Source organism: Coffea eugenioides, chromosome 4, assembly GCF_003713205.1.
Source record: "Coffea eugenioides isolate CCC68of chromosome 4, Ceug_1.0, whole genome shotgun sequence".
Taxonomy (NCBI): domain Eukaryota; kingdom Viridiplantae; phylum Streptophyta; class Magnoliopsida; order Gentianales; family Rubiaceae; genus Coffea; species Coffea eugenioides.
This window is the reverse complement of record NC_040038.1, coordinates 4,106,027-4,167,932: the sequence shown is the minus strand read 5'-3', so window position 1 is coordinate 4,167,932 and position 61,906 is coordinate 4,106,027. Positions and strand designations below refer to the sequence as shown.

The window sequence follows — 61,906 nt, the reverse complement described above, 5'->3', positions numbered from 1 at the left end:
GACGGAAGGAGTATCACCTTTCATCGTTCCGGAAACTAATGACTATTATCGTTGGATTAGCCGCCCTTGTCAAAAGTAGCCTGTAGGCTCTGTACTCGAACATTTGCTGTCCAGCATTCAAATTATCAAGGTACAATAAATTAAACTTCGAAGTGAGCTAAAGAATTGGACATCCACCTACCTTTGATTTTTTCGACCTCAATTCTCTAACGTAGAAGAGTCTATAATCAGCTACCACGTTATTAAGCCTGCAGCTACCTTGATAGTTCTCCCTTCTTAGATGCATTGTGCTTGTATCTTCTTACAAAGCTATAAAAGACCTTTTTTGTTTAAATTTTTTGTATACGTAAGTACCTCCATTGTATTTGTTGCTGGTCCCAAATGCAAAGGTTGAACAAGAAGTGTGGAAAGAGCCCAAGAATTTGGCAATGAGTGACTATTTAGCCTGAATCGAACATGGTTCGTTGTGTTTAAAACAAGTTACTAACTTTATTTTTTTTAAAAAAATTATCCTTAAAAAAAAAAAGATTACCATTAGCTAAAATTTGGGATGTTAAGCCAACCCTAGTTAAGGATATCACTAGCTGCTCTCTCTTGGCTGACAATGCATGAAAGAAAAGATAAATTTGAACAAAATGACGGATTAGGCTCTCTCTTTAATATCAATGGCGGCGGATTAGGCAGCCTAAATTTGGTACAAAAGAGTATGGATTAAGGTGCAAATGAGCATCAAGATTACCATTAGAAGCCTATTCGATCAAAATTTGAGTTTGAGTTTGAAACTTAAATATCTTATAACTCAGGTAGAATGCAACTTGTTTCGATAATCGAATATCATAATTTGATACGTACGTCGCTACCAATATGTAGATGAAGATTTAAAATCAGATTATATAGTAGTACCGACAGTTAGGTGATAGTCCACTTCATGTTACAAGCCCGTTCATGTTGCCATTGAATCTTATCCATTACAGATTTCTTATTGTTGCCAAGCATTCCACACAAGACAAATCCGGGCATTGTGCTTGACGTCCTTCTCTTCTATCACTATCCCGTTCCCCACTTTGTTTAAGCATGAAAAGCTACGTAATTATGGCTTCCGCCCTCAATCCCCAAAAAAGAAAAAACGGAGGTGTTTATCACGAAATTAAACACAGGCCGAGGCCCCGTCCTAGCCTGTTAGTTTAGTTTTGATCATTACAAGCACCCAAATTAATAAATATAGATCTTATATACATTGACAGTGAATGCGCTGTCTCACTGTTGGATCCATAACAAGTGTAAAAGTCGAATTTTAAATTCATTTGTGAATACGTGGACGATTCCGGCAACACGTCAAAAGTTCTTAATCTTCCGGTGATAGCGTATTTTCTGGAGTCTACTTACTCGATCCAGTGTACAGGTACATATACAGACAAAAGGTTGAAAAAGCACCCAAAACTCGTAAAAGTGATTTAACATTTGATGAAATAGACAGGTTCCTACAGATTTAGCTGTCTAGGTCCCTAATCCAAGGTTTAACAACCCTTTGATTTATTATTTAATGCCAGTGATGTAGCTGGCTGAACTGTTTTTATACGTGATCTGTCAACAATGCAATTGTGATTACGAGTTCATAACCATGTCACTCTTATTTTTGATGGAAGAAAAATGTACCCGCCTGCATTTTTCTGAGTGAATTCCAATTTGCATAGAGCAAAGGCCTTGCGTGCTCAGATGAATGACACCTTGTATCAATTTGTAATTAATTAGCATACTCATGATCTCATGGGTGATTGATGATGCATCGGACACACCAAGGCTTTTAGAAAGGCAAGTTGACAATCTGATTTTTTTTTCATTTTTCTTGAAATGGACAGCTTAAACTTTGATCAGCGAGGAAAGATTAGTTGCCAAATCTCTTTGCTCCGCTACTCTCGGTACGGGTTCTATACATAATCAATCATCAGGTATCAACTGAGGCCAAAATCTAATTTCTAACTTAGCAACATAAATAAAGAAACCAAACAGGTAATAAAGTATAAGGAGGACCAGCCTAAGTCCATCATCAATCAACCAATGGTGGGAATTTAGGATTGGAGTGTGTGCTTCAAGACATATAGGCAGCTGCAGTAGCAGGCTTGCGACGGTGGGAACACAGGATTGAAATTTGTTCTGATTGGCTTCTTTACCAGGAAAGTTCCCGTGTTGGCTAATTTTAAGGAGAAAAGAAATTAGCAAGAGTCTACTCCATACGATCGTGACTAGATATCACAAAGTTTAATGAAAAGCTCATTATGCACAAAGCCGATTTCAGGCTCAGAATTGGCACGAATTGGTAATCTATAGTAATATGTTAACCTACTTAAGAGACCAACTGTACAAACACCAACCTAATTTTGACTACTCTTTCGAACATAAACCTCATTGTATTGCTCTTCAAGCATATCAAAATTCAGCCTGTGCATTTTCTGTTTTGCATTTTTGAAGCTCTTCTTGGGCAGATATGAGCCTACATAAAGGAAATGAAGTGCAAAGCAATTAGAATTTGGTTTTAACACAAGTTAGCATGATGCCTTGTATGCATGTCATCACAAGTACCTCCACTGCAGATCAGTTACTTCACGTAGTAATTCCTTCTCCCGATCATGAGCTGCCTCCATCTAGTCCAAAGGGGAAAAAATGGTTAGCTTAAACTTTGAAAAATCAACCTCAAAAGACTAGTTTAAACAACACAATTCACGAAGGCAAGCTCCTTGGTACTTGACTAGTCAAAACTATCAAGTCTAATATCCTCAAAACTCATCTCTATACGCAAGAACTTGGGTTTGAAATTAAGATTTCATGACTTGAAAAAGTGATAAAATAAAGTTTTCATGCAACTACTACAACACTTAAGTGCCACATGAAGAGGAAAATCACACAAAACAAGCCAAATTCTTATATCACACAACTTCCAAGAAGTGTAAATAGTTACGTACCAAAGATTTCTCTGTCATAGCTGCATTTGCCGATGCACATGCTCCATCCACTGCATAATAGTGAATTATGTAAGAAAGTCAAAATGAGCAAAACAATTCAATTTAATCGACATCACCTACCTGTACTATCCCCAGTAGAGAGTAGCTTCATCAGACTCAGTATACTCTCCTGTTGAGATCAATATAAATGTCACAAGCTATAAGCAAAATGATACCGCTAAAAGGTGATATGTAAACTCAATCCATACCCTTTGGACAATATTTGTTTGCAAAACTGATTGCAGCATTGAATGAAAGGATTGGTTAGGAAGATTAGGAGGTATAGCAACCGCAGCCTCACTTAGAGTAACTGGTATAGATGTACCAGGCTGTGGTGAAATGACCTGCATTATCCGTAATGCTATTTAAAAAAACTTTATAATGACAATTGACAAAGTAGCAATCATGCAATTGCTGTACTTAGGGATGCAATTGCACAAGACATCTAATGAACAGAATATTGTTTTTTTTATGCATCACCTAAAAAAGCTCACCTGCATGCTCTGACTTTTCTGAAGAATTGGAGAAGGGGAAACCTGAAAAAAGAAAAAAGAAAATTTCTAAAGTACGTTCAGACATTATTGCGGGATGTTAAACGTTAAGACAATGGAAATCACCTTTTCAAAGTCGACGTTCTCGGAAGTAACCTTAAAACGGCCTTTTTGCTGAACAACAGGGCATTTTGCTTTTTCATCTAGTTCGTCACTATTTACTGCTCAAAAAGTGTGTTTTATGTAAAAGATTATTATCTTTTGACAGCTATAGAAATCAAGAAACAAGATCGCAATGCATTTAAACAAAAAAGATGTAAAACTAGCAAAATCTTGCCTGATGTTTTGGAAGCCTTAGAACTTGTCTCAGAAGGCACATCATTTACTGCTTGATGAGGAAGATCAACATTGTAATTTGATGTGCTTTGTGGCTGACTTTGAAAACTATCACTGCATATTTTTAAAATAAATAAATAAAAACATGTTCTAAAAGGAGAAATTAATAAACTTAAAAAAAAAATCACCAAACATGCATGTACACATCAAGATGCTATCAATGTAGCAAGGAAAGTTCCTAGAAAAATGATTATGGATGAAGAAATGGTCATTAAAGCACAAAAATCTTCAAATTTTGTAAGAGGATTTTCTTGGGAATGCTTAACTATCATGAATCATAAAAATTGGATAAGTTTAGAAAAATTCTTATCCCTTATTCATTAAAACCATAATTTAGCAAATGGTCCAATCCACTGTACAAAAGTGAATTTACCTCTGATGAGAATATGGCATGAAATTCTCTGCTAATTTTCCATTGGTCTCTGGATGTGGTCTTATGGAAGAATTAGTTTCTGCATGATACTCAATCTGGGGGATAGAGTTCTGGTGCTCATGGACTGAATTGAAACAGCTTGCATCATCATCAGATTTCTCGCTTTTAGCTCTGCAAATTATATTGAATTAGCGAACCCCTAAAAGACTAAAATGTATGAGATCCAAGTTCTTTAGTAACGCGCCCAATATGCATTAAAACCAAATATGAGCTCATAAATTATGATTGAGTAAAATGCATGCACCAATGTGATTAAAACAATGAATCAAACTTTGATGTAGGATCACATACATATTATAGACCACGGTAGAATCAGCTGACGAAGGATGAGTAATCAGATTATTGTCATCCTGAGAAGCGACAAGACATTAGGTCATCAAGAAGAGCAGCTCTCATAGTGTTACATACTAGTAGAACACATTGTAAAAACCAAAATGACCTACAGGATCTGAATATTGACTTGCAAATGACGATTGACGCTGTAGTGCAAATTGACTGGCTGAAGACAATTGACGTTGAAATTGTTTTCCATGTATATCAAGACTTGAGAGTGAATTCGTACTCCCTTTCTGGTCTTTCTCAACAATAATGTCCTCATCTTGGATCTGAGATAAAGAATAAATTAGATAAAAAGAATAGCATCAAATCCTAAAACCAAGAATACAATATTTCTAAAAATATATATATACTAGACAAAGTTATTTATTATACCAGGGAAGCCTGAGCCTTCATGTCTTCAAGATCAAAATTCCAACCACTGATGCCACGTTTATACTCATTCTGCAGACATTTGAAAACAAATTAAGTAGTGCAAGAACCAAATAAATTGAGACAATTGACAATGTAATAATTCTAGTACAGGTTTTAGCAATATCCTAAGAGATCACAACCATCATGGGAGTACCAAACATCAACTCTTAAGCAGCTTCACTTCCTAGGTAAATTAGATAATAAAACAATTGCTAAACAATTGGGCATATTACCAAAATCCTAAATTTCCTTCAAAAGAGTAAAACTTGACACTCCAAACATACTCTTGCAAGGGATATACATCGGATCAATAACTAGACACGTAAATTGTCAAAAAGGATTATAAAACCTCAATATCAACTGTCATAGGAACAATCCATGCAACTAGATCATTTGAAAAATGACTCGAGTACAATTGTCTACGTTCTTGGAAGAAAAGAAGTTTGGAGCATGACGCACATTTTGATTCACGTTAATCAATTGCTCATATTAGTTCACATGTTAATACACTAATAGCCACAAAGGATGATTGTCATGACCATAGATACAGTCACTATCAATTGGGTACCCAAAATTTACATGTAAGTGCCTATCCTACATAGGCATGTTTAACCAATATCAATATTTATTGTTCACCATAATTCTCAATAATCTTGCAGAGGATGCAACCAAAAAAAAAAAGTAAAAATTATTAGTTCCCTCGAAACAGTGCCTATTGAAGAATCAAACCTGTGACATTTCTTCTTTTTGCCCATCTGGTATTTTCTTTTGTGCTAGCATATCTTCCTCCTTTCTCTGTGGTTGACATAAAATACTGTCAACAAAAATAACCATGAAAATGAAAACTAGTGCTTGTATCAAAAGCCATACTTCACTAACCTTAAGTGCTTGAAGTCGGTCACCCAGAGCAGGAAGACCATCCAAGAGCGTTCTTGATATATAATCATTTGACCTTCCTTGCTTGAAAAAGGGATGTTTTAATAATTTCTTTGCCGAAGGCCGTTTGGAAGGGTCTTTTACCAGGCAACTAGCAATCATTTGCTTAAAGGACTATAATAGGAAAAAGGCCCAACAACATCTCAGAATACAATCATAATGGAAAAAAAAACATCATATTTGTCAATAGCATACCTTTGAGAACTTTTTGTCTCTCTCATAGTCAAGACCAGGAGGTGCATTTTGCAAGGTCATAAGCAAAACCTATAAGATGAGATCCTGCTCAAACTAACAATTTTTTGATTGTGTCAAACATAAAAAGCATGTCACTTGAAGATGCACACCTTCATTGGGGGATATTTTGAAAAAGGAGCATGGCCATGGGCAAGCTCCAAAGCAGTTATACCAAATGACCAAATATCAGCTCTTCAAGATAAACAAACCCAAATTAAATACATAGAATTTATATCTTAAATCCAAATTTACAAAGTGAGACAAGATTTAGACATACTTGAAGTCATAACCATGCAATTGCATAACCTCAGGCGCCATCCTGTAAGAAAATGGACACACGACAGAAAGAAAAGTGATAAGAAAATGAACATAAGCTTGAATCATAAAAAACTGGTTAAGATGATATAGTAGACTAACTTAATGTACTTATGCATGGGTATGAATCAGCTTTTGAATTATAAAGGTATTAACAAGAAATCCTCCAACGTAGTCATTCAAACAAACAAAATAACATTGAGAAAGTGCTAAAATGTGAAAAAGTAGTCTCTTGCTATGGAACATACCAACAAGGAGTTCCAACAAATGTATTCCTCGTGCGCTGCCTATCACCTGAATCAAACAAGCAAGCAGAAACACCAAAATCTCCCAATTTGATTCCACCACGAGAGTCGATGAGAATATTTCCAGCCTAAGAGTGCAAAAAAAAAGGGTAATGAAAATGATGATGGATCTAAATTGAGTACTTTCAAAAAAGCTGTCGCATTAACAACAAGATACAGTTTAAGTGTCTTAAATATTGCCATCAATGAATTTCCAAAGCCATGCTCTACCATCTCATCGATTAGGATTAGCACTCCTCTTTTAATGCATAAAGCTGTCGCATTAACAACAAGATACAGTTTAAGTGTCTTAAATATTGCCATCAACGAATTTCCAAAGCCATGCTCTACCATCTCATCAATTAGGATTAGCTCCTCTCTTTTAATGCATATGCCTATTTGATCTTAAAAGTTATCAAAAGCATGAAACTCAACATGCTTCCAATTGGACAAAATTATTCATCCTGCTTGTATCGAAGCTTTCTTTCAGTTTTTATTAAACAAGAGATGCCTTAGCTAGGCATTTTCTACCGGGAATGGTAACATGCAGCTTTATGTTTTCTTCACTTAATCTGTAGTATAAGCATTATACATAGCTAAGAAACATTAAGGCCTCCCAAAAGTCTTTTCTACCTCACATGCAGGTTCATCTATTAAACATTACTACCTAGTGGAAAAGCTCAAGTTTATTCTTAGAATATTTTACATACTTACACTGTAATACTTTTTCATATTCATGGTTGATTTTTTGGACAAGTCTACTATATGCGCATATACCAAGTGGTAATGAAGATTGAACTAAAATTTCGTGCCTGTGTTGTTAAACTATGAAGTAACAAGAAGTTGCCCACAACTTGTAACTAGGTACACTTGTGTATTTAAACACACAATTGCCATATTGCACAACACATGCTGTTGCATGTCATTATAAATATGATAAGCTGTTGATTGAAAGCAAAAATAATATGTAATGAAGATTGAAATCAAGACTATTTTGCATACAATTTGCTCAAAAAGTTCAACGGCAACTTACTTTAACATCTCGATGAATGTGGCCATGACTGTGAAGATACTCTAATCCCTTTAGTACATCACGTAATATGGTTGCAATAACTGTCTCCTCAAAGCCATCTGGATGTACAGCCTTGAGTATGTGAAGACAAGAACCCCCAGCCATATAAGGCATGACCACCCATAGGGTATGATCACTCACAAACGAACAATGCGATTTTAGAACATTTGGATGATCAACCAGGACCATTGTTTGGGCTTCTCGAGAAATGTTATTCTACGTAGAGTCAAATTATGTAAGTTTGTCAAATTATCCAATATACAACCATGGTTATAATGAAATAACATAACATAGTTTTCCAAACAACAATTTTCAATTGCCAAACAAACAAAAAGCTATATATTGATGAATATGTTGGTAGTCTATATGTCTATAATTCATTTGATATCAATCATAAAATCTGTTCCATCACTTATATAATACCAACATTTGATAAAACTAACAAGTTTATTTCAAAATTGCAACTTAAAAGTTGGAAAAAAAAACACATATCCAGTGAAACTCCTCTGTTATTCATATAAAACTAATTTAACAACAACCATGAAAACAAGGGAAAAGAGCACAAACAGAGCTCCAAATAATCAAAGCTTCAAGGACTCCAGCATTTGTGCAAACAGTAGACAGTAATGACGATAACTGGTCAATATTCAGTAACTTTTCCACGTTGCATTCAAACAATCCAACGTCTAATGAATTAAAATATACTTACCTTCTGTGTATCATACTAAGTAATAGGCTAGACGACATAAAAATGCGCTTCTTCAGATTTATTTGTTTTGTCCCTCACATCTTTGCCGGCGATCTCTTTTAAAAACGTTATCAATTTAAACACTCTTAAGATCTGATTTCGCACTCGTTTCGACATAAGAGGCGATCACTAGACCCAATAATATAAAAACCCACAGAATTAAAAAAAAACTCCAATTTACTTTCTGTTTCCGTTAAAACGATAATAATAATAAAAAAAAAAAGTACGCACGCCAGCATAATGACAGTTGACGATGAATCAAGCCCACATGCAACAACAACAGAGTCACCATATTAACACGAAGCAAAAATGACTCGAAAATACGCAAACACACACACACATATATATATACATATAAAAAGATTAATCGTATATATACTGTCAGTATATATACACTATCATCATACGATGCATGTGCAAAATTTGCTCATATGTCACACTAACAATATATATATAATTTACTCATAAAAGAAGGCCATGAAATTATTTAAGCAAAAAGTAAAAAACGCAGAGGCAAGAAGGGAGAGTTACCAGATCAACGTTATCGCGTTCGAAATCGAGAATTTTGATGGCGACAATCTCATTGTACGGAATACAAAGCGCCCGATGAACAGAAGCGCTTACGCCTGTCCCGACCTCCTCGTACAGGGTATAATGCTCCGCACCGATTGGATACTTCTTCTTCTCCATTGTTTCCTCCTGTTTTTTCCTCCTCTATTAGCAACTGTATTTGTAGAATCAACGTTTTATAAAATTAAAAAAAAAAAAAAAAAAACTTAGATTACTCTGGTACCAAAAAAATTTGCAGCTAGCTAGACGGTGATCTGCAGATCCGAGTCCTAAACAAAATTGTCCAAGCCAAGCCAGCAGCAGCCCGATTCCAATTCTGTCTCCAACTAATTGAATGAATTTCACTTTCACGCCCAAAGTCAAAGTCAAAAACGAAAAAATACAATTAAAATAAACCTTTTATACTTGCAAGCAACTTAGAAGTCAGGTTATTTGTATCTAGAGAAGATATCGGAGAAGGGCCAAAAAAAAAAAGCAAAAGCAAAAGGTGAGAGTAGCAGTAGGGCAGGACGGGGACATTGAATGATGATGACAAACCAGATTGTTCTCTCTTTCTCGTGAGCAGAGAGAAAAGGAAAGAAAAAAAGCAGTACGTAGAGAGAGGAAACGAGAAAACGCGGTTAAATCGGGACGCCGCTCAAACTGAAAGTAAAGTACTCCAAAGAAAAGAGGAGTTTGCATGCAGAAATCCCGCCACCTGTTCTGTCACAATTAGCAGTTGTACATTTGGTTAAGAGTTCTAGATTTGGTTTGATGGTTGATATATCACCAAACTCTAACTCTAGCAGTGTGATAAAAGTATGATAAGTACGAGGAGTGCAAGTGCATCTGAGATTCGGTTAATGACGCGAGAGAGTTGGACAAGAAATTTGGATATTCCGCCCCACCGGATTGAATCTTACCTCAAAAAAATCTTAACGGGCTACTGACCAGGTTCTGTTGCACGGCCGAGCAACACGTATGGTTTAATTCCCAGCACTAAAAATAGAGTAAGACGGAGTCACCGAACTGGGTTGACTTGCTTCACCGCAGGTCCAATGTTTCAGTTAAAGTTGCGAAATCCTTATCAAAATTTTGCCCAAGCTTAAATAAGCCCTAGATAGGCCTCGGCCAATCAAATCACATAAAAGTTACGAAGTAATTGTGCTGGTATTGATTCTAAAAAAGTACTTGTGTGGATCATTCCACCTGTGGATTTTGAGATTATCCAGTAATTAGTCAGTATTGCCACATAATTTATATTAATTATATGATACAGTACGATGTTATAATGATGATGACTAAGAAAATTGTTTATCGGGCAAATATGATAATCTATTGCTAAAAAATCTCCTACTTTTTATGCGGTTTCCATGCTACTGTAAATACATAACCCAAACTAAAAAAAAAAAAGGAACGTTTTTTATGTTGGGCTGGCCTGCATTCAACCAAAGTGCCCTTTGTTCATATGTTGTGGGCTCGAACTTATTGAAGCCCGATTAACGAGCCCAATCAACAATCTTACTCTCCGAACGCTAGGGAGTCATGAAAGGATGTTTGCTATGACTGTCATCGTTTTTCATGCAAGTTTCAACAAAAAAAAACCACATAAAACAAGAATGGCGATAAAGCACCACAAATATTGAGCCTTTTCAAAGTTGAAAGTACGCGGCTCGGTGTAATAAATCACAGCACAAGCCACTGAGACCCTATGAAGGGCTAGATTTATGGTGTTATATGATTGGAACTGAGGCACCACGGGATTAATGTTCTTGATGCAGTCCTCTATAGGTCTTGTGGACTGTTCTTCATCAAACAACGTGGTCCTGATATCATTCTTGCTGATGGCAAGCGAAGCTTCCTCGTATTCATTTAATACTACGTCATAACCCTCTTCGCAGATTGTAAGAAGGTCTGCTACCTCTTTAGTTGCCCTGGCTTTCGCCCGCTTCACAGCAACTAGTGTGTTGGTGACATTTACTATCACCAGCCTGATCGATATTTCGACCAAAGTGCGAGCATCTGTTGATGGGCTATGCAGATTTTGTTGTAACACGTCCTTGCAGAATTGTGTGTCTGGTGTTCGGTTACAGATTTTGACGATCAATTGAAAAGTAGGACCATCGGGTGTGACACTCAAGGATGGTTGAATGGGAAGGGTTAGGAGGAGCAGGATTTTGGGTAAGCAATATTGAACGTGAGATGGAAAAGAAGACATTTTTTTTTATTGGCCTCAGGTTTTGATTATGAAAGAGATTTTGAGAGAAGATGCAATCTTGATATTTGTAGTTTTAGTTTGGACATTGGACATAATGGTTAATTCGATGATATTATGAATTCTTTTACCTTCAAAATGGAAACTGGGCAGGTTTATATGGTACTAACTTTGGTTCGTAAATTCGTGAATGCACGAAGCCAGATTTAGTCTCTTGTATCCATGAATGTATACTTGGAAGGATCAAATGCAATGAAACTTTACAAACAGTAGTCAAAGGTTCAGATTAATTCCAGAACCTAGAAGAGTGTTTGCATAACAAATTAAGTATGAAACACATATACTAATTAACGAAATACAAAAAAAAATTGCTTTTTACCCGAATCAGTATTAAAGTTTAGATTAAAGAAGTATCAAGACTTCTTTTGAACACTTCTGTATCCTATTCCAGTGTCCGCTATATAGGAGTATCGAACGATTCGCAATGGTGAAAGTCCAAGCCTTTTTTTTAAAAAAAAAAAAAATTTCCAAGCTCGATGGATAATTGCTGTGAGAATAGGAAACTTTCCTAAAGAATTTACTGCCTTGTATCTCCACGAATGAAGCTTGTATCAGATGAAACATCACCGCTACTATGCCTTTGTATATTTGGCCAGCTTGTTAATGCTGTTGAAACAATCTCCAGAGGCTGTCGAATTCTCCTCGGTGCCCGCGTTTGCTGGATGCAGCTCTTGACTACTTTCATTCCCCTCCTCAATATGACCACCGTTCATCGTGGTTATCCGGGATTCCTCCTCCTCCTCCTCCTCCTGGTTGACGCTTGCCATCAGATGTCCGCTTTCATTATCCTCTATGCAACCAATCCGCGACTGGACATCCTCCTCCTCGTCATTGCGGCTATTTCCTTCAAGACCATTCTCCTCTTTGCAGCGCATCCGGGATTCATCCTGCTCTACCATAACAAGTCTGGATCGTTTTGGCGGACTAGAAGGCAGTCCCTCTTGATCAAATAGTGCAACAGATTTATGGTGGTTGCAGCTTGATGTGCCTTTTTCTGGGGTGGACGTTGGACGTTGCTTCCTTTTGGTGCAAGTTTCTCTTCTCTCAATTCCAGCAGAACTGTCACCTGCGTCTCTGATTCGTAAACTTGTGCTATCCTGATCAGTTCGGCTCTTCTCTTGTTCTGCTTCAGCCTTGTTTCTTTCATAAATTCTACACAACACAACTTGCTTGAGCTACACCACAAAATAAATTAAGTAAATATATAAATATGGAAAATATGAATTCAAAGGACTCGTCCACCTTATTTATCTAGTTTAGTTTAAACAGAAACAGTGGTTCTCTGCTTATTTCCAAAGGACCCGTCTACCTATATGACTACATGTTTTATAAGTAAAGAACTCACATGAGAATTGTCTCTATATTTAAACATCTAATGGAATCAATTTTCACGTTTTGTATTTAACTAGAACAGCTCTTAATCATCATAGCAGAAACCAACTACGATAGTTTGTGATGCAGGTTAATTAGGAAGAACAAGTCATGTATACCTTGTTGGTTGATGCTGATGGAATCTGACAGCAATCATATAGACTTCTGTCGAGAACGAATTCATGCATTATCCAGTTAGTCTTGAGATCCTTATTTGAGGGAACACCTGGTCCTGGGGGCTTAGTGAGGTGGTAAACTAGGGTATTCTTTCGACCCAAGTTTGAGCGATCAGCTTCAAACAATGGAGTACGCTTGCTAGTCATCCTCCAATGGCCCCTTCCATCCTTTGTGGTCCGGGCAGTCCTCTCACTGTTCTCATACCTCAGATCTCTTGTGGTGAAAAAATAACACGACGCCTCTCCTTTGTCCAAGCCTGATCATTTTTTCCAGGTTGAGAACACGAAAAAAACAACACATCATAAGAACGAGAGAAAGCACATCTTGCAGATTACAGCACTTACAGAACACATCTTACAGATTACAGATTACAGCAGCACAAAAAACACATCTTATAGAACACAGCATTCCAATTTGAAAAAAAAAAAAAAACCCCTTTAAAGTGGGAGAAGTAATTACCAGGAAGATTAGCAGGATGAGATTGGTAGACATCAGCTTCTCGAATAATACCCAAACCGGCGGCCGGCAAGGTGAATCCACCACGAACCTTTGGGAGCAGGTAATACTTGAGAAGCTCATAATCACTTGGGACGAACTTATAACCAATTGGGACAAATTTATTCCATTCCAACTGTTGAATTCAAAGCCAAGCCTCAATTATTGACTTTGAAATAGCCAAAATTGTTCAATTATTTGGCACAATTACAATCCCACATCGGTAGGTTTATAAATTGGAGAAGGTTTTGAGAGCTATAAATAAGCTCTCTACCTTCTCAATTAAGATACACCAAGCAAGAGCATCATAACTTGCTTCCTTCTCTCTCTTTGTAATATTTCTTCTAGTGAAATATTAAATTGTCGGTAGTGTCCAAAAACGTAGATAAATTAGCTGAATCTCGTTAAATTCTAGTATTCTATTTTATTGTCTATTTAGTAGCTATATTTGTAGGTATATTTGTAGTGAGTTATTGTGCAATTAATTGCATATATAGGTGATTCTGTCTAGAAAATTGATACTTAAACAGGCCAGTGTGCCTCACCAAATATTTCTTGGGAATTATCATTTTGTAATTTTAGGTACAATAATTTACTCGTTATACCTTAATTTAGTAGAGTTTCCGCAACAATTGGTATCAGAGCTCAAGGTTTCTTAGTATGCTCTGTGGTTGCAACATAGGGCCTGTTTGGAACCTGAGTTTTTTGGGAGTTTGTCTAAAACTTTACTGTAGTGCACTGTAGAAATTTTTAAAAAAATTTTGTAGAAATTTTTGTAAGGTGAAAAATTTTGTAGAAGTTTTTGTAAGGTGAAAAACTTTTTTTTTTCTTTTTTTTCTCTTTCCCTTTCTTTTTCTTTTTCTTTTTCTTTTTTTCCTTTTTTCTTTTCTTTCCTCTCTTTTTTTTCTTCTTCTTCTTCCCCGTTACCTCCGCTACCCCCAGCTGCAACTCCACCTCCCGCCGCCCCCCTTTGCCCCACCTTCCCCCTCTCTCCCGCCGCCGCCCTCTGCGCCACCCCCTCCCTGCCCCTTCCCCCTCCCCCCGCCGCCTCTCTCTCCCCCGCCTTCCCCCACCTCTCTCCCCCCCCGCCTTCCCCCTCTTCCCGCCGTCCCCCTCTGCGCCCACCGCGCCAAAGAGAAAAAAAAAGACAATGGAGGATGATGGCAGGGGAGGAAGAAGAAGAAAAGGGGAAGGGAATTTTTTTTTTTGTGTTTTGGATATTTTAAGTGTGTAGGTTAAAAATTTTAATAAGTTTTTTGGGGTTCCTGTAGCAAAAGTTGTTAAAAAACTAGTTTTATACAAACTTGGTAAAAAACCAAGCTTCCAAACAGGGCCATAGTCTGATCTTCCACATCAGAAAAGATTTCTTGGGCTATTGTTATTCTATATTTAGGAGCTACTAAATATAATTTAAAGAGATGGTCGAAAGTAGATCTTCATCTACAATGCAAGCATCGATAAGCTCGTCATCGTCTATTATGGCAAGAAATGCTATGATGAATGCAAAATTAAATGTGGAGACATTTGATGGTACCGGTCATTTCGGTATGTGGCAAAGTGAGATTTTAGACGCGCTCTTTAATCAAGGTCTAGACATTGCTATCGAAAAAGAGAAACCAGAAGAGATTGAAGAGAAGGAATGGAGGACACTAAATCATTTAGCGTGTGGTACAATTCGATCGTGTCTTTCAAGGGAACAGAAATATGTATTCTCAAAAGAAACTTCTGCAAATAAATTGTGGACTGGATTGAAGGAGAAGTTCTTGAAGAAAAATTGTCAGAACATGCTCAATATGAAGAAGCGTTTATTTCGCTTCACTTATGTTCCCGGCACAACTCTAAGTGATCACATCACTAATTTCAATCAGTTAATCACTGATCTGATGAATTTAGATGTGACATTTGAAAATGAAGATTTGGCTCTCATGTTGTTGGGATCTCTTCCTGAGGAGTTTGACCATCTCGAAACAACTCTACTCCATGGGAAAGCTGAGGTGTCCCTCAGTGAAGTTAGCTTTGCCCTGTACAGCTACGAGCTCAGCAGAAAAGACAAGCAAAGTAGTAGAGATGGAGTAGCAAAAGCTCTGGTAACTAGAAGACGCTCACAAAATCAGAGAAAGGGGACGAGAGGTAGATCCAAGTCGAGAGCTAAACTAAGCAAAGATGAGTGTGTTTTTTGCAGAGAGAAAGGACATTGGAAGAAGGACTGCTCAAAATTGAATAGTAGACCTGACAAGGAAAAAGCTGTTACGGATTCAAATGTAGCTGAGTGCATTGATCAAGATTCAGACTTTTCATTAGCTGTCATGCCTACTGGTTATTCTAGTACATGGCTATTAGACTCAGGTTGTAGTCATCATATGACGTCCTACAACCTGAGTCCAATAGAGAATGGTTCTTTGATTTCAAAAAATAAGAAGGTGGAGTCGTCTACACGGCAGATGAGACCACATTAGCAACAAACGGGGTTGGTTCAATTCAGCTGAGAAATCAGGATAGATCAATTAGGATTCTAGCTGATGTCCGATATGTGCCAGAATTGAAAAAGAACCTCATTTCTGTGGGAGTACTAGAATCAATGGGTTACAAGGTGTCGGCATATAATGGAATGATGAAAATCATTTCAGGTGCATTGGTGTTGGTGAAAACAATTTGAAAAAATAATAACTGTATTACTATCAAGGTAATGCAGTTATTGGATTAGCGGCAGTGGCTTTCAGTGATGATCGAGAATTGAAAGTAACCAAATTATGGCATATGTGCTTATGGCATGTCGGAGAAAAATTCTTGAATTTTCTGATAAATCAAGGACTGTTGAAAGGAGCCAGTGTTTGCAAGTTAGATTTTTGCGAGCATTGTGTCAAAGGGAGATAGATAAGGGTAAAATTTGGCACTGTAATTCACGATACCAAAGGTATTTTGGATTATGTGCACTCTGATTGTGGGGACCTTCCAAAACAATTTCTTCGAGAGGCAAAAATTATTTTGTTACCTTTGTCGATGATTTCTCTCGAAGAGTATGGGTGTATACTATGAAGGCGAAAAGTGAAGTATTAGAAATTTTCATCAAGTAGAAAAGATGGTGGAAACTTAAACAAAAAGAAAGATTAAACATTTTCGAACAGACAACGGAGGTGAATACACTAGTGATCCGTTTATGGAGATCTGTGAAAATGAAGACATTGTTCGGCACTTCACAGTCAGAGATACACCACAACAGAATGGGGTGACAGAGCGTATGAACCGGATATTGGTGGAAAAAGTTCGGTATATGTTGTTCAATGCTGGGTTGGACAGACAATTTTGGGCTGAGGTTTTAACATATGCAAATCATCTCGTTAATCGCTTACCATCAACTGCTATTGGCGGCAAAACGCCATTAAAAAAATGGTCGGAAAAACCTGTTACAGATTATGATTCCTTACATGCGTTTGGTTCTACTGCATATTATCATATTAAAGAATCAAAGTTGGATCCAAGGGCAAAGAAGGCACTCTTTGTGGGGACCACGACAGGCATTAAAGATTATCGCCTTTGGTGTCCTGAGACAAAGAAGATAGTTTTCAGCAGGGATGTCACTTTTGATGAATCTACCATTTTAACAAAGGTAAATGTACAGCAGAATGATGGTACTCCCCAACAAGTGGAGAGCACTCCTAAGCATGTGAAATTTGAAAGAAGCATTATCAGACCAACAGTGGATATAGGAGCAGATGAAAGGACTCCTATGGTAGAAGAATAATTAACTGAAAAAGGCGTTCCACTTGGAGAGTTTTCACAGCAACTTGAATCAATTGCATTGAGTAAGCCAAAAAAGAATATCAAAATACTTGTTCGGTATGTTAATATGGTAGCTAATGCATCTGCAATTGTAATATATGAAGTTCCTACAACTTATCTTGAAGCTGTCCAAAGTTCAGAGAAAGGAAAATGGAGGACAACCATGGAAAAAGAAATGCAGTCCCTTTATAAGAATCAGACTTGATAACTCGTCAATCTGTCAAAGGGAAAGAAGGCAATTGGGTGCAAGTGAATATATGCAAAGAAGAAAGGATTTCCTGACAAATCTGGTGTTTGCTACAAAGCAATATTGGTTGCTAAAGGCTACACTCAGAAGGAGGGAATTGATTACAATGAAGTGTTTTCTCCAGTCGTGAAACATTCCTCCATCAGAATTTTATTGGTTTTGATAGCACAATTGGATCTGGAACTTGTCCAATTAGATGTAAAAATTGCGTTTTTACATGGTGACTTGGAAGAGGAAATCTACGTGATTCAGCCAGAAGAATTCAAAGTTGCTGGTAAAGAAAAGATGGTGTGTAAGCTTGACAAATCGTTGTATGGATTGAAACAATCTCCAAGGCAGTGGTACAAGCGATTTGACAAGTTTATGATGGGGCAGAGGTACACAAGAAACAAATATGATGACTGTGTATATTTGCGCAAGTTACGAGATGGATCCTACATATATCTTCTTCTTTATATTGATGATATGTTGATAGCTTCCAAGGATCAAGGTGAGATTGAAAAATTAAAATCTCATTTGAGTCGAGAGTTTGAAATGAAGGATTTCGGTGAAGTCAAGAAAATTCTCGGCATGGAAATAAGCAGAGATAGAAGATTGGGAAGGCTTTATTTGACTCAGAAAGAGTATCTTAATAAAGTATTAAAGAGGTTTGGCATGAATGAAAAGACCAAACCTGTTAGTATTCCACTTGCTCCTCATTTCAAGTTCAGTGTATCGTTATCTCCAAAGAATGATGCAGAACGAGAATATATGGCAAAGGTACCATATGCAAATGCGGTGGGTAACTTGATATATGCTATGGTGTGTACAAGACCCGACATTTCACAAGCAGTTGAAATTCTGAGCAGGTACATGCATGATCCTGGCAATGAGTATTAGCAGGTTGTGAAATGGATTTTATGGTACATTTTGAATACCATAGATGTTGGATTAGTATTTAAGCGGGATGAGAAGATTGGTTAAGGCGCAGTTGGATATTGTGATTCCGACTATGCAGGTGATCAAGATACACATCGATCAACGATTGGGTATGTGTTTACACTTACTAAGACACCAGTCAGTTGGAGGTCTACCTTACAGTCAAGCTTTGTCTACTATAGAGACGGAATATATGGCAGTTACGGAGACTGTTAAGGAAGTAATTTGGGTTTATGGGTTGCTTGATGAATTGGGAATCGGACAGAAGCCTTTCAAAGTTCATTGTGATAGTCAGAGTGCTATTCATTTAGCAAAGAATCAGGTTTATCATGCAAGGACGAAACATATCGACGTACGATATCATTTTGTGTGGAAGATTTTGGAAGATAGTACGATACTACTTCAAAAGATTCAGACCAAGGAGAATCCTGCCGATATGCTTACAAAGGTTGTGACAACTATCAAATTTCAACATTGTTTGAATTTGATAAATGTTGTGCACAACTTGAAGATTGGTGCTTGACAACGCATTTGAAGACTCCACCGAATTTTGAGGGAAAAGATTTGTATTTTTGGTGGGATTAGAAATTATGCCAAGGTTGAGATTTGTTGAATTCAAAACCAAGCCTCGATTATTGAATTTGAAATAGCCAAAATTGTTGAATTATTTGACACAATTACAATCCCACATCGGTGGATTTATGAATTGGAGAAGGTTTTGAAAGCTATAAATAAGCTCTCTACATTCTCAATTAAGATATACCAAACAAGAGCATCATAACTTGTCGATAGTGTCCGAGGACGTAGGCAAATTAGTCGAATCTCGTTAAATTCTGGTGTTCTATTTTATTGTCTATTTAGTAGCTATATTTGTAGGTATATTTGTATTGAGTTATTGTGCAATTAATTGCATATATAGGTGATTCTATCTAGGAAATTGGTACTTAAACAGACCAATGTGCCTCACCAAATATTTCCTGAGAATTACTATTTTACAATTTTAGATACAATAATTTACTCGTTATACCTTAATTTGGTAGAGCTTCCGCAACACCAACAATTGTTTTAAGGTCAATAATGAACTTGGATTCTTCCATTCTAATTCTGCTTCACTCATTGACATATGCTGCTTCCATCCCAGTAACTCTGTTGCACTCATTGACATATAATCCTTCCATGCATAAGCCAACTCCTGGGATTCGTTTTGATCATCATGATTATTCGTACTACTTTCCTCCATAAGTTTTCGAACCAGATGTAACGAGCAAATAATGTACTATGTTTTGAGGGATACGTTATGTACTTTATATATGCATTCGAGTATGGAAATTGACTTGCTAGTTTTTTCCGAGGTTTAGTTAGGTTATGTCTCCTTGTTATGGTACAACTTGGGTTAGCGATGATTAGTCAGAAACTAGTTAAGATTTGCAAGTCCCTAACCTGGATCGTCCTGAACCTTGTTGGGTTATGTTTCCCAATTCCAAACCTATCCGAATAAGGGCGTGTTTGGATTGCAAGATTTTCAAAAAAAAAAAAATTAAATTTTGTTTTGCTTACATCATACACACAATTTCCAACCACATTTTTATCATATCACAATTAGTGCTACAATAATTATTTCATATCACAACCTCCTATCCAAACAAATTTTGATTTTGATTTTTATCTTTTTTACGCATGAGCAACTATTGTTGGATTTTATAATAACTTCCCAAAAGGGGCTATTAGACATTTCAAGTAATAAAATCTTTTCTTAATTAATTGGTCAATTACAGTGAATACAAATGTTGGAGAACTGATTTGAATAATGAAGGCCAAAGGTGCCAAGTTCACCACCTTCTTTGAAGAGAAATCTAGGTAGGATTATAGTACAATAATTCACATTATTAAGTGGGAGAACTCATCCACTTATATTTACCTTGAAGTATTACTTGTAATTTTATCCAAAAAAAAGTATTACTTGTAATCTTTTAATACTTATAAGTCCCTTTTTTTTTCCTTTTAATAGGTTCAAAAAAAAAAGAAACGAATTTATTATTAACAGCACTAAGTAGCTGAATACACTTTTTGTGATGTGATATGAATAATTATCACGCTTTTGTGATATGAATGTATGCGAGATAAAAAAGTTATTGATATTATAAAAAAATGATTAAAAAATGTGTTTAGTAAACAAAGATTGTGTTTCGATAGATAAATATTTTCAAATAATATTTCGCACACATTATAAACATATTTTTCAACTTATCTTTTTATATTTCTAACTAAATTTTTATCTTATATACATCACATTATAAAAAGTACTACAATAATTATTTCAAATAATATTTCAAATAATACTCTATCCAAACACACATGTATTATTTCGGAAAACTTGGCCGTCCAAAATCTCTTTTGAGATGGCAAAGGGGTAAAAAAATGGAGTTGCGCATTTGCAACTTTCATTAATTAAAACCAAAAAAGAAAGAAAGAAAGAAAAAGGTTTACAAATTTGCAAGTCACGTCCTCCGTTCTTGCGCAGTCGCACAAAAAACACATTTATTTTGATTCCCTCTGGCGCTTCCTTTTCTGGAGCATTTCTTAATCAGCATTGCCTGGTTCTAGGGTTTCCTTTTTCCTCCAACTCTTTAATCCAAAGCCTCGAACTTCACCTACATATTTTTCCGTTCTGATTCGACCGAAATCGAAAAGCCTAGGACAAAATTTGTGCAAAAAAGCAAAAGAAGTCTCATCAAATTTCGAGTTCGCCGATATGAAGCTCACTGTGAAAACTCTCAAGGGCAGCCACTTTGAAATTAGGGTTCAGCCCAGCGACACTGTAAAATCCCTTTTCTTTTTTCATAACATATTATTGAAAATTATGTGATTTTGATATTACATTTGCATTTGTTTTCTGGTTTTTTATTTTTCAGTGTTGCTTCTTCTTTTTTTTTCAGTTTTGTTCGTTTCGCAGGCTCTTGTTTTATTTGATAAATTTGGAGATATCGTTCGCTTTTTCATGGTGCAAATAGGAAATATAGGGGTTTTTCAATTAAAGTTTTATCCTTTTTTTGTAAGATTTTTTGTTCTGGCATTTGCATTTAAGCTATGGTTTTAGCACTAATGATTGGTTTTTTTTTTTTGCCCCCTGTTTTTTGGTTCAAGCCCTGTTATAGATGATTTGGGGAACTTCATGTTTGTTGAGTGTACAAAAGGAAGCGAAGAAATGTTGAGAGCTTATATGGTTTAGGTAAACAATTGTTTGGTGGGCAGTGGGTTGTACTTGTTTTAGTTAGAGTAGTAGTGCTGGACTTTGAGCAATTTGAGAAATGGGTTATAGCTTGACAGGCGGTAGGTCTTATTTTGTGGCTAAAAATAGATAAATACGGAGGGGTTTCAAGTGGAGTGGTCTCTGACTTGTTGGTGGGATACAGTTCTGTGTTCCTCAATGGTTTTTTGGACAGGTATATACGACATCCTTATTTGTATAATTCTCATCAAATTTGTGCAGCTGTTGTGGAACTTTGCCAGATTTGGTGTTGGTTTTTGATTGCAGTGCTACTTCCATATCAGATCCTATGACAACAGTAGGCAATGGGTAACTTAATGAAGTAGAGAGAGAGAGAGAGAGAGTGAATGACGTGCTGGTTATGAGATTGATTTAGGGATCAGAGGTCTTCAAAAGAAGGGGAAAAGATAAAATATTGTTATCCAGTACCAAAGGCCCTTCAACCACCCCCCCCCCCTGGGGCCCAAAAAAAATAAAAAGGCTATTAATGTAGGCTGAGATTTTTTGGTTCTGACGATAGGAAACATGTGCAATAAGTATGGTGACTAATTGTGAATTGGAGAAGCCTGAGATTTATTTGATGGCGATGGAATTCAAATTGTGGCGCACTTATTAGTGGTATCAACATACAGCTTGGTTTGACAACAAAAACAATACAAAAGACAGATTTTTTTTTCTTTTTTTTTGTTCAGCTTAATTGTTTATATTTTGTGGTTTTAGCATATGTTGATTGTTTTCACTCTATTTATACCCTTCTCCAGTCAATGGTTCCCTTTGAGTATGTTGAATTGTTGGGTGCTTCAGAATTCTACCAGAAATGTTAAAACAAATATAAAATGGTCTTTTTGGTCAAACAATTTGTTTCTGAATGATTCAGATGCTACTTTTCTGGTTTCAGATTATGGCAGTTAAAAAGAACATTGAAGATATGAAAGGAAAAGATAGTTATCCATGTGGTCAGCAGTTATTGATTCATAATGGAAAGGTATTGAAAGATGAAAGTACCTTGGCAGAAAACAAAGTGTCTGAAGACGGGTTTCTCGTGGTCATGCTCAGTAAGGTATTGTCTTGTGCACCTCGTGTATTCCTTGTGTAATACCTTCTAGGTGGCACTTCTAGTGCTCAATGCTTCATGGCGTTGATGGTTATTCTTGTTATCTCTTAGCAACTCCTATAGAATCAGTATGACTTCTGAATATATAATTGGATGGTTACTTATCAATCTTTTTGGGTTATTTTCATGTCTGCAGAGCAAAGCTTCGGGCTCTGGTGGGACATCTTCTACCCTGGTATTTCTTAACGGATGGATATGTTATTTCTCTAGCAAGGGGTTATCTGTAATAATGAACTTGTTTTGTGTATTTTTCCCCTGTACAGCCTACAGCTACTGCTGCAGCAATTTCTAATCCTACACCACCTGAAGCTCCTCCTCCAGTCCTGTAAGTTGATGAAGGATGGTAAAAATCACCACTTTTATGTTAGGTTGTTGGTTAACAATGTAATGTTGCTTTATAGGGCCTCAAAGACCAATGCATCTGCTTCTAATCACGAGCCTCTGCCAGCTGGGTATGGATCTCAGTCATTGTAGAAGTTTTAGTGACTACAACTCTTATGAGAGAGTTAACATACATTGTTTTTGCCTTACAACAGTGCACCTTCCAATGCTTATGGAGAAGCTGCTTCTAATTTAGTTGCTGGCACTAATCTCGAGCAAACAATTCAACAAATAATGGATATGGGTGGTGGCACTTGGGACAAGGAAACAGTTACTCGAGCTCTTCGAGCTGCTTATAACAATCCAGAAAGAGCTGTGGACTATTTATACTCTGTAGGTTCTGTTACTTTTTCCTCCACCTTTAGCTTTGTCGTCCTCAATTGTTGACCTTGTCTTCCATATCAGGGAATTCCAGAAATGGCAGAAGTTGCTGTTCCAGTGGCTCCAACTGGGACTAATTCAGCGACGCAAACTGGTTTGGACTCTGATGTTGCTGTTTCTGGGGCACCCAACTCTTCTCCACTAAATTTGTTTCCTCAGGTCTCTCCTCAATTTTGCTGGTGTTTGCTATGTTTAATCATTTATACTGTATCTTACAAAGTCCAAGATGTATTCTTTCCAGGAGAATCTTTCTGGTGATGCTGGTGCAGGTCTTGGTTCTCTTGATTTTCTTAGGAACAACCAACAGGTGGTGGTTCATTGTTGCATAATTTGTACTTCAAGTAATCATATTTACACAACTCCAGAAAATGTTTGATGACAAAATTGATTACTTTGTTGATTTTCTCAAGGAGCAACATAATTTGTGGTTTTCTTGTTAATTTGGATTATGTTTTCTATGAAGTTAGAATAGCCAACTTTTGAATCTACCATTGGGCTTTTGCATTAGATCATCTCATACAGCAACTTTCTTTGTAACAATTGTTCTTTCATTTGCATTTCAGTTCCAAGCTTTGCGGTCAATGGTTCAAGCTAATCCGCAAATTTTACAGGTGTAGATTTGTATATGCTCTTTGCTATCATATGTGTTGATTTTTTTCTGTTTGGAAAGTCTAATGTTGTTTTATTTCTTACAGCCAATGCTTCAGGAGCTCGGAAAGCAAAATCCTCAACTACTGAGATTAATAGAGGAGCACCATCAAGAGTTTCTTCAATTAATCAGCGAACCAATGGATGGTTCTGAGGGGTGAGTGGCTACTCACTGTCTGGAAAATTCAAGGAACTGGAAAACAATTCCAGTCTCTCATATATTGAGTTATTACCAAAAACACATGATCGTTTTTCATTTTTAATTTGTATCAGTCATTTTTTGGGTCTTTTTTCTTTGAGAAGAGAGAAAGGGGGGGGGGGGGGTTCTGACCACTGAAACACCAGCCCAATGGGAAAAAAAGAACATATAATAAAACTGTTTCATTGTCCATTAGTTCATATTGGCAACAATTTTTTTTTTTGAAAGTCATAAGTTGCTGCTGTATTCAAGATTGTGCGTAGAAGGTTAGTTGGGCTATGTTTATTTTTTCTTTTACATATAATACTTGTTTGTTTCTGACAGGTGTTTGCCTGGTACTCTTTATCTCAATTCTAGAAAATGTTGGATATTTATAGATTTTCTGCTGGTGGTGGTGTATAGCTCTTTGACATTTGATCTTTTAATCTAGCTTCAACAAGCAGTTGACTTTGTTTGTCTAATGCAGTAATGATGAGCATGCCCGTACGTTTTGAATTTGATTTAGCTCCTTTTTCTAGGGATTTATTTGATCAGGCTGAGCAGGATATGCCCCATGCAGTTAGTGTCACACCAGCAGAGCAGGAGATCATTGAGCGAGTATGTGAATGCCTTCCCCTTTCTTATGGTTTCGTTTGTTACTTTGTATTTTTGACATTTTGAAAAGCTTTATTTGTACCATCTATTAACTATGCTAATAGCTGCTGGTTTTTTTTCAATTTAGCTTGAGGCAATGGGCTTTGATAGAGCCCTTGTTATCGAGGCCTTCCTAGCATGTGACCGCAACGAGGAACTGGCAATCAATTATCTACTTGAGAATGCTGGAGATTATGAAGATTGAACGCGGAAACATTCTATTTGAAGATTCTTTATTACGTATAGTTATAGTCCGGAACTTTTGAAGATCGTGTTTCCTGGAGTTTGTCAAACTTCTGTGTTTTACATTTTGATGGCTCCTAATTATAGAGACATTGTTAAGGCGGTTGTATGGTTCTGTATCATTTTCCCTTAAATCCCCCCCCCCCCCCCCCCCCCCCCTCTTCCTTTTCTCTAGTCCCATCCCTCGACTACTGCAATTAACCTCGCTCGTGGTTTTCCTGGAAACTGGTATAGAACGTTAGATTGGAGTTCAGAAAGCTCAACACTAAGCAAGGTTTCCATTTCTTTGATAATTATCGCAATCGCCTGCAATCATTTCCTGGCTGAATATTGGTTACGAGGCATGCAAATCAATAATGACTTTTAAGATTTTAATTCAGATTAAAGGGTCTCATTTCCCACGCCCGTACGGGACAGCAATCTTAGAGCATGAAACTAGCTGAACAAGATGTTCTGCAGTCTCTCCTCTACTTTGTATGCTTGTAATTGACCGGGCAGGTCGTAATTAAGGAGGTCATTCCCCTTTTCCGAGCCACTCTCATCCGCTATAAATGCTCATTTTGCATTCTAAAAAAGAGTGGATATCTAGTACCTAATTCCTAGTGTCTAGCGATTTCACAACTTCAAATATGGTTGATCTAATATTCCAACTTGCCCCTTCATATCTTGTCATGTTTGCCTGGATTTGTGAGTTCATTTTTTTCTTTGCAAACAAGGGTTGTGGACTGTTATCTGTATCGTTTGCTTGGCAGTTGGCTGTGGGTATCCACGAAAAGGTTGTGCATGTCCATTTTGCATTTGTCGTCGCAGCAATTCCTCTGTTTTGGTAAGGTGGTACAATAATTATTATTATCAGGCAAAGATAGATCCATGGTAGAACATGACTTGTTTGTAAAAGGTGGAATTCTAGGTCCATCCATCCACATATAGTCAGTGCCTTTCATTTGATTATTGGAAGAGAAAGCAACGTTAGACCTCAAGAAATCATCGGTGGGACATTTATGGGCTACACAACTGAAGTTGTGGGTTGAGCACATGGATATTCAATTGATGTTTGTACGAAAAAGGATTTCTTGTGCTCGAGTTTCCAGTTTCTTTGCAATAATAGCTCAATAATATTGCAAACCAAGGATAAAGGTTCATCATACATACCAAATACATATATATATATATATAAATATATGTATGTATATACACAAATGAATAGCTTGAGATTTTTATAGTCTTAGGAGATTTCGATTTTTGCTATCTCATTTCCCCTCCATTTCTTGCTTCTTCCCTCCCACCCTCTCCTCGTGAAAATAAGAAATTTGCTAACGAATTGCGCCACAGAAGTTTGAAATTTTTGCTTAAGCATCACTAATTCCACAAGCACAAGCACAAGACATTATGTTTAATTAAAATGTTTTTGTGGTAATTAAGGATTTATCATCTTAAGGTGTGCCTTTGTGAGTGTTAATGCAAGACTTCAGTTTAACACTTGAATACAATTTTTACTTGCATAGTTAAAGAGTACAATATGAAATTGTTCTCATAAACTTTCGCGGCTTCCTATTTGTAGCTAGGAACTTCAAAGAGAAAAATGTAAAGTTAATATTACATGTAAATTTCAAGACTTTCAAGCTCGCCTATGAATTGAGAAATTATACGATTAAAAAGAAGAGTAAATCTTATATACACTCGCAGTGTAACGCTATCATCGTTGGATCCATGATTTATGTGCAAAAATTGAATTTTAAATTTAAATTTTGTATAGTTGTCATTTATTTAACGTTGATACTGCATACATATTGTCAGTGTAGGAAAGATTAATCTTTAAAAAAAATATATATAGAGAGAGTATAAGACATGAAGAATACATTCCATAACAATAATATAGTTAATACAAACTAGAACGAAAACATCACAGGAATTAAAGATTCATGAATAATCTTTAAAGATTCTTTATTGAGTTCACTAAAATCTATAGTCGATTCTTATTCAAACCCCTATTCAAATTCTCGACGAACAAGAGGTATTAAGAAGAGCAAGACGGTATAAAATTCTATAAAATTTGAATCCAAAAGAACTTCTATAAAATTTAGAAAATGAGAAGAGCTTGGTTTAACTTCGTTATTATAATCTTTCCCCTCTTGTCATCGAAAGATACAAACCAAAATATAGGTCAAACATCGCACATTTAGTTAAGATCAGATATAGATCAATAACCAATTAGTTGAAGCTAACTGCATATTTGGGCTGCTTGTTTGGAGTGAAAAGGCCAAAATGTTTCTCAGTCTCATGTCCTGTTTTCTCATTTTCATCAAACATGGCAAACAAATAGGTCTCTATGGCCTTTCCAGGCCTCTTCGGAGTCCCTGATCCTGCCTTCACGTGATTAATCAAATTTTTGTAGTAAGTTCCAGCATTTTCCACTGAAGAAGCAGAACTTCCCTCAGATGGCCAGCCAGTCTCTGACACAACAATCTCGACAGTATTTCCACCTTCTTTCTCCAGAGCCCAGTAAAAAGCATCCAACATTGCATCATAAAGGTTTTCATACCCCAATGAACCGTCTTGAACAACAACTCCAGGTGACCTGAATAATGCATAATCAAGCTCTCCGTTGCCTTGATTACCAAGATAGGTAAAGTAAGGGTATATATTGACAAGCAATGGTGCATTGTGTCCGACTAGGAGATCAATAATAGGTTTGATGAATGGTTTGGCAACATCGCTGAATGAACCTTGTGATGGAGGGTTGGATGCACCTAAAAGAGGAGGATATGTTGAAGTTGAGACCTTGATTTGTTCCTGTAGACCTGCTGCTACAATTGCATTGTGCAAGTTTTCGATGGCAGGACCGATGAATGGAGCATATTCAGATTCAGGGGTCACTTCATTACCTACAGCTATGTATCTGAACTTGACATCAGGCCAATAGGTTTGTACATTGTTGTGAATCCAGATAGGAGCTACTGAAGCATCTGTTGCAAGTGGTTTAACATCTTCGAATGATACATCGACGAGGAGTTCTATGTTGCTCCCTCTTAGAGCATTGAGAACTTCTGGTACTGGGGAATAAATTCTCATTTTTGTGATGCCTTTTTCCTTGTATAGATTTATAGCATCCTGTTTTGAAGGTAAATTGTTACCATTCAGCCCATAGCAGACACCTATTGGCAGTGCTCCTGCATAAGAAAGATCATGTATAGACGTATGTTGGTGTCAAATGCAGTTGCTATCATTAATTTGAGCATCACTAGCCATATAAATGTGAACTCATTCATCATATCACCAAATGAATAATTTCATGTACAAAGTTTTGAATATTTCTATCATTTTCTACCAGAAAACAAGAAACCAAAAAATGATAACTAGTAGGCTTTCTCGCAGACATAAATTCATGCAATCATGCTCGGACCAAATACATATACATAGCTATATATATATTGAAAGAGATGGATATTGACCTGCTGATATAGTGAAAGGAAGCAGGATCAGTCCAAGAAGTGAAAGCGTAGATGGCTTTAGAGCTTTGGCGATCATTATTGAGTAGAGTCTAATGATCTGAAGTTTGGGGAAAAAAAAAAGGAAAATTAAAGACAAACTCAAAAGTCGAAGGATTTATAATCCTAATTTGTGTGGGCACACCGTAGCAGCCCTTTTTATAGGGAGGGAAAAGAAGAAGAAATGGTATTGGCTCTGAAAGAATTAAAGAAAAGGAAGAGAAGGCTGAAGAAATAAAGCCAAACAACAAATTAACAGACCACATGAGTAGCAAGACTTCTGAGGAGCTGTTACGAGATGTTATTGACATTGCTAGTTATATTGTACTCTGATTAATTGAAATTAATTGAATACTTGGGCTGTTGGTTAGGACTGAAGAGGCCAAAATGCCTTTCCGTCTGAGCTCCTGGCTTCTCATTTTCATCAAACATGGCAAACAAATACGTTTCTATAACCCTTCCAGGCCTCTTTGGAGTCCCCACTCCTCCCTTCACATGATTGACTACATTGTTGTAGTAAATTCCAGCATTTTTTAATGAAGCAGCAGGAGGATTTCCGCTAGATGGCCAGCCAGTCTCCGATACAACGATCTCAACGTTACTACCACTTTCTCTCTCCAGAGCAGAGTAATGAGCATCCAACATAGCATCAAAAAGGTTCTGATATCCCAACAAACCATCTTGAACAACAATTCCAGGCGAGGTGAATAGTGCATATTCAAGCCCAACATTGGCTTGATCACCAATGTAGCCGAAGTACGGATATATATTGACTAGTAATGGCGCATTATTTTGTACCAGGAAATTAATTATAGGTTTCATAAATAGCTTCGAATCATTCCCGAAGGAACCTTGTGAAGGAGGAGAGGAAACAGCTAAGAGAGCTGTGTATGTTGCCGTTGAGACCTTGATCTGGTCCTGAAGACCCGCTGCTATGATTGCGTTTTGCAAGTTTTCCATGGCAGGAAAAATGTACTTAGCATTGTCAAAATTAGGCAACACTTCATTTCCGACAGCTATGTATTTGAATTGAACATCTAGTACGTAGCGCAAGACATTGTCTTGAACCCAGCGAGCGGCTGCTGAAGCATCTGATGCAAGGGGCTCAATGTCTTCGTTGGCTACATCGACAATAAGTTCTATGTTGTTTCCTCTTAGAGCGTTGAGGACTTGTGGAAATGGGGCGTATATTCTCATTTTTGCAATGCCCTTTTCATTGTAAAGATTTATAACATCCTGCGTAGAAGGTAGATCGTTGCCATTTAATCCATAGCAGACGCCTATTGACTGTGCCCCTGCACGTGATATTCTGAGAGTAAGCAGAAACAGCCCAATAAGAGCCAGCATAGATGCCATGAGAGGCTTCTTGATTACAGGGGGAGAAGATAGCAATGCAAAAAAATGGAAGAAAAAGAAGTTTTTCTAATCTCAAAAGGTTCGCACTGCATATACATATGTTAACAATGCCGAATAGCAGTGCCTCTTATAGGAGAATACGCTATGACTGGGACAAACAAACCAAGTAAACCTCAGAAATGAAACATGGCAGAAGTAGTAGTAGTAAAGACTGAACCTTGGAAATGTGTACTTAATCAAAGAAATGTTTTTATTACCCGCTCAGAGCTCAATCCCAACATCCCAGTCAATTTGAAAATTAATGACACGCATTTGAATATTTTATGGGTTTAATGGCATTGGTTATTTAAATAAGCCTTCAACACAGTGAATTGCTGAGAGTTCATTCAGTCACAGGAAAAGCCGCGGCGCCATTGAACCAAGTCTCCTAGTTCAGATGAGTGTAGGACAACCCAATTCTTCTTCTGACTTCCTATTATTTCCTTCAGCTTCTGTGGCGTTTAGCTGCAGAATACGTCTTTGAAACCCATGTAAGAAAGAATACTGGGCCTTCACTTGTTTAGTTATTATTTTCAATGACTCTAATTCACTTCAATTTGAAAATCATTTTGAGGTTTTCTTTCCATTTTTTATTTATGTATTCGTGAGTCGGAACTTTTTCTTTTTCTTTTTTTTTTTAAGAAGAGAAGGAACTTAGATAAGTAATCTTGCCATCTTGGTGGTGTTTTAGCAAAGTGTTACTTTCCAACAGCCTAAAAGACAAATATCATGCTTTCATTTTTCTCAAAACAGTAAAAGCGAAAACCACATATTTTTTGTTTATATTGAACAGCTTTCTGTTAAAAACGAGCACAAGTGTAGTAGCGATAACCGGTGAACATAGCAAGGCTGACCTTTATGCCGGCTATGACAGAAAAATAAGGCAGAAAATTAATGAATCGCTACAGCACATCCAGATCAAAATCAAAATTCAACTCTCAACAAGTAATGAACACAAGCTTAAACAATTTTTCCACTGCGAGATTTAAAGCCATCCATCCACAGCTTTCAACACATTAATGCAGCACAACCGTACGACATTCTGCTTTCTACTAAACGAGGTGATTACATGTTTGACTTCCCACAACAGTCATTGCAAACATTTACACAGACAGCCACCAAGTATCCGAACAATAAATCAGAACTCGCGTTCTGGGAATAAAATAGGTGCAACCAGTGACCACAGGAACAACGCAGCGGTTGCCCAACCTGTTACAATTCGGACCCAAACAGATGGCCACCCCACATCAACCAACTTCCCGCTCTCTCCCACTGAAGTTGACCATCCTGTAAGGAGCATTGCAGAGTACATGCTAGCAAGTGAAAAGATCAAGTGGAAGAAGGAATACGAATATGTAACTGGCTTGGCCTTTTCTTTCTCCTCCTCTTTGTCTGCCTTGTCTAATGGTAATAATGGTTTCCCTTCATTGGTAAAAATCCAATAGTCAGACACTGTTCACGAAATATCTCACTAAATTTTGCTGCAAAGAAGTGACTAGGACTAAGGAGTTCTTTTCGGTAACACCACAAAACCACATATAACTAAACGCCAGAAGTTAAGTAGCAGGTAGTGGAAAAACATTTTAGTAGGTCGGTCAGAGGAAACAATTGACCAGTCCAACAAATAGCAAACCAGAGACAAATAGGGTACACCTATTGAGCTTCACAAATTGTAATCAACACTACAACTCCATTTTAAACACGGAGAAAACTGAAGGAGAAAACCAGTATCTTGAACTGACATCCAACAACTTAATAGTTACATTCCTTCTAAGCTTTGCATATTCAGAAAGGAAAGGAGACCATACAATACAAAAACCAAGAACAAAAATATCAAACATTCCTGTTACAGTTCACTTTGTATGATCGAGAAAAAGGGTAACAAAGATCATGAAAATGTCTTGTTTTAGTTTACTTCAACTCAAATAATCTTGAAGCCATTCCAACACCAAGTTACTGGCAACAAACATCAATGAAATTGATGTATTTCTAGTCCATATTATTGAAACAGATCCTAGGCATCTTTGCTCGACACAATGAAATAAGATCCTCACCTGCCCGGGGTGAGCTTGGAGGGGAGGGGGAGAGCAAGGTTGTAGAAGATCCAGCCCGAACAGCAGAGTAAACAACAGAGAGCACAGTGGTGAGTAGACCAATAGTTAGTGTGCTAGTGGAAACAGCTTTTGAATGCTTGTGAAGGCCATTGCACTCATAATCCCTTGGTTCGCTGGCAAGTCCACTATAGCAGAGATACATGCAGTACAATGAAATAACTGAAGCAGGCAAGATGCTCCCACCAACCTATTTGTGCCAATTTCAGTTGTGAGCAATATCATCAAGAACTACTTAAATGCAGCATTATCACATCTTACCCATGTTGAACATCTATGCACTTAATTCCATTAGAATTAAGGAAGCTCAGTACATAATATACCCCAAATAAAAAAGACCAAGGAAAAGGATATTTAATACTTCTGGTCAGAGAATGAAATCTAAGAAACTTACTGATGGATGTAGTGTCACCACAGCAAATGCAAACACAGAGATCAGAGTCATCACAATAAAGAAAGTGTTGAGCCCACAGTCATGTCCAGAAGCAGTAAAAAGATAGAAGAGAAGCCCAGAGAAGGCAAAAGTTGCCACATAGCACACAAGAGAGATGACGAGCAAAGCCATATACCTGCAATACATGAATGAAAGAAACAGAAAAAGAACAACATTAAAAATAGTTAGAAGAGCCAATCTAAATCAAAGTGTGGTAAAAGTAATAGAATCTTGAACAAAATGGTGGTCTAGAAGTAAGTGAGAACTGCTAATATAAAACAAAGTAAGCTAACCAAAACTTCTCATCATAGCCGACCCATTTGGCATTCCATCCATGAACAAAGTCCAACAAAAGCACAACTTGAACAAGAAGAAAGAATCCCGCACCAAACTTTGATGTTGTCTCTGCGTTTAACAGATGAAATACTAAGCATACTCCAGGTCATGAAGAAAAAAGAAAAAATTGCAAAAGGAAAGAGAGATGAGGATTAGTTGGCCATTATCCAAAGATTGTAATACAAATTTACCATTTTTCCAACAATGGATAATCCATTACGTGAAGCATTTGCCCCAAATCAATTAACACCACATATAAAGAAACTTTAAGGACAAGGACAATCCATAACCATGGGAAAACCTCAAAAAGATATGGCTTACCATAGAAGCTAATGATTTCATTTGGAACAAAAAACATCAAAATCACAAGAAGACACCAACAAATGATCTTTATCATCCATCCGCCATGGTGCACACTATCCCGAGGATCCTTCTGGTTTTTTATGCCCATCATGAAGACAGCTAGAATCGTGAAAAATAAGAAGTTTCCCAAACTAACTCGCAACACAGCATCTGTTTCAAACCACTCTCTATCCGGTGTTTGATGGAAATGATTAATCCCTGGGGAGAAAACCAAATAGCTGTCATCTTCATTATAACTGATTTAGGAATAAAACAATGATGCCTATTGACAATTTAAATTTTTCCCCCCTTATTTGCCTCTCTCTCAATTTATTACCTGGTTCCTAGAGGTCTATGAATATATGTAGGCAGCATAGCAGATGAGAAGCCAAGTAAAATTGATCAAGGGCAGAATTCACTTGTTTTTATGAACCAAAGTTAATGCGAGTTTAAAATTGCTCAACAAAGTAAAAGTTTGAGCTACAGAATATATATATCCTTCTCCAATTTCCCAGAAAAGCAAAATACATCAAAAGAAAATCAAAACGAAGATACATTTTCCTTTAGTTGGCTAACCAGGCTGCAGAGACACGTAGCTGTGCAGTACAGGCCACTGAAGCAACAGTTAGAAACTCAAACTTAACAGAAGACATTTTTTAAAATAGATTCCCCTTCAGAAGGGATGAACAAAGAAGGAGAGAGAAGCAGGCAATATGAAATTCATGTTTTAAGATGGCAAAACAAGGCCCTCAACCACAAGGTAGTATTTCATTGTCCACCTAGTCTCTCATTCGATCACTTCTTTTCCCTATCAAAAAGATCATTCTTTTTAACTCTTCAGCTCGCAAAGCCCTTTTCATATGTTTTTCATTTCATACTTGATAACCACCTTAATAATCTTAACTAGTAGCACTTAAAAAAGCACTGCCTGGATATTGAACTGGTATCTAGAATAAATGAACCACGTTAACTATACAAAAATTCAGCTACGTCTCCAACTTAAGACCAAATTTGCCCTAAAGTACACAATTATAAATCAGAATTCTTTCCTCCTGCAACTAGTCCAACACTAAGATAATGCGTATTCACCCAAAAATCATGCAACAAAAAAAAAAAGAGAAATTTTGCTAGTAAAAGACAGATAATCCAGTGGCTGCTTACAGGGGATTTTTTCCATGAGAGGTGCAGCAACTTCTCTAAGAATCCAAGAAACGATTAACGATAACGCAAAGAGGCCACAGTAGGCAATCCGAGCCGATTTACGGCTGATTCCGGACACCACCGTCCGGCAGGCGTCGCAGGCGCACCCGGCGCAGCATGACGCTAGGCATGTAGCTGCCCACATCTTTAGCTTCCACTACTTTAACAGATTGATCAAAAACCGTCCAGCACTGATTGATCAAACCCTAGAAATAACAGATGCAGTGACTAAATGGCAATAATTTATTTTTAAAAAAAAAACAAACAAACTAGTGCAAAATTGGTGTAATTCCCGGTGAAATAGATGGCTTAGGTTTTAGTTGTACCTTTTGCTCTTTTTCTGGTGATCGGAGGGTGAAAAGGTAAGGGGAATTAGATGATCAAAGGCGGATGGAAGAAGGGGAGAAATTGGGAAAGACTAGAAGAAAGAATCCATTGATGAACGATGACTCTGGTAACTTTGGAATGAGGACCTGGTTGTATTCCACTATTGAGACTTGAGAGATTGGTCCTAAATTGGGCGAGTTTTGAGTATGGGCTTTGACGGCTTAAAATCAGCCAAGAAAACGGGTTGGGCTCGGTCTTACGAAGTGTTGTATTGTTAGGTACCCTACACCAGTTAGTTATTTTTGACCCAAAATTTTTCTTTAATGTAATTTGATCTTAAAAAAACATGTGTGTTTGGATTGAAATAAAATAATTTGCTTCACAGATTCCAATCACCTTTTTATTTCACATACATCACATCACAAAAAGTGCTACAGTAATTATCTCAAATAAATCATCCAAATAAACTCCTATCCAAACAAACGATAATTGCGTTAAAGTCCTAATATCACGGAAATGTTTCCTTGTGCTCTATGATCCTTTGAATCTTCTAATGCAAAAATTTTCTTTTTTACGCATTTGTGGGGGTGAAAAGCAGCTAATTTCCTTTGAGTAATAATAAAATAAAACAACAATTTGTTAGATTTATCTCAAATAGCTTAAGTGTAGAAGCATCCCTTGTAATGTTTGTGTGTTACACTGTCCAAATTTTGCAACTTTTAGTTTTATCTTCTGCTATTGATATATTATTATTCTTTTTAAGACAAAAAAGAAAAACAAAGAGTAACAATCAAACAAACAAATTGCATGTTTGTCTGCTGGATTCCAACCTTTTCCTTCTCCTCCTAGCATGTAATGAAAAATATATGAGTAGTCGACCGTAATTTGAGGAGATTTTGATCTAGTGATTAAAATTAAAATCTTGATGTTTTTTATTCTAATCGCCCTACCTTCTCATCGATTTTTAAATCCCGTGTAGGCATGGATTGGAGCGATTTCTTCTTACATGTTATAGTTTGAAACTGAAATGTGCTTCTTTTTTTTTTTTTTTTTTTTTGTGTGTGTCAGCTACCATAACATTTGAAACTGAAATGTGTTTCGTTCTATATATGACTGAAATGAATCACGAACTTTGACACTAGCTCCTAACCCTCCATTTTTTTACCGAACACCACCTAAATTTGGAGCACCCCGTTTGACCTGTCCAGGCTCCAGACAAGTCAAAGATACGTGGGTAGCAGTAGCACCCCATTTGGAGGCTGGAACAGAAATTGATATGACCCTACGACCCCTCCAATAGCCGGACTAATTAACGGACCTTTCCCCCAACCTTCTACGTCCATCAGACAATCGTCATCATTGATCATTTTGCCATAGCCATGACCCGACCCGACCCGACCCTTATTGGGGTCCCATATAAAATAATATCCGATTCCCCAAAACCCATAAATAAATACCATTCCCTTTCTGTCCAAAAGAAAAAGGAAAAAACGCGCAAAATATCAGAAAAAGGTTCCCAGTCAAATCGCACACGCAAAATCATACTATCCCAAAACCCAAAAAGGTGCCGCAACTCTTACCTTTTTTTTTTTTTTTTTTTTTGCTTTTTTCTCCTCCTATCCTATTCCTATCTCTCTCGTTAATTAGGGGAACGCGTCGTCCATTTCCACAATACATCAATAAAAGTCCAATCTTAGTTACCATATATAAGTAGCAGCGGAAAGATTTTTTGATAGTCTCCTGTCTCCGGTCAGTAGTTTGGAAAGAAGTGCGTGTGTGCGTGTGGGCGGGCAGGCTCTCCTCCTCACATCCACCCGAAACGCCAGCCCCCCGACGCACACGGATTTCGAGCAACCGGAAGAAAAAAGCCCACAAAACAGAAAAGGAATACTCTGCTAGTACTATTTATTATTGTCCCAATTAAAGATTTTGATTAAATATTGATTGATTTCTTCTGAACATTAATTATACCTGAAGGGAAGATTAAAATCCGGAGTGCATCAGCTCTGATCGGTTCAACTATCCTTTTCTCTTCATTTTTCTTCGGTCGTAAGTCTCTCTCTCTCTCTCTCTCTCTCTCTCGTTTTGTGTTTATCTAATTCTATGTACCTAATGGCCGAAACTCGTCTGTAAATTCCTTGGCGCATTTTTGTTTTGGGTTGTTCCTTTAACTATGTCGTGAAGCTTCTTTTTACAGATCTGCTCCTTTTGATTTACGCGTTGATTTGCCGCATTATATTGTTAAATTTTGATCATGTGATTTGTATTGCCGACTGCAATGTGGAATCTCATTTTCCAGCTGTGAATTTGAGGGAACTCCTTTGTGGAATATTTTTAGCTGTTAGTTTTGGTGTGTTAAAACTTGTGATTAATTTTTGTTTGTCTGCGATTTTTTATACTGTTCCGTTAGTAGATTTGATTGAAGCGAATGTGAATTTGGAGGTCAATTGTGGACTCAAATTTGGGTATGAACTTGCGTGTATAAAACTAGTCACATAAGATCTAGAAGCTTTGGTTCGTTCTCGGGAATCCATCAGGATATATGGAGTATTTGGTGATTGTTTGTGTTTCAGAGGTAATTCCAGTGCTAAGATGAGTTGGTTACATTTTACAACTTGCGAGGGCTAAGGCATTGTATCGTAGTTTGGTGCATTTTCTCAGATCTCACTGATGGTTGAATTGTGCCGTGCTCTAACTCTAAGCAAGGATTGCAGATGGAGCAAAGAGGAGTGTGTGTTTTGAGCTTGTAGTTCTGATACGGCCTTTTTGATAATTACGCTAGGAAGGAATTGGATATCATTTCTAGACTGGATGTCATGGAGTCAGCAATGTTTGACTGACACTATTTAATCTGCCGGATGAAAGAGAAGAATAAAATTGGATGAAATGACTGAACCATATTCTTTGCCTTCAGGTGTTTGATTAGTATGAGTGATCATCTTTTCATATATTGCCTGCAATTGTAATTTTGGGCTGTCAAACTTTTCTCAGTCGTCTTCTCAGATTATGTTTGTAGTATCTTTCTCTTTATATTTTCAACCCTAATAACAGCCAGAGCTATCACATGAGGTTGGCCATGTTAACGCCTTTATTCAGTATAGAAGTGGGTGAACCTTTTAACACATTGAATATAAAAGTCCAGAACATTGACGTTTTAGCGCCATTTTGTTATTATGAATGTAAAAGTCCAGGGTGTCAAGTGATCACATGATCAAATGGTTGTTGATCATGCTTGGATACTTCCATGTTAAGCTCCCTTACCAGAATGTTTGAACAGCCCTGCTCATCTGGAAGGGATAAAGTAAGCAAACAGGGATTAAATTGATCTCGAAAACTTCCTGTTCTTTGGCTACTAGGTGTTCTCCTCTCTCTCAAACAGCAAGTTACATTTTAATTGCTGTGGTTTTGTGAGTTTAATATTGTGGACTGAATATCTGAAATGGGACAGTAAAGCAAGCACTTTTGATATGCTGCCCCTGCTTTTGGTTATAGTAAACGCTAGCCAATCTCTTTTATTGCCTGTATGATTCCAGATGATTGAGATTATATCATGGTGAATTTTCATGAGGAGAGTATTCTGATTGCCACTGAGGGCTCATCTCCTTATGACGTACCAGTGTGCCTTAAAGGAGAACTGTTATTGTGGTGGATAATTCTGTTTTTGATCTATTATTGCTCCATAGATGATTGAAATCATTGATTTATTTAATGATGTATTTCTAATTACTTTTGTATAATGAAGTCATACATCTTGTCTCTGTTCTATGTTAATTCTCACTCAATTTGCTAGTTGATCTGGCTTTGTGTGAATGCTAGCTGTTATTTTGCATACCAAAGACTTTTTTTATTTTCTGTATTGAATTTCATTAATGTGTTGTGATGAATTTTGCTTGAATATGGTGCCTGTCCTTAAGTTTAGATTGATGCAGGTGCAGACAAGCTGAAGTGGTAGCAGAAGCTTACTGTGTAGAAAATGGCTGCTATTGACAGCATCATAACTTCACCTCATAGGAGATCTCAACCTCAGAGTGGGTTTTCTTCACCAATGCTTAAAAAACAGATGTCACGTGGGGATGAATTCGGGAACTGCTCAACCCTCATTCAGCGGCACCGCTTCCTCCTTACTGCTCTGGCTCTTCTAGCTTTTCTCTGCACTGTTTACCTCTACTTTGCAGTAACCCTGGGTGGCAGTGACTCGTGCTCTGGATTATCCAGGGCTCAAAAAGCAGCATGTCATCTGCAGCAGGCAAAGGCAGCTGTAGGCAAGGGGAAATTGAAATTCTTCTAGCACCATGGTTGGCTGCTGATTTCATTTTGACTATATCACTCTTGGAACCTGGAGGAGGAAAATCTGAGATATAGACTTTTGAATATCAAGTAGGTTAGTTTAGCCCTCACTGCTTGAGTAGGAGGATGTGAAATTTTTTTTTGGAAAGCCAAATGATAAAATTGTAGCCGATTAAGTGAATTCTCCCTCGTGGAAAGGGATAAGTTGGGTTTTGGTGATGAGGGTTGTGTTGTCAATCATGGTCATATTATTTTTTGTTGTTAATAGTAAGAACGGCTTTTGTTTAGCTTTTCATATACTTTTATAACCCCCTAAGCTTTGCTTCGCTTGGCTTCCAAGCTCTAGATTTTGCTTTATGGCTTTATGAGTATGCGCTGCTTTTGCTTTTCATTCTCTGGTTACCAGTTTTACTTGAAACCTTTTTCCTTGTCCGCCGAGATCAGCGAAATTGCTGGTTTCTGTGAATCAGTAACTGAGATTTTGAGAAAGATCGACCACCATCAAAAGCTTTCTAGCCGTCCCCCCTTAAAAATAAAAAAAAAAGGAGCTTTCCAGGCGTTGAACTATTAAATCCGATGTGATGGCAAGATGCCACAATTTGTCTCGCTTGATTCAAATCGCAAGAAATTAAACACACTTGCAAGTTACGATTTTCCTCAGCCCATGAGCATCACTGCTAAAAAGTCTCTAAGCCACCAATTTGTTTTTGTACTTGTACGTGGCAAATGGTGGGTAATATCATGGTTTAGGTTTTTCAAACAAAAAAAATATATAAAAAATTACTGTTCCAATTTATACTTTTAGGGATTTCCTTTTCCTTTGTCCAATTTTTAGCATTTGATTTTATGCAATTAAAATTTAAACCCCTAATCGGCTTGAAACTTGCAGTAATCTCCCATAATTATTTTTCCCTTATTTGCATGGTCCCATTCCGATCTTTGCTTTCAACTTTCAAGTTCCACTCATCTCCTTCACTATAGCTAGTTTGGGAGATGAGATTTGAACAGAAAAGAAAGGAATAGAAGAGAAAGACTGGATCTCCCACATTTGAGAGTTTTAAGTGAAAGGAAAGGAAAAGAAACCGACGGAATTGGAAGGAGGAAAAAGTAGCTACAGTTTAAAAAAAATTTCCGGCCCAAATCGGGCAGAAAGCAAAGGAAAGCACGGAAAGGCAGCAAAAAGTTTTTTAAATTGCCCATTCTACCCCTAAAAAGCTGTTGAATGAAATATTTATTTACTTATGTGTCCAAAATCACTTCTTTTCTTTCATAAACTCCCAAACAACATTAAAACCTCTTCCTTTCTTTTCTTATCTTTTCTTTTCTCTCATAACTTAACCTTTCTCTTCCTTTCTTTTCTATCCTCAACTCACAAACTAGCTATAAATCTCCATTCCGATCATTCCCACTTATCATTTTCCCGCACCATTTCTCAATTTCCATTCCCAAAACCATGCCCGATTCCCTTCGGGTCCACGCCCGACGACTCGACTACAAACGCCTGTTCCCGTCCTTGCTCTCCTCGCACCAAACATTCCTCACCCTCATCTGGACTGCCGGATTCATCCTCGTCGCCCTTTGGCAAAAAACCGCCGTCGATCGCCTCTTAACCTACCACGACCAGCGCTTCTTCCCGCCCCCTCGCCCTATTCCCAAGCTAAGACGTCTGGCGTTCAACCTCGCCGACTTCGGTGCTGTCGGCGATGGCGTCTACTTGAACACTATGGCCTTCGAGAGGGCAGTCTCGGAAATTCGCAAGCGAGGCGGCGGCCAGCTGAATGTTGGGCCTGGTCTTTGGCTCACTGCTCCTTTCAATCTCACTAGCCACATGACATTGTTCCTTGCTGAGAATGCTGTTATTCTTGGAATTGACGTAAGCGCCCTCGCCTACTTTGTTGCCTCCTCAAGGCGTATTAGGCAGCTATTTTTGCTGGTTTTGTTGTTTTACTGCTGCATTTGTTTGTTAAAAAAAAAATGTACTTAGCTGACTTGAAATGTAATAGGATGAGAATTATTGGCCTCTGATGCCTCCATTGCCGTCCTATGGATATGGAAGAGAACGTCCTGGACCTCGTTATGGAAGTTTAATCCATGGCCAGAATCTGAAGGATGTTGTGATTACAGGTAATTTGGTCATTCTGAAGTGGTTTCGCATTATGGAAATTAGATTTTTATTTAAACTCCTTGCAGATCTGATTTTTATGAGCTTGTGAATCTTGTACGTATATCAATCATTTTTGGCATGTTAGTAGAGTTAATAAGGTTCCAAAAGTGCGCCGAGTAGTAAATTCTGATTGGAAATAGCTTGTTGAGTTGGTGTGCTGTGATCTTTCAAATGATAACAGGGCACAATGGTACCATCAATGGACAAGGTAAAGCGTGGTGGGAGAAGTATAGGAAGAATCGGTTAAATCACACCAGAGGCCCCCTTGTGCAGATTATGTGGTCAAGGGATATTGTGATTTCTCACATTACCTTGCGAGATTCTCCATTCTGGACACTTCACCCTTATGATTGTCAAAATGTGACGATCAGAAATGTAACTATTTTGGCTCCATCTTCTGAAGCCCCAAATACTGATGGAATAGATCCTGGTAAATTTGCATTGTTTTATGCTTTTTCATAGAGTTTCATTCTTCTTTCTTGCTTTACCTTCCAACTTACAGAAACTGCTGGTCTTTTTGGTAATCTTGATCAGAAAATTGGTGCTACTTCTGGTATACTTACTTCTAGGCATGTTGTAATTCTTTCGTGCTAAATTGTAGCAATTAGTATGACATTTTTTAGTGCCTAGCCAAAATGGTGTTCAGTTATGATAGATGTTGGACCTGGAAGAATCAGAATGTCATTGTAGTTAGCTTGTTAAGAGTGTTTAGTAACCCAATGACTGTCATTGGGTTGGATAAATATGAGTTCAATATTGTGATGCTATGTTGTATGCCCTACAACTTTTCCAAAATTTTCTTTTCCTTATTATGCTGTGAATATCTAGGCTATTCATAGACCATCTGCATGTGCCATTCTTTTAAGCAAATGTTAGACTCTATAGTGTAAAATTGACATCCTGGCAATGCAGATTCATGTGAAAATATGATCATAGAGGACAGTTATATAAGTGTTGGAGATGATGGAATTGCAGTAAAGAGTGGCTGGGATCAGTACGGAATTGCTTATGGTCGGCCTTCCACCAATATTGTCATTCGTAATCTCATTGTCCGTTCCATGATAAGGTGATCATTCTTCTGAAGTGTTTTATGAACATTGCACAAATGTACCACTCCAGTTGGGTTTCTTAATTTATCGCAGTATGCTTTCATTGATTAAACATTTATCTTCATGGAAGCATGTAATGCCCTTTCAGCAGAGTGGCAATTTGTCAAGGGTACCTGATATTTATAATTATGCTCCTTATTCATCTCATCATTTTAATGCATTTTTTAAATAGAAAGCTCTACCTGTGCTTCATCTATCCTTTTAACATTTGCATGCTGTGGGCACCTCCTGTGGGGAAAACTCAAGGTGTCGTAGTTTCTGAATGTTTGTATTGTTAGATCACTAGCTTTTCCAGCTCCTAATAGGTTATGTTCTGGATCACTAGATAATTTTTTAAATTATATGATGTCTTGATGTGCTACATTTGTTTGCTTTTGCCCACTGAAATTGATTCTTGAGTGTTAGCCCATTATATGTTGCGAAGATTTGTTTTTCCTGATCTTGTTTATACAATTTTTTTTTTTTTTTTGGCTGATGAGCTATATACCCCAGATGCACACAAATATTTCCCCCTTGAATGTTGCTGGTGTCAGTGCATAATGATGCATTTTTTGTTGGCTTGGTATATGTATCAAGATATCCACCTGGCCTGTGCACTATATATGCACATTTGGGTTGTATATTGAGACATGGACTCGAGAAGGTTGGAAGTTTCTGAGAGTAGCAGAAGTATAGGCATTTGTGCATCATTCTTTCTGACTTCGTGACGTGGACTAGGAAGCATATGTAACGTATCTCTTTCAACTGAACTGTACATGTTTTTTGCAGTGCAGGAGTATCAATTGGCAGCGAAATGTCTGGTGGAGTCTCAAATATAACAGTGGAGAATCTCCTGGTATGGAACTCTAAAAGGGGTATAAGGATTAAGACCAGTGCTGGTAGGGGAGGATATGTTCGAAATATATCCTACCAGAACCTGACATTTGAAAATGTGCGGGTGGGTATTGTGATAAAAACTGATTACAATGAGCATCCAGATGAAGGCTTTGATCCAAATGCCCTTCCAGTTATTGAAGACATAAGCTTCACCTCCATACATGGACAGGGAATTCGTATTCCAGTTCGCATATATGGGAGCCGAGAAATTCCTGTGCGGAATGTCACTTTTAGGGGCATGTTAGTTGGGATAACATACAAGAAGAAGCATATATTCCAGTGCTCTTATGTTCATGGCCGTGCAATCGGAAAGATCTTCCCTGTCCCATGTGAGAATCTTGATGTGTATGATGAAATGGAACGTCTGGTCAGATTAGGAACAGCACAAAACAGCACAGATACGGATTATGATGCTTGACAAGGTGAAAGAGCCCATCCATGAAGTACTGTTGGCAAGTCCATATCATTCTTCCACGTCTACAATTTTTTAAAGCTCAGCAGTTCGAAGGTCAACATGCTTGGAGTGCTGAATCTACAGGCTTCATGAATGATAAAGATCTACAACTGCATTCTTTTGTCCAAGAGGTATTGGCTGTTGATATAATGCAGAGCGAATATCATGGTTAATGATGAAAGAAACAAGCGACTCGGTTCTTCAAATGTTGTCATGCTTGTTGAGTACCATATGCATTCGTTCGTTCAGCTGGTGGTGGTATTTAAAATGCAGCATGTTGAAAAGACCTGTAACCCGTGCAGGTGGCTTAGATAGTGAACTCAAGCGGGAGGAGACGATGCCCTTTCACGCGCAGAACAAAATACTACTGACACCCTGGTAACACACCGAAGGGCTATTACTCTTAACCTTGAAAATATGACGTTAGATGATATGGTTGTGCTACCTAGCAAATGTATGCCTCTGTTCAAAGCCTGTCTCTACCATGCCCCCAAGGCGAGCTTTCCACGGGCCCATGGTTGTATTTAGTCAATTATTTACATCCGAAAGAGTAGTGTTCTTTTGGTTTATTCATGAAAAATAGTCTGCATTGAGTATCAGATGATACAAGGAGACACATTCTGCAATTAGATGTTACAAACGTGCAAAAATGGTTTAAATTCGCTTTAAATTAAAAAGCATGAGGGACTTTTTCAAGTTATCCAGGACGCCTCAATATGTCGAATAAAAAGGAACATCCATTTTGTATTGAATTAATTAAGACCTGAATTTCTAACCCTTCGATTTTCTTCCTGCCTGGACTCTGTTAAATCTTGGATATACGTAGCCCAAATCATGTGTACAAGTGCCTAGGGCTCAGGTTACAATTCGTTGTCAGCATATAAATTAATGGATGACGTAATGAATCTAGCAATTGAAATTTATGCAATTCTGCAAGCATACTGATGCTGACAAGTTTAAAGTTCACGCACCAGAAGGCAAAAGCACTGCAGTCAGGAGAAGGAACTGCCTGATCTAAGAAACTGAAACCATTGTGTGCATCAGCCTTGATTCTGATCTATAGAAACTTGCGAGTTATACTACATTTAGTTCTTTTAGCCATGCTGTATGTAATGGGCATGGATCTGGTTTCCCTTCTGCGATTGCCTTATCAGAAAGTGAATAGAACCAACCATTCCTCCATTTGAACTGTGAGCATCAAACAAGATTCATAAGTTTAAAAAACTCAGTCAACCACTTAACAGACGACAAATTCACGTTCTTCACCTCCTTAACTGCTGTTGGGAAGTGTGCAACTGTCCGAGAGTAAGCACATAGTCTATCCTCCATAGCTGGTTCAAAAACAATGCCCTTTCCTGCAGCTGCTGCAGCAGCCAATTCAGAGATGAGGCTAGACACCTGCAACCTTAATAAATGTTAGCACCTAATTCTGTTAATATGCAAAACCATACTAGTATGGCTCATGCAGTGTAACATAAATTAGTGAGACATTCAAGTTTCTTCTATGTTCTACATGAGCACACTTAGAAGTCAGAAACATGATGCAACTTCAAAACTAGGTTAATTCAGAACCTAAGACTTAAAACTGTCTCTTGTACAGTAAGTGAACTTCAATCCAGAATATATGAGGAGTTGACAAATGGACCGTCTTTCAGACTTTCTGTAATGATAATATATACTGAGACTTCATCCTGCTGTCTCTCACGTACAAAGTTAGGACTGATACAAGCAATGTCAATCTGTAAATATTTTGTCCTGATAAGAGGTGATGTAAAGGAAGGTGTTTGCCAACTAAATTTATGCTCTTTGTCAGGCTTTTCAGTTTAGATCACGAAATGAGCAGAACCACTGTCCTTATCAAACCATTAACATATCTTCTTCCAATTTTTTGCAGCTTCCTTTACTTTTCCATTGTACAATTACTTTTAATTGTTGGGTAAGCTAAGAAAAAGTCACCAATTGCACACCAAGAAAATTTTCAAGATGTCTAAGAGCTATGTTTCCCAGACCAAGATAGACGAAATTGTTTTTTAAGAAAATGCTGCAGCTCACCCTCAGCATTGCTCAAACATAAACATAATTTCAACAAATGCATATCCTCCCCAAAAATTCACCTACTGGCTGAAGAAGGAAATGAATTGTGTTGAAAGTGCCTTAAGAAATGCAAGTGCTTGAGTTCTAGGGAACCTATAGAATCTCTCTCTTCTTTTACTTTCCTTTCACAAAACTATTTGTTAGGAAGTGGCATTGTTTTGCCATTTCCATTGTACGTGATTTTTCTACATGACAAGAGATCCTCATTCCTAGAAAAAAAAAAGAAAAGAAAAAAAATATTTCATCAAATTAATAGTTCCTGGTAAAGATACAAACTGAGAATAAGCTGGATCACTGTATGCACAACCAGAAGAATGATTGCAAAAGGTGCATTCAATTCACCATAGGTAACATAATAGTTGGAAAAATGAGTGCTGCTTGTCAAAATTACTCCTAAGAGTAATAAAAGATAAGTGAAAAAATGTCATGCTTCACTTGTTTAACAGCTGCAAAAAATTTACCTCAGATCGGTATTCCTTCTCAACAATGCCTACAGTTGCTCCAGGATGGCGAGCACCAACGAGCATGAAGGCACATATCCATATAAGCTTCTCGAACATTTGCTTCTGGAATGCTTCCTTTTCAAGAACCTAAATTTTCCACGAGAAAAATCTTACTATAGAATCTCAAACCTGTGACTCAGAAAAGTGTAATGGTGCATGTATAAACCAAAAAATCGAAATCAGGAGAACTGGTTAATGACTTAAATTGCCAGCTCTAGTCTATAAACTATCACTCACATGATAGATTTATAGAGCATCCCCAAAACAAGAGTACCATCTATGGAATAGAATCAAATATTCATTGACACCAAGAAGAAACATGGCCAAGTGTGGATTTGATTCTCTTTGAAAATAACCATTTAATTTTTGCAGAGGATGAATCAATGCATGCTGATGTTTTCACCAGACAATTACCATATATGGGCAAAGAATCAAATATCATTGGCACCAGGAAGAAACATGGCCAAGTGTGGATTTGATTCTCAACAACTATTTAATTTTTGCAGAGGATGAATTAATGCAAGCGGGTGTTTTCATCAGACAATTAAACTCATCGCCTGCATGGATGAGCAAATGGACATCCCTATTTCACAATCATTGACCTGGACTCTCCTAATTTTTCCTCAAAAGCTGATTGGGTTTCATTTTTGCACCTAAGAGATCATTTACAATCAATAGAAATCAAAACTAATTTTGTTACCTTACATGAAAGACCTCCTGCAAGCAATCTACCAGCAACTGCAGAAGCCCACTTCCCATAAGCTGCTGTGAGTCCCTCAGGATTTGTGTCTGTTTTCCCATCAGTAGGAGGTTCACCAAGCTTTGAAACAGCAAAATATGCCAGAACTTGGTCAGGGTCACTAAGACCTTTACTTTGGAACCAAGTCTCCAGCATCCCATTCTGGAAAAAAACCAGATCTGCTAGATTTTCAACATCTATTACAACTGTGCTTAGTGCTTACACATCAACCTATGTCCCATTCTAATTCAACCTAACATGCACTATTACACATCTATCCACTACAACTCCTTGGCTAGTGCATAAAATTATATCATGTAGAACCGGTAAACATTCATGAAAATCAGGTTTAGAGAAACATTTAGTTCTTCATCCTGAAACAGGATGATAAAGATAAAAGCCTTTGAAGTATGACTACCCAGTTCTGAACTAACCCAACAATCATTAAGCCAGTCTATTACATAATTTCCTCTCATACTCCCCTGTACTTACCAAAAAGCAAATTTCTTTTACTAGTATGAGTGCAAAGAAAAATGAAACAAAAAAAATGTCTAGTCAAGGAAAATGCGTCAAGTAATTTACATATACAACTATACAAGGGAACCATCAAAGCACCAAATGAAAAAATGGAAACCCAACTGGCACACTTTCTCGAAAGCATTTGTAGCTCAAACACTATCTTTTTCACCCGTCTAGCAACCTATCTAGCAACAGCATTCAGGATGCTCAACCGCTAGAATACATGTATTACCAATAGTTACTCATCCCAGACTTTTGTCCAACTTTTGATTCTCAAGAGATGCTATACTGAACTGGCCCTATGTGCTAGTAACTTACTTCGGTCATTGCAGATAGCCAAAGACTACCAAAAGGAGAAAAAAAAAGGGATGAAATACTCAAAAATTCATGAATGCTATACTGAACTGGCCTTATGTGCTAGAATACAAGTATTACCAATAGTTACTTATCCCAAACTTTCGTCCAACTTTTGATTCTTAAGAAATGCTATACTGAACTGGCCCTATGTGCTAGTAACGTACTTCGGTCTTTGCAGATAGCTTGAGACTACAAAAAAACGAGATGAAATACTCAAAAATTCATGCATGGACCATCCAAAACAAAGAAACAAAGGAAAATTAAAATCCACAAGAGTAGGAATCAGGTTTAGATAGCGAGTAATCGTACCGCTCCAACGAGACTTGGGAGTAGACTCAAGAACAGCTTCAAGATCATCGTTCCTAGTACAAACCAAGACGGGCCCAGGAAAATCAATGGGCACGGATTCACCCCTCTTCACCAAAACATCATCACCATTTCCCATATCTTGTAAAGCTTTTCCTACACGTCCACCTCCTACTATAATCGCAGGGACAACTTTGGTTGTAGTTGCGGACATAGTAGCCAATGATGCTTTTATCTTGAAGATTTTTGGTCTTAATGAGGTGGGTTTTCTGCAGCAGAGAGTAGAGGAGCTAGTGAAGAGAGCAATTGTAGTGGTGGTGGCGGCGGCGGCGGCGGCCATGGTGATGGTGGCTGGTTGGCTTTGGTGCCATGGTGGAAGTGTGCGTTGGTTTTTCAGATGATTCGGGTCATCAAGAGAGCCACTCGTTTTCAGCGTGGCATATCGGGTTAGGTCCAGTGTTTTATTCGGACTTTGGGGCATGACCTTTGGGTCGACTCTTAAGTACTTAGTCGGGTCAGAATCATGCACAGGCAGATAGGCTGGCCGGCTGGGTGAAGGAACGCAAAACGTTTCAAGACTAAAAAGGTAGAGTTCCCGATATCCAATTTGGCAACAGTAACCAGATAGTCAAGACTCAAGAGATCGAACTTTCAAATATTTGCATTTATTACTTTAGTCTCCTTTCAAATATTTTCACGTATTGCTTCATTTTGTAAGGTTTTGAGCCTCCTTAAAATCGAAAAAAAAGAGATATTGGAAATCTATAAGAGGGCGCCAAGGGGTGCACTCATGCAAGTTTAAGGATTAAAATCCTGACTTGCATCCAAAATTGCATTTTATGCTTTACCTAATGGTTAGCTAATCTATGAAAGATTAGTTTATCATGAAGCTTATAAATATACACAAATGAAGCAATACTTAAAGTCATAAATCAATATGTTCATGCAAAATAAACTCACAGAAAGCTAAGTGTCTTGGTCTAGGGATGACAACAGGGCAGTTTTGAGGCAGAGGACAGTTCTACAAAAATTCTCATCCCCTACTTATCTAACCCCTTGCACTCCAATTCATTCATTCACTAAAAATATAACTTCCAACGAGTGCTAGGCTAAGGGGTATAAATATCACTTCCCTTTATCAATCTTTCTTTTAAAGTTTCAACAAAAAAATTATATCACCTTAACATGACAACATAACATATTATTTATTTCATACAATATTTTTATTTAATAAAAATAATAAAATAGCATTTATTTAATATCATACATATGTATTATACTATATTAAAATATAAGTGAGGCGGGGAGGGGGGTGGGGATATGCTCCCTCACCCTCCCCTCCTCATCCCATTCAATGCAGCAGAGAAAATTTCCCACCACCCCCGCCTTGCTTCGCTCCAACCCTCTTCCTATTCCTCCCTTGCAAGGACATGCACTTATGGACATTTGTCTTTATTGCCATCCCTACTACAAGTGCCTCCTTGTTGCCACCTCTATCTTGGACAACCTCAAGTATAAACACAAATCTTTTTTTTTTTTAATAATTTTGGCCGAGTAAAATTGGACAACTTGAGTTAGAACTTGAAGGGATCTAGCCAATCAATAAATTGCAATTTGAAAACTTTATAAATGGCTTATTGTCCATAAAGACATAATTCCAGGGGCTCAAGTACTAATTGTAAAGCAGGGAATTAGTCGGGCCCCGTAAGAATTGACCCGAACACCCCTGTGTCGATAAAAAAAAAAGAAAGAAAGTACGAATTGTTAAGCATTTAACTCATATGTAGTTGCTCAAACACATGGTAGATAGTATCTTGTTCCTAGCAAAATTAAATCAGATTCCAAGGATTACATAATCAAAAATTTAAAAAAAATGATTAGAATACCAAGAACGTGACAAGAGAGTATTTTAAATTTTTAAGTGTACAGAAACTCAATTGGTGCAAATGAAATGTTTCCCCACCTTAAGATCTTTTTCAAATACTGAAGAAAAATGTTAAATCTTAAAATTCCCCAATCAACTACTATCATTTTTAATGTACTTGCTAAATCATCTGCTAGATAGTTGCATTTTAGCAAACTCGCACTTGAACTTGATGAAGTGTAAAATGATAATTGAGTTTGTTTGGATTATACATTATTTACACATATTGATTGATTTGCTTGCATCATCAACACATTTTTCAATCACTTTTTTATTTCACATACATCACATCCAAAAAGTGTTACAGTAGTGTTTTCTTTACAAAATTATCTCAAATAATTTACTATCCAAACACACTTAATGACTCGATAATATGATGGATTAACGCTTCACCACAAGATGCTAGCACAAGACAGTAGAGTTGATAGCTCAGGGATTACATGGCAAACAGGAAGTAATTCAGGGGGCGCTTTGCAATTAGCCTGAAGAAACAAAACTGGAAGATGTGGGACAGCCAACCATGGTGATGGATGTCGGGTTTTGAGTTACTTAGTATTCTTTTGAGTCATAATTACTTACCAGATTTGTACGTAACAGGACAAGGCTTTTAATGATGATAGCAATAGATTCCTACTTTTATTGATTCCTCTATTCAAATCTGCTTCCCGCCTCCGAGTATTTATTAATCTTCACGAATTACGGCTCCCATGTCCAACCGACCAGACCACCAAAGCCCTACAAGAAGTCCCAGACAAAACTAGTTACCGTTACACTTTCCTCCAAAAATCCTCAACTCACACATTTTCCAATACAAAATTTTCAAATTCAAATTGCGGTTGATTTTTGTTGATTCCATCGATGGCATCAAACACTAGATAAGGCAGATGGCATATCCAGTCTACCAACGAGTACTTCACTTCAAAAGCACCAAAAACCGACAATCCCATGAGAAAATCTACATGAACCACCACCTCACTTCAGCAGCAGCATAGGCTTCGATACTTCACCCCATCTATCTTTTACTTCCATTTTCAGACCAGAAAAAAGAATGTCTGAATTCAAGAAAACCTCAGTGTTTCCTCGGCAGTCTTCGTATAATTCCTTATATGCTAATCCTCTCAGTGAGCTCAGGCATAACCGGAGCTCCAGCGAAGGTGGGAATTCAGGCAACAACATTGTTCCCCTTGCTGTGCATATTCGAAGGAATCTCAACCCTGCTAATGTTCCTTCTGATGACAAAGAGAATTTTACTCCTAATAGGACTCAAATTGGGTGCTGGAATGATAAAGAAAATGCAGGCTTCTGTAAAGGGATTCGGCTAGACCCCGGGGATTTTGTCCCTAATTGTCCTAATTTGAATACGAAAGACAGGGCTTTGAAGCCGTCTTCACTTCAGCTATGTATGAAGAAACATGAACCTGATTCGATAATTGGGACCAGAACTTTGGAACCTGTTGATTCTGGAACTACAAATTCTGGGAATATTTGGGATTACTCTGATTCAGAGGCTGCACCAGCTTCCTCCTGGTCTACTCTGCCTAATAGGTCTGACATTTAAGTAGATTTCCCATGTAAGAAGCTGCTTGCATATTTTTTAGCAAATTAATAATGTATGTTTTGGCGGTATGTTTTCAGGTCATTGTTATGTAGGCCTTTACCTGTGGACATTGGAAGGTGTACTTGTCTCATAGTGAAGGAACCATCTCCAGAAGGACTGGATAAAGGGACCCTCTACTCTCTTTACACTCATGTAAGTCTCTTTTGCAACTTTAAGCGGTGCTTCACGGAGTTTTTAGCCTATCTGTGCAAAACTTGATAGATATAAATAGTAAGGCTTGATAGATATCTGTGCAAAACTCACAAAATAGTAAGGCTTCTGTGCAAAGTTCAAATCTTGATAGATATAAATGGAGTTTTAGCTGCAGCACTTTACCGCAGTTCTCTTATATATGCACAGAGGGGCAGCTCATATGCTTAGGGATTATGATATCATTATGATTATTGGATTATAAGCGTCTAGGCCTTCTTGTTTATTGAGTTTGAAATTTGGCTGCTCATTATAGTCACTATGCTTTTTAAAAATAATAATATTTTGACGTTTTTCGACCAATCATAACCATTATAGTTAATGTTCAAGGTAGTATAAGAGTCAATTTGCTTTCTGAAACGCCTCATTGGAGCAAGAAACATAGACGTGTGTGCATGAATTTGATTACAATGCTCTGCTATAAGAAAATTCCTATCAGTAATGTTGTTGACCTCTAATTACAAGAACTTTCTCAGTAGATGCACTGAACATATTTATGATTCGCCTTTAACACGTCACAGGAGGGTCATGGCAGACAAAACAGAAAGCTTGCTGTTGCTCATCACAGAAGGCGAAATGGAAGATCAGAATTCTTGGTGGCATCATGTGTTAAGGGATTAGTAAGTGGTCAGGATGACAGTTTAATTGGCAATATGACAGCAAATCTTATGGGTTCAAAATACCATTTATGGGGCCAGGTACGATACGAAAAGTCCAAATGAATTGTAGTGCCTCTCATAGAGGGCTAAGGTGCTCTGCTCAAGAGCGAAAGCAAGCACAAATTTCAAGCTTCTAATTGGACATAGCCAATTTGTTGCAGGGAAATCAACTCAATCCCTTGACCAAACTGTTCAAATTACTTGCAGTTGTAACGTAAGCTACATCATCCCTCCCTATCTTTATGTTTCTGTGTTTTTCTGCGATCTTGCAAACTGTTAAAGCCAATTATTTCCCCTCTTTGTGAATAGGTTTACTCCTACCATAACTACCTGGACTGGTAGTCATAGAAGCATCAAGGCATGGATACCAAAGCATCAATCAATGCAGCTAAAGAACGTGACTCAGGTTAGCTTGACAATTTTTTTCATATCTTCTGTCACATTCACTTAATCAGAAGCAACTAACTCTTTACTCATATGGAGCTATAAACGTTAGTCTCCTTTTAGATTGGAAAAATGCTTATACCTCTTTTTTACAGCATATCAATGGACTACCCCTGGATTGGAAGGAGAAAATGGACAAAGTACATCAACTGTTCTCAAGGGTTCCACACTACAATAAGGTAAATGTATGTGGTGGCTGTTTTATTCTTCACAGATGTTTTGCACTTTTACTCGATTAATCTGCTGATTTACTGCTTTATTGTGCAAAAAGATTTCAAAGAAGTATGAATTAGATTATAGAGACAGAGGAAGGACAGGACTTCGGATCCAGAGCTCAGTAAAGAATTTCCAGCTGACATTGGAGGTAATCCTGATAGCTTATTAGATCGACGTAAGGACCTTACAAGATTAAATCAAACGAATAGAATTAGTTTCTCAAGCATAACTATTATATGCTCTTAAAGCCCCAGGTTCTGTTTCACATAGACGACACTTTGCATAATGATGTCGATCGATTTTCTAAAAGATTCTCTTTGTGTCACTAGAAGAATGGAAGGCAGACAATCCTCCAGCTTGGAAGGGTGGGGAAGTCCAACTATGTGATGGATTTCAGGTACCTGCGTAGAGAAAACTAATTCAATATATGCTTGATCTTGTGGAAGGTTTGGGCATTTTGGAACACATGACAGACAAGCAAGAAATGAATTTTTTATACCAATGTCATAATTCAAGGAATGTAATCTATCTTGCAGATATCCCATGACTGGATTTCAGGCCTTCTGCATCAGTTTGGCTTCTATTGATTCAAAGGCCTGTTGCACAATGTAACTACAATATCCTGTTGGCAATGCAACAGCCAAAGATGAAGCCACTGATTCATTGGCTGACTTCCTCCGCCAACAAGGGATAGAGGTGCCAGGCATACTATTCAAAGCAGAAGTTCGTTTTGAAGAACTGAAGCTAGCATGTATGTAACTCTAAGCCAGTAACATAGGTAGAAGAAGCAAGACCAGGGTATTAGACACACAAAAAGCAGCAGCAACTTTCATTGACTATGATTTTCTTTTGGTTTTAGTTCTTTACAAGCGAGGGAAAGATAATTTTTAGCGAGTTCTTCGGTCATTAGCTAATTCTTAGCTTGATTTGGGGGGCCTCCACAGTTGAGGTTGAGGCTCTAAGTAACATTCTGATTTCTGATTTGTGAATACCATACTTTGGTAACATGCTAGGCGACTAGAGATGATTAAATGGAGATAAGAGAAAGTATCAGATTCTTCTCCAATCTTTTCTTTTGCACTGTTCTGTGTGATCTTTATGTGGGAATTTTGAAGCATTTCCTGTAGATAGAGGAGATCGGCTATTGTATAAATTTAAGACCTCCGAGTGGACCAATTCTATCAAAAAGCCTGTACGTGGGAATTTGAAAGCATCTCGTGTACACAGGCTACTGCATAAATTTAAGATCTCCAATTTGCCAATTCTACCAAAAAAAAAAGCGACTTTATAGTACGGATAGCCATACAATTTTCTAGATTTAGGTAATCTACGTACACACACAGGAATTTATCAATTGTAAAGAAAGTTAATCATATATGCACTGTCCAAATCTTCTAAGCAAATTCGGGTAGCCCTGAATTAAGTACGAGGAAAAGAAAATAAAACGAAGCAAGAGTACGACAAACATCCGACAAAGCAAATTTAAACAAAATTGATCCCAAACTTACTGTCTCAAGCTATAAGCAGCACGCTACTTGACCTTACCTATGCTTTGACGTTGTCCACATGGGTATCGTTAGTACATTAACAAAGATTGTGACATTGAATTCCCAAGAAATAATCCCAGAATACATATCCCATTATACTAAGTCGGGGGAGCAGGATAGCGTAGAACTCCAAAAAGGTTGCCAGTTGGTTGCTTATCTTCCACTTGTTTTTTTTTTTTTTTTTTTTTTTTGGATTTGGGACCAGCTGATGCGGATTTTTACGCATAAAATCGGATATTGCCCGTTAATTTAGTCGCTAACTGCCAATAAATGGCCCTGAGCTGGCCTTTTGTGCAAATGCATGCTGACATTTGGAAGCTGGTCTGAATTGAAGAGATAAAGATGAATCTGGTTTGTGTTTTTCCGATCGACATATGTTCATTGCACCAATCAGAAAGTATGTTAAATTCTTTAGGTCGGAGAACAAGAAGTTCCAACCAAATGACAATAAAGAAAGTCCAAGGAAACAGAAAGATTCAAGCATTCAGTTTATTTGGGAAGAATTGCCTAATCGGCGGACATTGAGAAATGCAGGTATGGTACATTTGTTTGGTGACTTCCTTGATCCTTCAAAGTACTTTAAAAATCCCTTAAAAAAAGAAGACAAGTGTTCAAGTTATTCTCCCTAATGGATGTTCTTAGCTACTTCTGAGTGAAAACACTTTGATACCCCTATGTGAACAAGGGGATTGTCGAAGGGGATTGTCGGTAAACAAATGCAATTTTGGGGTATACAAATTTTTCATACAAAAACAGTAATCTAAATTCAAACTTTTAACTTATTTGAGTAAACTATATGATACAAATAGATAATATAAGATAGTAAAGTTCAAAGAGTTGATAGTTTAAGGGCAATTGCAATTAACCATAGATGTTTTGCAGTTTTTACGGGTGAATCGCAAAAGGAGATGAAAGAAGTATCTTAGAAAATTCCGGCAAGTAGTCCAAAAGAGAGAAACTTCGGAGTTGATTCGCATCTGGAAAGCAAATTGTAAAGCAAGAATAGGCTTTTCGAGTCCTTTGTCTTTAATAGGAGAAATGTCTGTAGCACGGGAGTATTATTGGCAGGCATGCTCAAGGAAAAAGAGCATAGATTTAGACAAGAAGCAACTTCCACATTGTGCCAATGTCTAACAATTACTTCTACATAAACGATTGATTTTAAACTTCTATTTCGTATCAAAGAACCTATCAAGAAGTCTCTTGATTCCCCAACCAGTCCCAAATATTTGGCAACCAGACCCAAATAAAGCCGCAAGCCTCATGAGTATGCTGCTTATATATGTATGAAAGTATTTGGATTAGATAGTGGACAGGGGATATAAAGCATAAAAGTTTAAGAAAAAATAGACAGTGCGACACTAACAGAAGAATAAATGCCCTTAATTGGCTACAAAAATTTTATCAATGCAACTGATAAATGAATGTCTATACCCAACCTATCTACATTAACAACCAAAGTAAAACAAACAAACCAACAGACAAAAGTAAAAAGGAAAGAAAAACTCTTCTCTTCCAATATTGCAGATGGGAAGAGCGTGGAAGCACCGTGTTAACTAAAAACTCGATAATAATAATTGGAAGCCTAAGACTCTTTTTTGTCGCCTTACTTATCATTTCTCAGCCGCTGTCTTCAACCTTTGTATTCACAAAATCGATATATAATTCTACATTTAATTCTTGAGAAGCCACCGTTTATATATTTGCGTCGACTCTTCTGCTATGCATCAAGCTCACATGGGAACATAGTTGATGCAAATGGATTATAGTCACCAAAAATATTGTCATGTTCGTCGGCAAAGTTGCCCGAGTCTTGACAAGCAAAGTACGTCTGAATATCATCAGGGAAGCTCCTCCGCGGCGGCTCTGGCTGTTCAGGAGGCGTCGAAGGGCTGTCAACGGCTGATGTCCGCTCGAGCATTTCCTTGCACTTGGATGAGTGCAGGAGAAGCCCTAATGCGGACGAAGCGGTGGTGGCACCGCCACCTGGACATGGCTGTGGCGCGGTGGTGCTGGTAGTGGTGGAGGTGTCGGGCGAGCTAGAGCTTTGTTGTTGTTGCTGCTGATGGATGAAGCTTAAATCCACTTCTTCACTAGCATCATCTTTGATTGGATTAACATTAACTTCGAGGTCAACGTTAGGGTATTGTTCGGAGCTGGCAACGTTATTGACACCGTTGCCAGTTTGGTTTGGTCTTAGCCGCTTGACGTAACGGCTAAGGTCAAAGTTAGTAACGGCGTTAAGTCCTCTGTACTCTATTGCTGCCATGTCATATGCAGTCGCTGCTTCTTCTTGTGTAGCTGCATGACAATGCATGCATGGGCATAACTATAACAAATTCAAGAATTCATTCCGCATATCATAAATAATATTTGGTGGAAAAGGTTGAAAAAGTTATATTAATACTCCATCATTATCATAAAAGTTTAAACCTTAAATGTTTGCCTTAGCAGTTGAGAGTTTGGTGATCCACGTACAACTACCAACCATATTAATTTGATGCTCTCTTTCATCTACTAATTCTGTTCTTGACTACGCAATGCATGTACATGTACTTCAAAAATTTCATCTTTAAAAAAACATAATCACTCAAGATTAATTGTGGTATTTATTAATGATACCACGTGAGAACTTGACAACTAACACAATAATTATTGTTTGCTTTCACTTGGCATGATGACTTGTGTTAAGAATGCAAATCTTAATTAGTGACATATGGAGCTTTCTCTACTAAAATATCCAATTAATTAAGCGTATCAATAGATAATCTTAAGGGTCATATCATGTTTATGAAATCTGTTTGAATAGATTAATTAGCTCATTGAATTTGGAAAGTGCCAAATGTTGTGCCACGAGCAAGTAATTGGGAGCCGTTGGTTAATAATTAGGTGGGCGACCAAGATGTTGATTTCATTCTATGGTAGATTATCTAACCATTAATGAGCCTTGCAGACGCATTAGTCACCAACTTTTGGTAATCTTGACAACGATTTTTAAGAAAGCAGGTTTATTTTTTATTGAATCACGTCAGGGGAAAGGGGAAAAGAAGAAAAAACAACAACAACAACAACGACGACGACGAGAGTCATAATTAAGCTCTTAAACCAAGAAATGAAGAATAACACTCAAAAAACCATGAAAATTTTTAGTTAGATTTATTGTTTGGTTGGTGGAAGGAGGCAATAAGCATTTTTTGGCATCAAAAAATATACCAGCCAACAGAGAGTAAATAAAGGGCAAGATGGAAAGAGTTACCATATGTTCCAAGGTAAAGGTACTTGTTGCCAAAGACTCTTCCTATTCGGGCCTCCCATCTCCCATTATGATGGTGTCTGCGCAATCAACACCGCCAGAATTTAATGCTAAAATGTGAAAGACTTAAAGAAGAGATCAAAAAGTTCCATCTCAATTCTACCAGATTTGTGGACTGATTGATGTACTATTGCATGAAAATGATGAGAACCGATCAGACTCGGCATGCATGATGCATGTCAATTGGGCAAGTAAAGGTGATGGATACCTAAGCACTACTTTGACAACTTTCTATCATTGGTCCAGCATCAATTAGTCCAAAGTCATAAATTTTCGTCTTCCTAACTACTTTGTGGCTGGATGATGCCCAGAAGTTATAGTAAGAAGTTTACTTCACCAGAACCGGCTGGCTTTTAAAATGAACTGGATGGAGGGGCCTTGCCATTGACGGAGGACAGCAATTTCCTGTGTATGTATAAACCCTACCTCATACTGTGGAAAGCTTTGTGATATGAACAACAAACATTTGGATTTTGGAACATTATAAAAAAAAAAAAAAAAGGTCCATCTAACGGGTGCCAACGGATACTGGTTATGATTTATTTCACGTGTCATATTTTTTGAAAAGATAATACTCTTAATTAGAAAAAAAATAAATACAAAGGAATGTAAGTAAAAATAACTGAAAAAAGTATCTAGAAAGGGTAATAATTACACGGTACTACGTTAAGTCAATTTTAACGTTGGGCATCAGTTAAACAAAACTCCAAAAAAAAAAGGACCGTAAATGATAGGTAGGTACTAATTTCAGGAGAGAAACATACTTATGTGTCTTAATCGTCTTATCACAGGTGGGACTCCTTTAATTTATTTTGCTTGATGGTAAGTGAACCATGCTCATCAAATGCGAAAATTAATATTATTATTCCCTTCGAGAAACAAACAAACTAATTTTACCTTGCCACTCCTCTATATTTGGAGACACCCCTCGAAAACCCGCTGCTTTTTCTGCCAAAAACAGATTCTTCAAATTAAGTTGATATCCGACTTTGCATGAATATAGGAAGAAAATCAAAAAAGAGCTCTAACATTTAAAGGAAATTTGTGATCCTATTGGCAACTGCGTTTGTACACATACCTTCTCAATGATCCAATGTACTCTTCTTTAGACTGACCCTCCATTTCGCTGAGCTCATTTTCATACGTCGAGAGCTACATACATTAAGCAAAACCGCTATGATTATCTAACAAAAAAAAAATTCAAGTCTTTTAAAATCTTACAATATAAATTTCTTCAACAAAAAGGGGGCAAAAAAAAAAACAAAGATTTGCAAGATGAATTATAGATTACAGGAAAATTGAGAATTGTGTCTTGTCCCCAGTACTTCAATGCTGCCAAGTCATATGCATGTGCCGCCGCTTCTTCATCATCGTAAGCTCCTGCCAGCCAAAAAAAAAAAAAAAGAAAGAAAAAAAAAGCCCGATTCATGGAGCATCCATCCACTTGTACAATATTTCTTGTATCCACGTAGCTACACTAAAGTGACTCTTTTTTTTTTTCTTTTCTTATTTCATATATCAGCACAAGAAGAGTGGACCTTTTCAAACCGATAGAGTAATATTTCTTTTCAAAATTCGAATTGAGGTTTAGTGATAATTAAAGAATTTATGACAATGCTGATAAAGATGGAAACCTACTTACCAAGATAAACTGCATTTTTTGTTGCAGTCCACCGTGAACACCGGTCAACAGAAACACCCCAACAAAAAGGAAAACATTAAACCCCCACGTTAATCACTCTCCACTAATTAAAACAAGGCGTTAAAACATGCATCCTTAATAGTGATTAAAAGAAAAAAGGAAAACCTTGTCTTCCTTTTTTGTTTTGCGACTCATTCCAACAGTTCTTATCCCACAAATGAGCTTCATACCGGCCAGTCCACCGGTGTCTGCAGCAAGCATAGATGGTAAAATGAAACCCTTTAATTTTATTCGATAAAGAAAGGTAAAAAGAAAAGAAAATTTTCAAAAAAGCCGTGGTTATGGAAAGATGATCACCACTTGTATATATTTACAGTACCTGGTAACACCCCGATAAACAGAACTTCGTTGCTGTGGAGAATCTCTGGGCACGCTCTTGCGGGTTCGCTTAGTTTTGGTGGTTTTGACAACGGGATTAGTAGAGTTACTGCTATTGCTACTATTATTATTATCGGCGTCAATGCTGGTGGTGGTGGTGGTGGTAGTGGAACTTGTTTTCTGCTTGGAAGATTTCGCCATGAAATAAGGAAGATTAGATAGTTCACCTCGAGGGACAAAAAAATTGAGGAAAGATCACTCTGATGAGTGTAGAGATTAAAGGCTATAAAGGAGGAGGAAGATAGAAAAAAGGAATAATGGACCAATGAACTATAGCTAGTAATGAAATAATGGGAAACTATTTAGAATGACTTGGTCCTCCTCCAATCAGATGTGAGGGATATGGAGTTTATAAAGGGAGGAAAAAATGGCGACAAGAGAAGATTGTTTTTGGAAGAGAGCGAGGTGGCAAATCAGAGGAGAAAACCAGAAAGCCGGCAGAGGAAAAAGGGTGGATAGTTAGTAGTTAATACGGCCGTCTATGAGCGGGTTTGGTGTGGGGAGTACATTTCTTGGTTTTCTTCTGAATTGTCTTGTTTTGCTAGTGAGTTGGTCGTTATATTGCTTAGCTCCTCTTCTTGCTGGTGGGGTTCAGCTGTTTTTAAATTTTGATTGAACAGAGGAGAAATATATGGTAACCTAAGAATTGATGTAGGTTGCAATTTTCTAGCCTAGATTTACATGCTGAGTTAAAACCAATACACCTTTTCTGCCTCCAATTTAATACATCAAATTCAATAAATCTTTAAAATAGTGGATAATACAACTAATCTTATCATTATTTCGAATTCAAATTTCAAACTCTCTTACTATTTCCTATTAGATGAATGAATTGAGAATTGCTGTTTATATTATTATTATTATTACTACCTTTTGTTTGGATTCATTCTAAACATGTTCTTTAATTAGTTTAGTTTAGTCCCTAAAAGCAAAATTTTAATGCCCATGATTTTGCAATGTGAATTTCAATTTTTATCAACCTTACCAAAATATAATATGCTTATGTTTGATATTGGTTACTTATCCCCATGTATCTAGACACTCTTCCAAATTAATTATACTTTTAAAAAAAAAAAAAATTTAACACTCAAAACTGCTCTTAACAAGTGCCTTGTTAACCAAATCGAATAAATAATGGTACCATTAATAAAGCCTAGATTTTGAAATTGTTAAATTAAAAATAAAATTCTACTGGCCCTTCAAACATGAAAATTTTTATTTACAATATTTATTTTTGATGAAAAATAAAGTGAAAATAAACTTTGTCTTACCAAAAATAAAAAGGAAATAACAATATAATTTAAGAAAAGATATAAAATATTTGAACCTAAACTACACCTACTTAATTTGTATATATTTACCCAAATTTGACCTTGATAGGCTTGAAGAAGAGCCTAAAACCCAATGACTAAGAACATCCTAGAGTTTTTTGATTGTTTTGTATATTCTTATTCTTTTCTTCTTTTTTATTTTTTATTATTTTTTTCATATGTAAATATGTAACACCACCATGTCATTTTTATATTCTAAGTATTTTTA

The 61,906-nt window shown here is 37.3% G+C and overlaps 11 protein-coding genes across 14 annotated transcripts; 4 read left to right on the top strand and 7 right to left on the bottom strand.

Annotated features, from left to right (window-relative positions):
- Positions 1-2,203: 2,203 nt before the first annotated feature.
- On the bottom strand, positions 2,204-9,947 carry LOC113768217 (STE20/SPS1-related proline-alanine-rich protein kinase). 2 transcript variants are annotated; one of them, XM_027312485.1, is made up of 22 exons: positions 9,625-9,947; positions 9,452-9,544; positions 9,190-9,357; positions 7,872-8,126; positions 6,803-6,927; positions 6,517-6,558; positions 6,350-6,431; positions 6,201-6,269; positions 5,949-6,119; positions 5,799-5,864; positions 5,031-5,099; positions 4,763-4,924; positions 4,611-4,669; positions 4,260-4,430; positions 3,828-3,940; positions 3,617-3,711; positions 3,494-3,535; positions 3,209-3,343; positions 3,081-3,129; positions 2,961-3,010; positions 2,581-2,642; positions 2,204-2,491 (listed from the first exon to the last, which is right to left on the bottom strand). In XM_027312485.1, the coding sequence occupies exons 3-22, from the start codon at positions 9,346-9,348 to the stop codon at positions 2,428-2,430; spliced, it is 2,040 nt and encodes a 679-aa protein (XP_027168286.1). In that variant the 5' UTR covers positions 9,349-9,357; positions 9,452-9,544; positions 9,625-9,947; the 3' UTR covers positions 2,204-2,427. The 2 variants fall into 2 exon arrangements, with proteins under 2 accessions (XP_027168286.1, XP_027168285.1); XM_027312484.1 differs by having other exon boundaries at positions 9,452-9,947.
- Positions 9,948-12,054: 2,107 nt separating this feature from the next.
- On the bottom strand, positions 12,055-14,862 carry LOC113767936 (NAC domain-containing protein 7-like). The gene is made up of 4 exons (XM_027312140.1): positions 14,830-14,862; positions 13,490-13,661; positions 12,973-13,286; positions 12,055-12,657 (listed from the first exon to the last, which is right to left on the bottom strand). The coding sequence occupies exons 1-4, from the start codon at positions 14,860-14,862 to the stop codon at positions 12,055-12,057; spliced, it is 1,122 nt and encodes a 373-aa protein (XP_027167941.1).
- A 6,110-nt stretch (positions 14,863-20,972) lies between these two features.
- Positions 20,973-25,456, top strand: LOC113767710 (ubiquitin receptor RAD23b). The gene is made up of 12 exons (XM_027311888.1): positions 20,973-21,288; positions 22,637-22,798; positions 22,989-23,027; positions 23,116-23,177; positions 23,254-23,304; positions 23,389-23,566; positions 23,639-23,773; positions 23,856-23,921; positions 24,178-24,225; positions 24,310-24,419; positions 24,980-25,058; positions 25,183-25,456. Exons 1-12 carry the CDS (start codon positions 21,223-21,225, stop codon positions 25,297-25,299), a joined length of 1,113 nt encoding a protein of 370 aa, XP_027167689.1. The 5' UTR covers positions 20,973-21,222; the 3' UTR covers positions 25,300-25,456.
- Positions 25,457-27,548: 2,092 nt separating this feature from the next.
- Positions 27,549-28,865, bottom strand: LOC113767933 (glucan endo-1,3-beta-glucosidase-like). Its single transcript, XM_027312138.1, has 2 exons — positions 28,790-28,865; positions 27,549-28,507 (listed from the first exon to the last, which is right to left on the bottom strand). The coding sequence occupies exons 1-2, from the start codon at positions 28,863-28,865 to the stop codon at positions 27,549-27,551; spliced, it is 1,035 nt and encodes a 344-aa protein (XP_027167939.1).
- Positions 28,866-29,158: 293 nt separating this feature from the next.
- On the bottom strand, positions 29,159-30,181 carry LOC113769604 (glucan endo-1,3-beta-glucosidase-like). The gene has a single exon (XM_027314112.1). The coding sequence runs from the start codon at positions 30,179-30,181 to the stop codon at positions 29,159-29,161; it is 1,023 nt and encodes a 340-aa protein (XP_027169913.1).
- Positions 30,182-31,136: 955 nt separating this feature from the next.
- Positions 31,137-35,127, bottom strand: LOC113767584 (probable serine incorporator). 2 transcript variants are annotated; one of them, XM_027311729.1, is made up of 7 exons: positions 34,969-35,127; positions 34,604-34,848; positions 33,422-33,661; positions 33,058-33,169; positions 32,726-32,900; positions 32,275-32,521; positions 31,137-31,642 (listed from the first exon to the last, which is right to left on the bottom strand). In XM_027311729.1, exons 2-7 carry the CDS (start codon positions 34,785-34,787, stop codon positions 31,359-31,361), a joined length of 1,242 nt encoding a protein of 413 aa, XP_027167530.1. In that variant the 5' UTR covers positions 34,788-34,848; positions 34,969-35,127; the 3' UTR covers positions 31,137-31,358. The 2 variants fall into 2 exon arrangements, with proteins under 2 accessions (XP_027167530.1, XP_027167531.1); XM_027311730.1 differs by having other exon boundaries at positions 34,604-34,799.
- Positions 35,128-36,640: 1,513 nt separating this feature from the next.
- On the top strand, positions 36,641-39,588 carry LOC113768256. The gene is made up of 2 exons (XM_027312533.1): positions 36,641-37,018; positions 38,899-39,588. Exon 2 carries the CDS (start codon positions 38,943-38,945, stop codon positions 39,255-39,257), a length of 315 nt encoding a protein of 104 aa, XP_027168334.1. The 5' UTR covers positions 36,641-37,018; positions 38,899-38,942; the 3' UTR covers positions 39,258-39,588.
- Positions 39,589-40,640: 1,052 nt separating this feature from the next.
- On the top strand, positions 40,641-44,529 carry LOC113767538 (probable polygalacturonase). The gene is made up of 5 exons (XM_027311662.1): positions 40,641-41,129; positions 41,260-41,380; positions 41,602-41,850; positions 42,333-42,486; positions 43,298-44,529. Exons 1-5 carry the CDS (start codon positions 40,710-40,712, stop codon positions 43,821-43,823), a joined length of 1,470 nt encoding a protein of 489 aa, XP_027167463.1. The 5' UTR covers positions 40,641-40,709; the 3' UTR covers positions 43,824-44,529.
- A 185-nt stretch (positions 44,530-44,714) lies between these two features.
- LOC113767539 lies at positions 44,715-48,868 on the bottom strand. The gene is made up of 5 exons (XM_027311663.1): positions 48,381-48,868; positions 47,157-47,374; positions 46,415-46,543; positions 45,126-45,257; positions 44,715-45,047 (listed from the first exon to the last, which is right to left on the bottom strand). Exons 1-5 carry the CDS (start codon positions 48,856-48,858, stop codon positions 44,934-44,936), a joined length of 1,071 nt encoding a protein of 356 aa, XP_027167464.1. The 5' UTR covers positions 48,859-48,868; the 3' UTR covers positions 44,715-44,933.
- Positions 48,869-51,190: 2,322 nt separating this feature from the next.
- On the top strand, positions 51,191-54,615 carry LOC113769540 (tubby-like protein 8). 2 transcript variants are annotated; one of them, XM_027314012.1, is made up of 10 exons: positions 51,191-51,846; positions 51,937-52,051; positions 52,630-52,806; positions 52,929-52,981; positions 53,077-53,173; positions 53,307-53,390; positions 53,483-53,575; positions 53,757-53,824; positions 53,964-54,058; positions 54,094-54,615. In XM_027314012.1, the coding sequence occupies exons 1-9, from the start codon at positions 51,350-51,352 to the stop codon at positions 54,037-54,039; spliced, it is 1,260 nt and encodes a 419-aa protein (XP_027169813.1). In that variant the 5' UTR covers positions 51,191-51,349; the 3' UTR covers positions 54,040-54,058; positions 54,094-54,615. The 2 variants fall into 2 exon arrangements, with proteins under 2 accessions (XP_027169813.1, XP_027169812.1); XM_027314011.1 differs by having other exon boundaries at positions 53,964-54,615.
- A 1,726-nt stretch (positions 54,616-56,341) lies between these two features.
- LOC113769541 (AP2-like ethylene-responsive transcription factor At1g16060) lies at positions 56,342-60,872 on the bottom strand. Its single transcript, XM_027314013.1, has 8 exons — positions 60,309-60,872; positions 60,095-60,177; positions 59,930-59,938; positions 59,579-59,667; positions 59,366-59,439; positions 59,185-59,235; positions 58,231-58,307; positions 56,342-57,275 (listed from the first exon to the last, which is right to left on the bottom strand). The coding sequence occupies exons 1-8, from the start codon at positions 60,506-60,508 to the stop codon at positions 56,695-56,697; spliced, it is 1,164 nt and encodes a 387-aa protein (XP_027169814.1). The 5' UTR covers positions 60,509-60,872; the 3' UTR covers positions 56,342-56,694.
- Positions 60,873-61,906: the final 1,034 nt, after the last annotated feature.

Excerpts from the sequence above, each read along its gene's own strand:
- LOC113767933 (XM_027312138.1), bottom strand. The coding sequence starts at position 28,865 with ATGATCGCCAAAGCTCTAAAGCCATCTACGCTTTCACTTCTTGGACTG. Across the intron at positions 28,508-28,789 it reads TCCTTTCACTATATCAGCAG|GAGCACTGCCAATAGGTGTC; the intron begins GTCAATATCCAT and ends TTTCTTATGCAG.
- LOC113767710 (XM_027311888.1), top strand. The coding sequence starts at position 21,223 with ATGAAGCTCACTGTGAAAACTCTCAAGGGCAGCCACTTTGAAATTAGG. Across the intron at positions 23,028-23,115 it reads GTGGGACATCTTCTACCCTG|CCTACAGCTACTGCTGCAGC; the intron begins GTATTTCTTAAC and ends TCCCCTGTACAG. Across the intron at positions 23,567-23,638 it reads CTGTGGACTATTTATACTCT|GGAATTCCAGAAATGGCAGA; the intron begins GTAGGTTCTGTT and ends CTTCCATATCAG.
- LOC113768217 (XM_027312484.1), bottom strand. The coding sequence starts at position 9,348 with ATGGAGAAGAAGAAGTATCCAATCGGTGCGGAGCATTATACCCTGTAC. Across the intron at positions 6,928-7,871 it reads ACATTCATCGAGATGTTAAA|GCTGGAAATATTCTCATCGA; the intron begins GTAAGTTGCCGT and ends TTGCACTCTTAG. Across the intron at positions 3,712-3,827 it reads TAAGGCTTCCAAAACATCAG|TAAATAGTGACGAACTAGAT; the intron begins GCAAGATTTTGC and ends CTTTTTGAGCAG.
- LOC113769541 (XM_027314013.1), bottom strand. The coding sequence starts at position 60,508 with ATGGCGAAATCTTCCAAGCAGAAAACAAGTTCCACTACCACCACCACC. Across the intron at positions 60,178-60,308 it reads GTTTATCGGGGTGTTACCAG|ACACCGGTGGACTGGCCGGT; the intron begins GTACTGTAAATA and ends TGCTTGCTGCAG. Across the intron at positions 59,440-59,578 it reads ACACAATTCTCAATTTTCCT|CTCTCGACGTATGAAAATGA; the intron begins GTAATCTATAAT and ends TAATGTATGTAG.
- LOC113767936 (XM_027312140.1), bottom strand. The coding sequence starts at position 14,862 with ATGGCCCTGTTTGGAAGCTTGGTTTTTTACCAA. Across the intron at positions 13,662-14,829 it reads GAAGCTTGGTTTTTTACCAA|TTGGAATGGAATAAATTTGT; the intron begins GTTTGTATAAAA and ends TGAATTCAACAG. Across the intron at positions 12,658-12,972 it reads CATCAGCATCAACCAACAAG|CTCAAGCAAGTTGTGTTGTG; the intron begins GTATACATGACT and ends TTTGTGGTGTAG.
- LOC113769604 (XM_027314112.1), bottom strand. The coding sequence starts at position 30,181 with ATGGCATCTATGCTGGCTCTTATTGGGCTGTTTCTGCTTACTCTCAGA.
- LOC113767539 (XM_027311663.1), bottom strand. The coding sequence starts at position 48,858 with ATGCCCCAAAGTCCGAATAAAACACTGGACCTAACCCGATATGCCACG. Across the intron at positions 46,544-47,156 it reads CAGGAGGTCTTTCATGTAAG|GTTCTTGAAAAGGAAGCATT; the intron begins GTAACAAAATTA and ends TGGAAAATTTAG. Across the intron at positions 45,258-46,414 it reads AGAAGGAATACCGATCTGAG|GTGTCTAGCCTCATCTCTGA; the intron begins GTAAATTTTTTG and ends TTAAGGTTGCAG.
- LOC113768256 (XM_027312533.1), top strand. The coding sequence starts at position 38,943 with ATGGCTGCTATTGACAGCATCATAACTTCACCTCATAGGAGATCTCAA.
- LOC113767538 (XM_027311662.1), top strand. The coding sequence starts at position 40,710 with ATGCCCGATTCCCTTCGGGTCCACGCCCGACGACTCGACTACAAACGC. Across the intron at positions 41,130-41,259 it reads CTGTTATTCTTGGAATTGAC|GATGAGAATTATTGGCCTCT; the intron begins GTAAGCGCCCTC and ends GAAATGTAATAG. Across the intron at positions 41,381-41,601 it reads GAAGGATGTTGTGATTACAG|GGCACAATGGTACCATCAAT; the intron begins GTAATTTGGTCA and ends AAATGATAACAG.
- LOC113769540 (XM_027314012.1), top strand. The coding sequence starts at position 51,350 with ATGTCTGAATTCAAGAAAACCTCAGTGTTTCCTCGGCAGTCTTCGTAT. Across the intron at positions 51,847-51,936 it reads TGGTCTACTCTGCCTAATAG|GTCATTGTTATGTAGGCCTT; the intron begins GTCTGACATTTA and ends GTATGTTTTCAG. Across the intron at positions 53,174-53,306 it reads AGCTAAAGAACGTGACTCAG|CATATCAATGGACTACCCCT; the intron begins GTTAGCTTGACA and ends TCTTTTTTACAG.
- LOC113767584 (XM_027311729.1), bottom strand. The coding sequence starts at position 34,787 with ATGTGGGCAGCTACATGCCTAGCGTCATGCTGCGCCGGGTGCGCCTGC. Across the intron at positions 32,522-32,725 it reads TGGTGACACTACATCCATCA|GTTGGTGGGAGCATCTTGCC; the intron begins GTAAGTTTCTTA and ends TGGCACAAATAG. Across the intron at positions 31,643-32,274 it reads TCCAAGCTCACCCCGGGCAG|GGAAACCATTATTACCATTA; the intron begins GTGAGGATCTTA and ends TTACCAATGAAG.